Below are 60,948 nucleotides of genomic sequence, written 5' to 3'. Positions count from 1 at the left end.
TATACACACGTATAGATACATGGTTATTTTCATTAATCAGATAATTATTTTCTCTAATATTCGATTGATGTTTGGTGTGGAAAAAGTCAGTGAATGTAAGTCCTCCAGATTAGTCAGTTTGCTTATTAACTAACTGACCAATTGTTTAACCTGTACTTGTATGAACTGTTTTTCTAATTTACTTCAAAACATCACATTTTGCAAGTTCTTCATATTTTGTTTGGAAAAAATGATAGATAAATAACCTTATTGTCTGTCCCAAAACGGTGACAGAAATTCTTCTTTGACAGGCTCCAACAGCAAATATACAACACATAAAAACACACCGGAAACACAAGCTCACAAAATACATGTCTAAAAGAAATGTGAAAAAGAAACAGCAGCCGCTAAAAAGGAATAAATATGTAATGCTCAGTGTCTTATTTTATTTTGTTCAGGGTGGTTATTGCAGTGGGAATAAAGGATTTCTTATAGACATTTTTGCGGTCCAGTGGGACTTTGTAACGTCTGCTATGTTAATGAGAAAAGTATCTAAAGCTGTTACATAAATGCAGTGGAATAAAATGAACAATGCTTGCCTTGTTTTTCACGTATCGTTGGTCTATTTCAGCTGATACGAGACTCTTTCTGACTTTATTGTGAGTTTTACACTCCTTGTCCTTATTTCCTATTTGATGCCACGGCTCCCCTCCCACTGCGCTGCTTATCTCTGTGATAAGTCTTTGGCCCTCATGTTCCCTCTGACAACACACTCTGCAATATGTCTTTGTAACCTCTCACTTCTGATAGTTCTACAACTGGATCAGCAAGTTTTGCCTCTCACAGGTCATCATAGTGATATATCCACTCTGATTAATGAGAGGAAGATAATTAAGAGCGATAAACTGCATGTAGAGACACAGTTCAGCTACTGGAATTTGAACACAAAAAAAACCCATTTTATTTGATGTATTGAAAATATTGTTCCTGGAGGGTCAAAGAAGTGGAACAAAGATAATGAGTGAGCTAAACTTGATTATTAAGTGTGCTGTGTCACTGCGACTCCCACCCAGAGGTCAGCCAGCCTTCAGGCACTAATGTGAAGTTTTCTGTTGAATCATTTACTCTGGAGACATGAGTGCGCTTAAAATTAACACCAAGATTCACACTCACACATATTTGTTTTACACAATTTTAATCCATCAAGCATCTTTAAAAAGGTTAAATACTTTGAAAAAAATTTACAACTGTAAATACACATCAAAATGAGATGATTATGTTTTAAGGCAGCATTCGAGAGCACATATTTTACTTTTTAAAAAAATAATCTGTTAGAATATAAATAGAATTGTGTTATTTACAAGGCACAGAGACTCCTAAACGACAGCGCTAAGGGTGTTAATCTACTGCTGCCGAGATTAAAGAGCATGACAGAAATCTGAGCTTTATCTGGGACACAGTCTTAAGTAATCATGGACTGTCACTGCAGTCTTTTGACCGAATATAATCCCAAGCAGCCAAGACGCAGAAACGTTGGAATTCCCACTGAGGCATTTCTAAAAGGAGGAAAATCTCCAAATAACGCAAGAGAAAACATCAGAGTTACATGGCACAAGCTTCCCCAATCTTCAGCTATAAGACACATTTTAGACAGCAGATCTTCCACATCTCTCCTCTAATGTTCCTGTCAGTCATTTAGACAACTTAGTGGCTCACTTCCTTCCTCACCGGACCGTGAATCTTGTTACAGTGAAACATTTTAGGTCACAGAAAGCCTTCGGCACTTCTGTGAGCAACTCCACTGAAGCAGTTCCTTCCAGTGCGCTAATCACAGTCTTTAATCTCGTCCTTCCTTCTGATCAATGTTCTTTCACGACTTCAGTCCAATGTGTGCCATCATCTGCTCATACACCGTCCACGCCATGGCTGCCATCAGGGTCCTCCTCAGACACCGAGGAACTGCCCCCCTGAAGAAGCCCTGGAGTCCATGTTCCTGAGAGAGAGGAGGACAGGTGTCAGATGTGAGCATGACCATCGTCTGATCAAAGGATTTATGAATGAAAACGCAGTGTAGCGAGATCATAAAGCATAAAACTATTCAGATCAGTTACCATGTAGATGATTCTGATAGCCTCCGCTGTCCTCAGGGACTGTGGATTCACTTGAACGTGTGTTTTGACCACATCGGCCGGCTGAGTGATCAGGGAGGCCAGAACACCAGCCAGGATCCCACAGCTGAAGTTAGCCAGCGGGGCCGAGGGAGAGGAGCTGATCTCTGGAAGGAAATGTGTTCCATTTAAAAGCAATTAGACAGATTGTTTAAAAGCCTTTTATGCATCTTCCTCTGAGCTTTTACTGACCTTTGGGCAGCGAGGCCTTGGTCTGACTGTAGAACATGACGTAGATCCCAGAGAAAGGAACGTCTCTGAGGAGCGTCGCCATGAGTCCAGAGAACAGAGCAGCAGGACCTTCAGTCTGACAGACGCTGCGCAGAGCCCCGGTTACACTCCCATAACTGTACCTGCCACACTGGAGCACAAACACATGGAGCTCAGTTCAGAAGACACGCAAATAAAAAAACTAAACTAGAACCACACTCCACAACTCAACAAGGCACTCCTGAATGTTTGAAAATGCTAAATATTTTCAAGGCATCATACAAACGAACAGCTGTCAGTGAAACGTCTCTACATGGAGTTTCAATTAGGACTGGCATGTTTAATGGACATCACTTAAAGTAAATACACCTTTAAGTTTCTAGGAATACAGATTGGTGCTTTACTGATTTAGAGCTAGAAATACTGACAATGCTGCTATTGTTTTTAAAATAACTTTAAAATTTCATAAAATCATAGAAGCATGATCACACCAATTTCTGCCATGTAAAACATACATTTTGCAATTCTAATAAAAGAATTCCACACCGAAGTTCTGTGGTTTGTTTTCTGGGTTTCCAGTACATCAGTAATGGATCCACTGGCAGATAACAGTGTTTATTAATACTACTACTACTACTACTACTACTACTAATAATAATAATAATAATAAACCGTTAAATTGTGGCTGATATGTTTAAGTTTGTGTTTCTCAACCAGGGTTACGTCTTCTATTTCTTTCTTGAGAAATACTTTGATTTGATTTGCAATATGTATTTTTAAAAGTACGTTTTAGTTTAACACTCATTGGGTAATAGATTTCAAATATGTGATGGAACATTGCCAGATAAGACACCAGCAAAAGTGTGACTGCCACAAGGAGGACGGCATGACTTTGTGAAACCACTGACATGATGTGATTTTGATTTTAAGCGATTAGTTGTACAGCCTGAATGACGAGGAACGACTGAAGTAATATAGGAATTATTTTGAAAAAAAGTACATCTAGATAAGGCCGCACAGTGGCTCGGTGGTTAGCACTGCTGCCTTGCAGCTAGAAGATTCCCGGGATCTTTCTGCATGGAGTTTGCATGTTCTCCCTGTGCATGTGTGGATTTTCTCCAGGTTCTCTGGGTTCCTCCCACAGTCCAATGACATGCTGAGGTTAATTGGTGATCCTAAATTGTCTCTAAGTGTGATTGTTTGACTCTATATGTAGCCCTGTAATAGACTGCCTTCGCTCTAAGTCATCTAGGATAGACTCCAGCCCCTCTGTGACCCTACAGAGGATTCGGTGCTGTATAGACAATGGATGGATGGATCTACATATTGACTCATGTCAGTTTGTAGATACAGCTGATTACTTCTGCTTACTTCAAAGCGTGTCTTGATGACAGTAACCGGCAGCATCACGACCCCCGCCACCATCCGGGCTCCTCCTCCCAGCAGCACGGCCTCCATGGCCCCCTGGCTGCTGTCCTGGAAGAAGTGCTGCTTCACAGAGTAGTAGGTGCTGAAGTAGATGCCCACTCCTGGGATGGTGCGAGCGAAGGACTGGAGGAGCAGATGGAGGAGAGAGAGCACGTTTTCAGATGCATTTCAGAAATTTAGATCCATTTTCATGTAAAATGGGAAATGCTTGGATTCTGTTATGAGGAATACGAAGATGCTCTAACCGGTGAAACTCCTTTCCACAGTCCCAGCAGCCTCTCTGTCCGAACGACGCTGAGGAGCACCGACATCATCCCCACTCTGCCTGAACTGTGAAAGGAACATTCAGATGAGTTGACATACAGACGATCAGCAGTAAATATTGCATGTGTGACACAAGGTTTTGCTGTTTTGTGTTCTCCCGTCAATAAAGCAGCTTTTGGAGGTCACAATGTCGCGAGCTAGTAGCAGTGATAACTGTGCATGACTGTAAGTGACTCACCCGGGCTGCACGCCGCTCTGCAGCGTCTGCAGACGGGTCTTGATCAGGTCGAGAGGCTGGAACAGTAGCGTGGAGCAGGTCCCGCTGAAGGAGCCACACATGAAGGCTTTGATGGCCGGGTGAGCCTGAGGGGTGACGCAGATTGGGGAGGCAAATGATAGATTTTAGTTACATTTCTACAAGCTTCAGATCTGAATCCTCTGTGCTCAAACTACACTTTCCTCAACATCTCTATATAGTGCATTTTTCTGTCTCTCTAATGCACAGCTACAAGCCAGACACCACTGTGTCTGTTTGAATATTTATTAGGGATGTCCAGTATTGGCTTTTTGCCAATAACCGATATGCCGATATTGTCCAACTCTCAATTTCCGATTCGGTTATCAACCGATACTGATATATATGGGCTGCATCACATATCTCCTGTCGTGGCATTAACACATCATGACTAACTTTATTGTGATGCCCCACTGGATGCATTCTCAAATGCAACAAGGCTTTCCAAATGTAAATATTGTCTGTGCAAATAAGAAATCTACTTCAACTTAAGTTATGGAAAAAATGCCAATTCTTTTTAAATTGTCTCAAACAACAGTTCACGCTCTCCCTCCCTCTATGAGTCTATTACAGTGTGGCTAAACTGCTAAATTGTACTGTACAATTTTGAAAACTGTCGGTAAAATCCAGACATTATGTTATTGGTTTTCATGATAGGTAAAAAAAAAAAAATAAAAATAACGATATTGACCGATATTACATTTTTATGCTAATATCGGGTCGATATTATCTGACATCCTTAATATTTATTTATGTTTTATCTATTTATTGAAAAAGCCTCGAGTCACCCAGAGATAATGTCTACACCACATCACAGCAGTAGTAATTTTACATCACACAAACACTTGATTTACTGCTATAACGTTGCATGCTAACAACAGACACCTCCTTAGCAGACAACAAAGCTTTATTAGTGATAGAATGCTGAGAAAATGTGCACTCCTTAAATCTATAGTTGCCATTACATGACTACATTCTACAAAGATTAAGTTAAGTTCTTATGTTCTTCAAAACTTCAAACAACCAAGGGTCCAAAGCTATAGGTAGGTCATTAAACGCATCTTCCTGATGTGTTTCAATGCCCTAAAATTACAATCATTCCCCCATTGCTGATTGCTGATGATTTAAAAAGTTTTTTTCCTGTTTGTTTCAGTGGGCATTATTTCATTTAGTTGAACAAAATGATTGAAAACGTTTTTTTCCTGTTTGTTTCAGTGGGTTAACCCATTACTTTACACAACCAAGGGTCCAAAGCTACAGGTAAGCCATTAAACGTGTCTTCCTGATGTGCTTCAATGTCCTAAAATTACAATCATTCCAAGATTGTTTCAGTGGGTTAACCAGTTATTTTCTCAGCAACATAGCTGTATTTTACAATAAAGTTACTTTCAGATCAAACATATTTTTTACATTGAGGAAAACTTTTGCTGCCCAGTTTCAACCTACTTTTACAGGTGTGTTGGCTGAGACAAAAAGCTTTCAGCAATCTGCATAGACGGAACATAACTGACAAAATCTTGTAAAGTCTGCAATGTTTAATCTCCCTGAATAATTCACTTGTTATATAACAACAGAGTTTGCTCCCTAAACTTAATGATCCTGCACTTCTTCACTTTTGTCCTGAATGTGCAGCCTCTGGACTACGGTCACAAAAGGGAGGTTAAAATTACAGTCAGTATATCAGAGCGATATCAGCCAGACAGGACGCCCTGACCGACAGTTAACTTAACTGTTCCCACTATAAAACTCACCAGTGACAGCTCCATAGTTCTTCAGAATGATGATTAAGTTTTCCTCCACTTTGCTTCCTCTTCTGAATCTTTCAGGCTCCTGGTTTGCCCTTTGAAATGTTTGCACCTTAAAAGAGGAAAACAAGAAGTTACCAGCTGGCCTTTCAGTCATGAGTCAGTCTTTTCTATTGATTATCTCGTGCAAATGATGAGGCTGCCCTGACTAAATGTACAGATCACCTGACTATCGCTGTGTTTCCTAATTGCGACCACCCAAGACAACACACAGCTACTCATTAACTAAGTGAAGATCACTGTGTTGCACATTAGGATGGATCTGGTGCATGTGTTTCACATGACTGTGGATATGCAATACACTGAAGCACTGTGTAAGTCAGGATGGATCTAGAAAAATCATGTGTTTTACTTTTGCAGTCTTATCTTTGTAATGGTGACTTGGTTGAAAGTGATTTCTCGGACACAGATACAATTTGTTATTCTGTGTTTTAAAATAACACAAATGACCGCAGAAAAACACAAAATGACTCAATGACACAGAAAATTATCAGAAAAAAAGAGACAAAACGACCATAAACAGACTGATAATGATCAAAAATGACCAAAAAATGCTCAAAAAGACACAAAATGACCACAGAAAAAACACACAAATGACTCAATGAGACACATAATTATCATATAAAGATACAAAATGATGAGACACACAAAATAACTACAAAAACTTGCAAAATGACCACAGAGACACACAAAATGGCCACAAAAATACACCAAATGATCACAAAAAGACCTAAAATGCCCACAAAAGTCTGAAAATGACCAAAAAAGAAGCAAAATGAGCACAAAAACACACAAAACCACAAAAGACACAACTTCACCACAAGAACACACAAAATGACAAAAAAATGACATAATGACACAAAATGACCAGAGAAAAACACTAAATGACTCCGTGAGACAGATAATTACCATATAAAGACACAAAATGACAAGAGACAGAAAAAATAACTTAAATAAGAGTCACTGACAGCAAACGGTCATGTCCATGACAGGAATGTCTGGCTCAGCACTGACATTTACCAGACAGATAAACTCTGGTGAAAGGCTGCTGCTTTCAGCTGAGGACGACTGTCAAACTGAAATCCATCCACTTTCAGAATGACGGATAAACTGTGACCTCCATGTTCATTTCCTCAATGCTGGATTACTGTAAATCTAAGTTCCTGGTAGCGGCTGGTCCTCTCAGTTTCATCTGCAGCTGCTGCAAGATTCCCAACTAGTAGAGCTGTAATCCTGAATGAGCATCCTTGCACTAACTACCTGATAAACACAGACATGATTTTAAAGTTCTTTTGTTTATAAAGTTAATATTATATGATTCGAGACCTGAGTACATGTCAGAACTTCTCTGTCCTGAATCTACCTCCTCTGAAATCACTAAACAGCCGCTGTTAAATTCACTCTAAATGTTCCACAAAATGGCATTTTTAAGAAAAATCTGAAGACATACATATTTTCAGTGGCTTTTGGCAACTCTTAGTAGTCTTAGCATTTCAGTATTCTATATTTTATTTTAGATGCTGATCTTACACCTTGTCAATTAGTTATGTCTTTCTTCAAGTATTTTATCAAATTATTTCATTTTGCTGAACAAAATGATGAAAAAGTTTTTATCCTGTTCTATTTTTTGGATTTTTTTTTTTTTTTTTTGCATTAACTTCAGGCTCAAAAACAGAATTGGTTGAGTCTTTGCAGTAGTTGCTCCTAATCTAAAAGTTTCCTTTTTTTATGCGAGAACTGCTCAGAAACTTTCAAAACGCTGCTTGAGACGTTCCTCTATTCATTTAAGTGGAGCCTGACACCCCATCTTTATATATTATTGTGTTGTTTTATTCAGAATATTTGAGCAATTTTGTGTGTAATTTTCTGTGCAGCGCTTCTTCCCTTTTAAATGTGCTTTGGAAATAAATTTGACTATTCTAGTGTGATTCTTTGAACTACTTTTCACCTGAAATGAAGATAATTATAACATTTTCAAATCTTTCATTACAAAATGTGGACAAAACACCAAACTTATGAAACTGATTGATCAGCTGTGGTGTGAATATAGTCGAACAGAGTTTTCCCCTGATGCTGAGCAACAGAACAGTTAGAAGTCAGACTGATGTTGAGTTTAGTGTTGAACAGCAGTAGAGAATATTACCAACACGTGGTGTACAGATGGACCATGCTTCTGTACTGTATCTAAACATTTATATTCTATTATTCTGAAAATAATATCTCAAATCTGCTTTTTTGTGGTACACAACAATGTAGATGCTTATTGGTATTTTATTGGAGGAAAATAAGGTACCAAAGATTTCTGCAACTGAATGAAGGATCATGTAGAGAAAGAAATGTGACTTTTTTTGTTTTTTAAGCAAAACCAGGATTTTTGTTTTGGGTTAGTTACACTTCTTTCACTTCATAGATAGACAGATAGACAGATAGACAGATAGATAGATAGATAGATAGATAGATAGATAGATAGATAGATAGATAGATAGATAGATAGATAGATAGATAGATACTGTATTAATCCCGAGAGAAATTCAAGTGTTCAGCAGCTTACATATAACATAAAATAACAAATAGGCAGGTTAGTAACACTAACATGAAAGGTTATACACTCTGAAAAAATCTTGCTGTATTATACTAATATATATATATATATATATATATATATATATATATATATATATATATATATATATTTATATATATATATATATATATATACACATAAAATTGTTATATCTAAATAAACTTGAGCTTTTATTTTGATATTCACATTTGCTGCCGGAAATATGAATCTATATAGGAACATTAAAAAAAACTTAAAATCTTCTCAGTGTGGGGAGATTGATTCAGACAGAAGTTTGAAGCCACTAATTAGCTGCTAGCTTAATTGTTCCACTTTTCTTATTTCAAAACAATTAAAAGCAGATGAAGGAAAGGATGAGGAGAAGACAAAACTTATACAGAGATGCTCTGGTTGTTTAAAAACGTAGCTTTGAAAATGGCAGTTTGTTCCTCTGACGCACCTTATTATTTTGCCGCAGTGAAGCTTTTTTGTCCTTCGGAGAGGCCGAGAAATAACAGCAGCCAAGTAAAGTGTCGGAGAAATCCTTCTACCGCCTGCAACAACCAGAGGACAGAGAAAAAGCTGAGCCCCGGTCGACAGAAGAAGAGCTCCGTGAAATAACACCGACGGACCGGCGGTCATTGAGATAAAACCGGCCGGTTCCTGTTTGATGACGCTGTGTTGTAACTACGCCTAAGCCACGCCTACTGTGGGGCTGCTGCATTCTGATTGGTCCAGCAGCATTGACCCATGAAATAGTCCACACCTCCTTCAGAGTCCAGGCGAAAATATTTATGCCAAATTTTGATCTATGATGAATTCGTATTTGACCAAAAGTTATCTTCAGGATGGAAATTACGTAAGAAATCACAAGAAATGACAAAAGATGATAAGATATTGTGTTTGAGATGTTAATTTGAACAATTTCTACATTTGTTTTTAACTAAAAAGTATACAATTTGTCATATCACTTGAAATGTATTTAATTAATCATAAGAAACTGCTGTATCTATCCCTTTTCCAAATGCTTCCGATAATTTCTACAATCTTGTACATCATCAAGAAATGGTTAAAAGAGAACAATATCAAGGTGTTGGAGCAGCCCAGCAAGAGTCCAGATCTGAATCCATCGAGAATCTGTGGAAGAAATTGGAGAGCAGAGTGATGGAAGGAACCTCAAACACCTGGAGATCATCAGAGAGGGACAAAATCCAAGTGAAGACCTGCAGAAAGATTGTTAGTAATTGTAAGGACTGTTTGTCTGAAAGATTTTGGAAGACATTTTGGACAACTCACACAAAATCAAAATTTGGCATTGGTATCAAGAATTTGGGGAGTCATATTCCCATATATAACAGTTACTAAATTAATTTAGAAACCCTATACTGTCATATTCTATGTTTTGCAAGAAAAAATAGAAATAATATAAACATTAATGAAATGTAACTTGCAGAATACAGTGGAGTGTAAAGTACAACAGCCCCCTTTCTACTTTTATGAAGTAAAAGAATGAAGTAGCATTAAATGGAAAGATTAAAATATTCAAGTATATGCACCAGAAAATAATAAAGACCATTATTTGTGTATCTAACCCTCCAATACTGACTGTATATTTATAACAGAATTTTAATGTTTTCATTCTCTCCAAGTGTTCAGTTGAAGAATGTGATAAAAGAAACGCAAAAGAAGAATCTACTACAAAAACAAAGCTCTCACCCAAACGTGTCCATCCTTGTTTACTGTAACTCTAGTGGTAGAACCGGTTCTAACTTGCTCCTGCTTCTGGAGAACCCTGACTGCCCTCTGCTGGGGATTATTCACCATTTCATCAACAACAACTGTGGTCACATTTTGAACTTCAAACCAGACCGTACCCTCCTCCCAAGAACCCCTCTAGTCTCACGTTTAACACGAACAAACAAACATCATTACAAAGACACATCAGGCGACCACGTTAGCAGTTTAGAAAGCATCTTTAATTGCAATAATACCAATAATTCACAACATGATTTCCATTCCAGAGGTGCAGACAGACAAACATTACAAAATAATTGAGATGCAGTATTTTTTTTTGGATTTCCTTTAAGTGCGAAAGATGTGGTCCTTTTAACCGTGAGCTGTTATTCTTAAGTAACAACACGTTCCTCTCACTTTCCAGCAGTGTGAGCCAAAAGCCGACCCTGGGCACAGCCTGTGAGGGTTCACACCGTCCACACAAACAGCTTGTATCTCTATAGAACCGTACGGAGCCCTGCAGGCCCGTCAGAGTTGAGTGACCACAGGTTACTTTGATGCCTCCTAAATCCACCTTTGGTTCGTGACAACCTCGGCTCTCTCAACAAGCTGTGCCTTGAGAATACAGTGTGTGCTGTGAGTAAAAAAAACGACCCCACCACCCCATTTAAACTTTAACAAAAACACTGATAGCGACAAACATAAAAATCAATGCATGTCCAGAAAAAAGCTAACACCCCTGCCCTGTAGGTTTCAGCTGCATTTAAAGGTCTTTACCGTGTGTTGGCAGTGTGTGCACGTACTGAATGAGCACGTGCACTTTCTTTCCAAAACGTCTGTCACCGGTTTTAATAAAACACACAGATGCAGTGGTTTATTATATCTAGGCTAAAGTGTTTTTTTTCATCTCAGTGCAAAATTAAGAAATTTCCGCACAGTCACAATCAAATGCCTTCAGTTTGTCAATGACTCTCCAATTGTTACTTGACATCTGCCTCCAATTTAGCTTCCACATGAAATGTAACAAATATTTAAGCCCAAAAGCATAGTCACAAGTGCTAACTGCAGCGAAAGTGATAGAATACATTTCAGCATATAAACCGTCTTTATAAACTGAGGCGAGAGCGCGAGAATAATAAACATGAAGCACTTCCATTTTTAACCATTATAAAAACGTCTGCATAAAATACAAGTCTATAGATTGAGATATTACTTTGGTCACCTTCCAGTAATCTGTCTTCATTTAAGTTTACTTCTTTCTTTTTCTTCAATTAGAAAAATAGATCCTAAATTAGGACTATTATAAGTGGAATGTTGCTTTATAAAAAATATGTTCTTTTTTTTTGCTTTTTTTTTTTTTTTTAAACTTTTCCCAGAGAATGAAAAATGACGCAAAAGAAAAATTTGGCCCAAAAATATTGTGAGTGTTTGTCAGCATGGCGATTGTCCGAGTTTACTGGCTTCTATATGTGTAAAAGTGTGTTAAGGATGCATAGATTGTCACTGTTCAGGAGATCAGACTGTTGCAGGACTAAACTTGAAGGAAAGAGCTGAATCCCTGTCTCTAGTCTGGACAACATTCTCATGTTTGTGTTCCTCTCCGTTGGAGTTACAGTCATGTGTGCTCATATGTGTGTTTGGGTCTGTCTGTTTCGGATGCAGTTCTAAGGAGTCGAGCGGCACCGTTCATTCAGGCTTCGGCTCAGGGGCCTCGGTTTTGGGCTCGCTCTCATCGTCACTTTCGATGCCGGTGCGGGTAACAGTGCGGCGCACAGTGAAGGGAAGGTCGCCACGCCTGGAACAGAAAAGTTAGTTAGTTAGTATGCACTTCTTAAAATAATGTGATGCCACTTCATGAGTTACATTTATGTAGATAAAAACCTTTGTTACATTACAGTCATTTTCCCACCTGAGCTTGTTCTTGAGGGTGGTGACTTCACGGTTCATGACTTCTGCTGACTCCGTGGCGTCCTCCAGCTCCCTTTGCAGTTTTCTTCGGTTGGCGTTGGCTCTCTGGGCCTCCTCCTCAGCCTCCTCCAGCTGACGCTTCAGCTGCTTCAAACGGGAGTTCAATTTGTCCACCTGAAAGAAAATACAAATGAATGGAGTTAGATGCACAAAAAGAAATAAAACATTTGTCCAGCAGGATGTAGTGTACCATAATGTAAAGCTGATCTTTATGCTATACATGATATACTGCTGAGAAACCACCTGATATTTTATCTCATGTTGTTCAGAAATCACCACTTTGAACATCAAAGCCTATTTTGGCTTTGAGTGACAAATATGGGACAAACAGTGGAGAAGGAAAACCTCTGACCTGGTCCTTGTACTGCTCTGTGTTGCGCCTCTCGTCATCCACCTGCAGGATGAATTCCTTCAGTTTCTTCTCGGTGCGTCTCACGAGCTTGGTGGCAGCCTGCCTCTCTCTGAACCACAAAAACAACTAGTTAAACTCTGGTGGTTTAGCAAGTTTCCAAATCCATCAAAATCAGCAATGCTTCAGAATAATACAGCATTTCAAATAGAGGTCTGAACTGAAATATCATTCAGGCTAAAGTACCAAAGAAACATGAGCAAAATATACATTAAATACTGAAAGTAAAATACAATGTACAGAAATGTCCACTGTGGGTGTTCTTGTGTTGCACATCACCCATGAAAATACACTGTCAAAATAACATGTAATGTGGCTGACAGTCAGCTGCAAAGGGATTTGGTGAATTGTTTTATATGTGGATGGGCTTTAATGAGCAAACAGCTGTTGCAGTCTGTCCAGGTGAGGCTGATTTCAACAACTTCAAACTGGTTCTGTAGTTCATCATCTACAGAAATGCAGAGCAGCACATTGTGTTACATAAAAGGGTAATCTAAAAGTTAACTAGTGACAGAAACCTTCAAATCAGGGCAGCGCGATTAAAAACAGTAAAGGAGCAAAAAGTGGCACATTTCTGCTCTTGTTGAAACAGGTGCATCATGAGACTTTAAGTGATACCTTTAAGAAAGTTAATACAGCTGATTTGTACATTTATAGAACACCTCTGAGGTGACTACAACAAACAGTAAATGTGAAATTTCTGTTGGGTGATGTCTCATTTCCATATTTCTGACCTGGTCTCCATGTCCAGCTGCTCCTCCAGCTGAGCGATCTTTGCCTCCAGGGCGGACATGTTGGCCTTGTACTTGGACTTGATTGTTCCCTCGAGCTCCTGCAGTTTCAGTTTCAGCTCCTTGTTCTGGCGCTCCAGCTGGGAGCGAGCGCCCTCGACACGCTGGCAGGTGCTGCGCTCTGCAGTCAGCTCCACGTTCATCTGGTCAGTCTGAACAAAAGTGTGACACAGACTTGTCAGTGTTGAACATTTGACTACGACTCTGGTAAATACAGTGGTGGAAAAAAGTTTTTGGACACCCTTTGCATGCATATTGCATTAAGAATCACTCTTTGGTCTTCAAGTGCAATTTATTTTAGTACAATCACAGCCATAATACTAAACAAATCCTAAAACAGCAGCCATTAAAAACTTAAAATTGATTGGTTCCATAAAAATAAGAAATTTTCAGTATTGGGTCTTTTTTGGTAGAATTTAGTTTTGTCAGTTTTTCTTGTAAACAATTTTTTAAAAAAGCATCATTTGTGTTTGCTTGTGTCTGTCTAATGCAGCCACACCTTTTGAAACACAAAAAAGATTTTTCCACAAATATTTCTTGATAATATAAACTTTTTTTCACCAATGTATGAAAAAACTGTATTATCATACAGTGGTTATATGGTTTAGTGTTATCTGCTGAACTAACTGAACATGTTGGCTAATTAGTTTTGTAATTAGTAATAAGGGGACAATTAAAAAGATTATATTCAACATTAAAAAATTATTTTGTGCAAAAAATTCAATGTAAAATGAATCTTAAGAGCATTTCCTATTTCAGTGACAGAAGTCTTGCACAAATATTGACCAAAATGTCAAAAATGAACACTGTTGAAGGAGGGTATTCCTCACATTGTGATGTCATTGGTACCCAGATTCTTCCTCATCTGACCCACAGAAAACCTACCCAGGAATTAGTCTATTAGTCTATTTACAACCCTATCTTCATTCCAAATCTGGACCACATACAGCACCTAACCTTTGTTCTAAACCTGCATGTTTAGAAGTGTGCACGTATATACAACAGCTTGAAATCTAACAATTTTCATCCAAATCTAGCAATCAGTGTTTTCGTAATTCCTCAACATGGTGATGGCTCAGCCTTAAATCCCTCACAAAATGTTTAGCTACGAACCTGCAGCATCGCTTTCTTCAGCCTGTCATTGGTCAGCTCAGTATTGCACTGCTCCTCCTCCAACTCTTCCTCCAGCTGAGCGATACGAGCCTCCAGCCGTCTCCTCTCCTCTGCAACCTGAGCACTGAGGAAAGAGGAAAGGTGGGAGGGAGAGCAGAGATTAAAGGATGCACGGAAGGATATCAACTACAGACACATGATGCACACAACTGAGAGTTCGGTCATTGTACTGGAACCTGAGAGCTCTTACTTCTTGGCAGCCTGGTTATTTATCTCATCCTGCAGTTCATCTCTCTCCTGCTGGGCCTGTCTCTTGACTCGCTCTGCAGCCGCCAGCTCCTGCACAGCAATGAATGAGAAAAAATGTTCGTAAGTGAGCAACAGAAGTAGGGGAGAACAGAATAGAAAGGTAAAAACACAAGGTGCACATGCCAACCTCCTGCATCTGGATCATGTCGGCCTCCATGCCCTTCAGCTTCTTCTCAGTCTCCTTGCTCTGGGAGAGGATCTCTTCTCGGGACATGCGAGTATCGTCCAGCTCCCGGATGAGATCCTTCATCTGGGCCTGAGGACAGAAAAATGGGAAAATTGAGGAAACTGGAGGGAAACTTCCTGTTTAGTATTAAATCATTTTTTGTTGCACTCACTTGGACTTTTTTGAGCTGTTTCAGAGCCTCGTCACGGTTCTTGTTGGCCATGTCGATGCCGGCCTCCAGCTCCTTCAGGTCCAGCTCCAGCTTCTTGCGTGAGGCCACGGCTGCAGAACGCTGCTTCCTTTCATCCTCCAGCTCCATCTCCATTTCCCGCACCTGAAGGACACATACATTCATTTCACATCCAAATCTGCACCTGGATGCTTACACCTTCTTAGTAGTGTTTATGTCCAAGGAAAAAATGGCATTTAGGAATAAATCTGAAATGGCAGCAGCCCATGCATTTTCATATTTCACTCACTGTCAGACCTGTGTCCATGACTTACAATGTTATGAGTCATTGTCTGATCCAGTGAGAGCTAATTTCCCCCCAAAAAGAAAACATTTAGTGTAAGTAAGACTCAGATCAGTTTCTATTTGTACCTGTTTAACCAGAGCCCTTTTCTTCTCCTCTCCCATCTCATCACGTCCTGCCAGGTCTCTCTCATACTGGGCCTTCATGGCCTGCATGTTGACCTCCAGACGCAGCTTGGCGTCCTCTGTGGCCTGCAGCTCATCCTCCAGCTCCTCCAGCTGAGTCTTCATCTCCTCCAGCTGCTGCTCCAGAGTACGTTTGGACTTCTCCAGCTCGTGGACCTGCAGACGAGAGAAGAGTGTGAGAACAACATGCAGACAGCAAAGGAACAAACACGCTTCTAAAAATATATTTTCTAGACTTACATTCTTGCCAACGTCATCTTTAGAGGATACCAGGTCTTCCATTTCAGCCCGGAGCAGTTTGTTGTTGCGGTCCAGTTCTTCCTTGATGTCCATCAGAGATTCCAGCTCCCGAGTTAGAGCCAAAGCCTTGGTCTCCTTCTCACGGGCCTCAGCTTCAGCTCGGTCACGCTCCTCTGCATAACGGGCAGAGATGGTCTTCTCCTCTGCCAGCATCTACAGAAAGTCAGAGAAAGGTTTAATGTCTGTGAAGATTAATTAATTAATAAACTGTTTCTAAAGCATCTGCAAATACTCATTGGCCAACCTGGTCAAACTTCTTCTGTTTCTTCTCCAGGTTGGTGACGGTCTGTCGGAGGTGGTCCTGGTCTAATATCATGTCGTCCAACTCTTGCTGGAGACGTGTCTTTGTCTTGTCCAACTTCTCAAAGGCAGCACATTTCTCCTCCAGACGCTGGTTTGTCATCTCCAGGTCCCTTTGGACCTTCTTCTTTCCCTCCTCAGCTGTTTCCAGACACCCAGCATCCTGCTCTACCCTTTTCTTCATTTCAGCAAGCTGTGCGGAAATAAAATCCAGTCTAGCATTTAATGTGAAGTGGATGTGTGGTTCATAAAACATACTGCAGATGGTTCATCCAAATAATTCATTAATTCTTAATTAAGTTAATAAATTAGGAAAATTTAGTTACAGCAGTGCAATTTTCTATGCTACTGGTCAGAATGAAAGTAACCAATGAAGGACGTGTCTTACCTGAGCCTGGACTGTTTGAAGCTGCTTCTCTACGTTCCGCTTGGCTTCTTCTTCTTCCTCCAGCTGTTCCCTCAGGTTGTTTTGTTCATCCTCAAGCTGGCGCAGACGTGTGTTAAGTGATAATTTCTGGCGTGTCTCTTCCTGGAGTATTTCCTGTTGTGAAGATGGACATGTAGAGTTACAAGGAGTAAACATACCACTGGCTAATATTTAGATTTTAGTGTTGAACCTTTTTTAACTTGAATGTTTGAGTCTCTGTGTTGAATGATGTGCAGATTTCGACACTAAAAAGTTCTTTTCACAGTTCTTTGCTGACGTTGGAAATGTTTACATGATGAGATTAAATTGATTAAACATTTGGTATTTTGTCATGCACTAATCTGAACCCTCTGCCTGTCGCTGTATCACAAAGGTCTAAATGAAAATTAGTCGCCCTCTGACAGCTGATCAAATGATTTGATGGATCAGTTGCATGAACTCCAAAGTCTCAAACACATACAGCACACTCTTTTGTGCATCCTGAATGGCAGACACACAGAGAGTATTTATCAGACAGTTAAAACCAAAGATACAAACATAAAACCTTCACTTGATAAAATCACAGAACCATAATAGCAATAAATTGATGTCTGAATAATCGATTACACATCTGGTGCAACTGGATGTGCCCTGTATACGCCAATGTGTTACCTCTGAACCTAGAGTGGAGTGGAGCATAAACAATGTTTATGGCTTAACTCTGTGGTAGCGTACCTGAACATCCTGCAGTTGGGATTCCACAGCAGAGCAGTCTTTGACTGCCTTAATGGACTTGCTCTCCACATCATTGAGAACACCGGTAACATTTTCCAGTTCAGTCTGTGGACATTAGACAGGGTTCAGTTTGTATGGGTGTGTACATTTGCAAAGAAAAGCCAATAATAAGCTGTTTAAACTGAGCACAATGATAAATGTAGTCGAGTTATTCTATTCTATTCTAACCAGAAAGCAGAAATGGAAGTATTTGAAATGCAATAGCACTGACAAGGAACCATAATCCTGCTAAGTTACATACCTGCGTTTTTGCAAGTTTCTCAGCCAGCTCCATCCTCTGGCGCTCACTCTCTGAGTGTTTGAGCTGCAGCTCCTGGACCTGAGCTTCAGCCTTCTTCCTGCGATGTTCTGAATCTGTTTTGCCCTGCATCAGCGTCTGCAGCTCAATGGACAGCTCGTTCCTCTCTGACTCCAGGGCCTGTTTGGCCTTCTCCATCGACACTTTGTTCTGCAGGGAAGGAGAAAGGCTTAGTAACTTTTATCAAGAAGAAATAACAACAAAACTGAATACAAATGTTCAGTTTACCCTCTTAGCCTGCTCCAGCTGCTCATTGAGCTCATCGAAGGCCTGACCATGTTTCTGCCTCATCTCAATCAGCTGGTGTTCATGGACTTTGGCTTCATCTTCAAGGGTCTTTTTAAGCTGTGCCACCTCTGTCTCACGTTTGGTCCTACACAGGAAAGGCAGACATTAATCCACTTGTGTGAAGGTACACAGTGGACCAAAACACCATGCAGCATGACGCACATAAGTTCAGCTGTTGTACCTTTCCCTACACCCATATCTCTACCTGAGTTCCTGCTGAGCAGCAGTGGAGTCCAGAGTGTCCTCTAGCTCGGTCTTGAGGGCCTCAAGTTCTTCTCCAAGGTCCCTGCGATGTTTCTCTGCCTTGGTGCGGGCCTGCCTCTCCAGCTCCAAATCCTCCTGCAGTTCAGAGAGCTGAGCCTCCAACTCACGGATCTTTTTCTGTGCCAGGTTCTTCTGTGCAGCCTCCTCTTCCATCCTTCAAAGAGGATGAGTTAGACAACAAACTAATTATCCATCATTCATTTGGTTAAAACAACAAACGACTACTAACTGATGAACTGAGTACACATAAATACACATCGTTCTGATTACCATTTTTTAACCTTCAAAATTGTGATTTAGAGTTTACACAAACCTGGCCAGAGCAGCCTGGAGCTCTTCCTCCTTCTTAGCCAGCTGGGCACGGAGCTCAGCAATCTGGGCCTGCAGCTCAGCAATCTGATCGTGTATCTCGGTGAAGTCGCCCTCCAGCTTACGACGGTTCTTCTCCAGCTCCTGACGGCCCTTCTCCTCCCTACGCAGGCGGTCTGACAGAGAACGAACACAAATGTCAAATTATTGGGATGGAAAAAAACCCTTCATCCATGTCAGCCCAGTGTGATCTATAGTAGCTCATGCAAGTCACAGTATGTCTCTTTTGTGTTTCCTTCCTACCCTCCAGGTCTGTGATCATGGCCTCGTGTTTGGTCTTGAGTTTCTGCAAGCTCTTGGATTTCTCTTCCTCCTCTGCCAGGTTAGTGGTGAACTCAGAGATCCTCTCCTCCATCAACTTCTTCTCCTGGATTCATAAAAAAAGGTAAACAACAAGTTAAGTGAGAGATAAAACATTTTGGTGCACTTTCAGAGCACAGTAATGTCTCTTTTTCCATTTTAGTTCAGTCTCACAGAAAAAACATCAACTATGAATCACTTCTTCAATTCATCAATCACACTATCTGCAGTTTAAAACATCCTTAATTCCAACCTTGTTTAGTTTGTTGTTTTGGTCATCTAAAACCATAACATCATCTTCTATCTTCTTCATCTTGGCCTCCAGTGTGACCTTCTCCAGCTGGAGCTTCTGTCTGGCAGCCTCTTCCTCATCCAGCTGCTGCTCCAAGTCCTGTGTGCAGATAAATGACAGGACGTTGAACAAGGCAAATCAAACCTCAAAGTATTAATTCTCCATGCATATTTAAACTAATGTGTGCTTATTTTTTCTGACTTACAGTAATATTTTGCTGCATCTTTTTCTTCTCTGAAGACAGCTGAGAAGCACGCTCTTCCTCTTCCTCCACACGGGCCTCCAGGTCGTGGAGGATCTCCTCCAGCTCTTGCTTCTTGGCAGCCAGACGGGCTCTCATTTCCTCAGCCTCGGCACAGAGTTCTGTTTCGGCCTGAAGCTGCTCCTGCAGGGCCATCTTCTCAGCACTCAGCTGTGAGCAAAGCAAAAGAAACAGTTAAATCAATAATAATAAACAGCACTTATCATATTCATTAATGAAATGAAGGGGCATGGAGTTATAGGTAAAAGTTTACCTGCTGCTGTTTCTCCTCCATCTCCTGGAGCTGCTTCTCGGCATATAGATGCTTCTCCTTCACCTTAACCAGCTCTTCATCCTTGGCTTGCATCTCCTCCTCCTGCCTGCTGACTTGCAGCAGAGGTTTCACCTGAGGATAAAGTTGTGGAAGCAGGGAGAGTTAGAAAAGACAAAGCTGTGAAAGCAAAGTTGTAAAAAAACAAAACAAAACAGGGCCCCAGATGTTGTCTGACATGTTGTAGGAGTCTGAGGTTCACCTTGGTGAAGAGCCTCCACCACTGCCAGTTCCTGAGTTTAAGGTAAGCGGCACAGTTCCTCTGGATCACCTTCATTGCAGTCAGCTGCTGCTGTCTCTTGGCAAAGGCCCTACAAAGCAATACCAGACACAGAGTCAGACAATCACACACATTTAATCCTACGCGCTTAAAGACAAGAATTACACATTTTATTGTATATTTGAGCCAGTCATTTCCTTTGAATATCGTGATATTTTGCCAAGTTAAACATTAAAGAATTGACACTGGACAAAGTAAAAGCCAGAAATGCAAGGAAAGTCCGATTCAACTCAAAATGTGATGACTGTACTCTTTTTTGTCCCTCTAATGTTCCAATGACAATATAAATAATGTCAGCAGCTACAGAACAGCATCTTGATCATGACGGAATGACAAAATAAGCAGTGGTTGGCACTTCTTACTTGCGGGCCACGTAGCCTCTGCACCAGGCCTGGAAACTGATGATGATGTCTGTGATCTTCATGTCCCTCTCCTCCTCCAGCTGAGCGAGGACTCCCGCTCTGAAGAAAACTTTACTCTGGCCGATGCGGTACAGGTTGGGATCCAGCTCCAGACCCTTGATCTGAACAGAAAAAGAATACACTGATGAGTCACGGCTGAGGGAAGAGGTATCATTAAGCCCGAATAGAATTTTATGGCCCTCTTACCATGAGCACACAGGCCTGCTTTCCATCCATGAACCCCTTGGGGATGGCATTAGGAGTGAGGATCTCATACCTGGGAGAAGCGCAGGTGAGGAGATATTATTTAACACATAACCTGATAGAGACAAAAAACATGGTGGGAATGTATGTTCTGTTCTTATCCGTTACCTCTGTCTGAACTCCTGGAAGACGATGCGGTTGGGGAAGCCCTGTCTGCAGATACGGATTCCCTCCAGCACACCATTACACCTCAGCTGATCCAGAACCAGGTGGGGGTCCAGTTTACCAGCCTGAGGACGAGAAACATTTGCTGATCAACACAGACGCATGTCTAATCTGCACTTTTACAATTAAAAACTATTATAAAACTGACAGAAACTATTTTATCAATGGACCTAAACTCTGGAATTGAAATTCTTTGTACATTTCTAACAGAATTTCCATCACATCAGAATAATGGAGCTTAGGCTAATTCAAATAGTGACAGATTGAAAAGTGATGACAGGGTCTGACACAGCTTTCAACAAATTAGGAAAAAAAACAGACGGATTCTGTTTTTAATGTGAATCACTATCGTCTCACATGTTTTTATTTTGCTTTAGAATGCAAGCAAATGACGCTTTAACATTTTTTTCCTTTCATTCACTTGCTTTAGTAATTCTACAGTCACTCCCTCTCTAGCACACTTAAATCTCTTCCCTTCACTCTCTTACATGTTTTTAGCTTGTTTGCATTCTGTTTCTCTCTAGAACTTTGCAACAGTACTTAATTGTTTCGTGAACAAAGTAGTAAAAAAATTTATAGTCAGAATGGTTCTGTGTGACAATTCAGCTACAGTCATAAAAATTGTCCTAAAATTCCTGACCTTTTCAAAGTACAACCCCTGCCGTAGGGACTTTTTTCAACACTAAACTACCCTAACAAAACTAATTTGGTCACTGGATGCTTTGAGTTTAACACTGCTGTAGTTCCTTAGTAATTCAAAAGGTTCCTGCAGTGGAAACACCCTATGAGATGCCAGTACTTCTCCGATACCTTTTTCTCGTGGTTGGGAATGATGCAGCGAACAAAGTTGGGGTTTGTGTTCCTCAGCGTGGCCATGAGCTTGGACAGCTGCTCCTTGTACAGCTGGCCCACTGTGCGGAACATGCCTTTACGGGTTTTGAAGGCACCGGGCATCTCGGACATGCCGGACACCTTATCCAGACCCACAATGCGGTCCACTGAAAGAAGAACAGTAGAAAGAATAAAAGGGACATAGAAAGAAAAGATGCATTATGTACAAAGTCCCTGTGGTCACATTTAATAATATGAATATTTAACCAGGCAAATTCAAACCAAATGCATGTCACAAGGAAGAATGAATATGACCATTGTCTCTCCACTTCCTCATGGTAAACACACACCAGAAGAGAGAAGGGGTGGTTTGGGCTACATCCACACTGATATGCTTTTGTTTCAGAATACATAACTTCTGCCACGCTACTGTGGTTCACACCACTTCTGTGTTTTAGAATCCCAAAAACAGAGACTTTTGAAAACGCTGCTGATTCCATTTCAGTTTGTGGTTGTGTTTTAATCTTGACAGCATAAACTGAGACGTTCAGGAACAATGACATAGACACCCGTGTTCGCTTGGGACTTATCCGTTGCTATGTCACACTTCTTTCACATGACCCATTTGCAGAGAAAAACAAAGACATCAGCCTTAACTAGCATGGTTAATTCAAAATGGAAAACAAATCACAACAGTTAGTTACCTTCTTGTCTTTGCTAGCAGCAGTTGTGCCATTAAGGAAAGTTCTGATCCTAGTTTTTATTATTGCTGTTCTTCCTCCATAGTATTCTCTACAATTAAGAAGCAACCAACCCTTTGCTATCTACTTGTTTACAGCAGCACATGCATGCTTTGTATGCATGAAAGGTGTAAGGATATATGGAGACGAAATGGTGCCAAAAAGCTTGTCTGGGTGGCGATCGTTTTAACAGGAAAACACATTTTTGTGGACGTAGCCTCATAAAACCAGGACCAGTGAAACACCACACAAACAATAGGTGAATGTGGAGGGAAACAGAAATCAGGTTGACAGGAGAGTCACTACAAGCCAGTGAAGAGTGGAAAGATAACACACCATAATGAAAAAAAAATATCCACCAGTGCAGTGAGTGGAGAGGATTTGTCAACTGGTAATACGACCAGTTTGTTGTTCTCCGAGTGAAAACTATCTGTGATTGTTAACTTGAACATGTATTGGCATCAGGAAGGTGACAAACTTCGGTGGTTGCAGTGGGCATGTATTTTTGTGGTGACAGAAAAACCAAACCAAACCCATGCAGTATATACCCATTGCTGCAGTACCCATGACCAACACCAGGAGTCACCACACAACGCTATTACACAGAGGGAGAAAAGGAGAGTTCAATGACAGCAACAAGTGGTAAGACAACCAGAAGACTTTGCTACTGCACACAGAGCCGATTTATGACAGAAACAACTCACACAATTCACTGACATCTTTGGAAAGATAAAGTTAGGAGAAAAGGGTGAAGACATAATGGATGACAGAGGATTCATGGTGTAAATAAGTGTCACAAACTGCAGGAAAAAGAAGGAAAAAGTACAAAATAAATGGAGAAAAAAAATTCACCTGAGTCTGAGTGTAGAATAGGAAAACGCTGATAAAAATAGGCTCTCTGACAATTCTGTAATTCTATGACCCGGTAAAAGAAAAGATGACAGACAAGATGGGAACAAACACAGGAGCAAATGGATAGAAACCACCAATGGGATTTGAAAAAGGTAAAAACAAAGGTCCACACACCAGACAGTAGAAGAGAAAGAAAGCACTATGAACAAGAAATCAGCATGAAATATTATCCCACATCAAGAACTGCCCTTTGAGAGGCAGTGATTCCTGGATTACTACAACAATCTGCCTCGACTCACCGTCCTTCCAGAGCTCAGACACAAACTTGTCAGTGGACTGGTTGAGCAGTGTCGCCACATTGTCATTCAAAGGGTCCATGTTCTTCATCAGCCACTCATCTGCCTTGTAGTCCACCTGAGGAGTCACATTAGGCAGAACATGTCGCATTGGTAAGAAGCAGGACAACTGGAAGAATGCAGAATGACTATAAAACAGACAAAGCAGGTCAAAGAAAGGCATTAATGAGAATGCATCATAACTAACTCTGCACGTTTACCTTGCCAGCGTAATGCATGATACAGAAATCTGCTTCATCCTTCAGTTTCTTGGGTTTGTGGAACTTGGGGTGTGTGCCCTGCTCCTGGAGCACCTTCTCCACAAAGCTCTTGTCTGTGGCTTTGGGAAACCAGCACTCCTCATCCAGCAGGGCGAGGATACCAGGAGGACTGGCCTGGGAACACGATAGAGAGAATTAATACCAGAAATAATAGCACACATACTGGAAGAACAAAAATATTCATACACTAACAGAATTAACCAGGAGTCAATGCCTGGTCATGCAAAGAAACTAGGGGAGTGAGTGACAATGGCAGACTCACAGGTTTCTCAATGAGGTCGATGCAGGGCTGCAGGTCAAGGCCGAAGTCGATGAAGCTCCACTCGATGCCCTCCCTCTGATACTCCTCCTGCTCCAGGATGAACATGGTGTGGTTGAAGAGCTGCTGCAGCTTCTCGTTGGTGTAGTTGATGCACAGCTGTTCAAATGAGTTCAGCTGGAGAGAGACAAAAGAAAAATGCTTAAGAACACCGTTGAGCAGCACATATGATATTTAGGGTATATATTTGCATCTGCATGCTTGATTTGAAAGTCATTTAAATTTTGCCGTGTGTGTTTACCTCAAAGATCTCAAAGCCAGCAATGTCAAGGATGCCGATGAAGGAGGCTCCCTGTCTCTTGGTCTTGTCGAGGGCTTTGTTGATCCTCATGACGAGCCAGCGGAACATCCTTTCATACGTAGCCTTGGCCAGGGCTTCCACAGCAAACTCTGCCTGCTCCTGGGTCTGAGCCTTCTGGACGTAGTCTCGGCCCACCTTGATCCTGGGTGACAGAATGGCCCTGGTGAAGTCTGTGACGTTCATGCCCATGAGGTGACACACCTTCTGGGCAGCTGTCGTAGAGGAAATGAGAAGAGGACGTTAAGTCTCACTGGAAAAAGGGAGACAACAACAACAACATTTCAGATGTAACTGAACAATTATCAAGTATTTAGGAGGAGGCAGAGGGTATAGGTGTGACTCACCTGTGTTGTCAGGCATGGACGCCTGATCTGTGTGACGCTCCTTCTTGAAGCTCATGTTTCCAAGCTGCAGAACAGAGGCCACCACCTTCAACATGCCTGCACACAAAGTGTTAACAGGAGCATAAATAAGGCACCAGCTTTATGTTGAGATGACAATACATATACAGACATACACATTCCTATAAAAACTGAAAAGTTGTTGCTTTACCTATCTGCTCATCCTCTGGAATGCTCATGATCTTCATAGCCTCCATGGTCTCTGTAAACAGATCCTTGTCTTGCTGCCCCGGAATTGTAACGTTCCCGTTGGAAAGGAAGCGATAGTTGTTGTAATTTTCCAGGAGGAGATCAGCTGAGATAAACGGCAAAGGAGAAGTTAATAATCTTTACAATAAGGGCCTCAGTAAGTCTAAACAATCACTACAAATCCTTTAGGACTCCCGTGTCTTGGGAGAGACTTATGTGTAATATGCTGCTTACAGCGCAATTTGTCTCCAGCTCCTGTAAGCAAGTAGTAGAAGATGTGAAAGGTCCTCTCATCTTTGGCCTGGCGAATGGCACGAGATTTCTCCAACAGGTCTAGAGGTTGATCGGTCAAGGACAAGTACACCCATGGTACTACCACGACAAAGCTTTCTGAACAACAACAGTGATGGACAGCTGTCTTCTAACCATTAAACATAGAAAGAACAAAAGAAAGATACTAGCAAACAATGCTAAAATTTTCTTTTAGTATAGTGAAGCATCAATTAATGTAGTGACTGGTAGCTTAGCTTACAACACGTCCCAACTAACTTCTCAACACTATTTGTATATTGTAGTAAGATGTTCTTTAGCAATCCTAGCCCTAAAAAATGCCCAAAGCAGAGGCAACGACCTGACAGCATTAAGGATACAAGTTTCAATATTGGCACCAACGATGTAACCATTGACATCAAAGTTGATCCTGATGAACTTTCCCTTGGGAGAAGAAAAACAAAAAACATTTACAAAAAGGTAAGTGGAACAGGCTAGTAAGAAAACAGGCATTTAAAAGAAACCTGAAACATTAAACGTAGCAGTCATTCTTACGAATCTGGAGGAGTTGTCATTTTTGACCGTCTTGGCATTTCCAAAGGCTTCTAGGATGGGGTTAGCCTGCAGCAGCTGCTTCTCCAGCTCCCCCTGGTGGAAAACAGCAACGCAAAATATAAAATACACTTTTCATTTGAACATCAGAATATTTCTAAGCCATGGCTTTAGATCCTACAAGAACTTGCCACTAAAACGGATAATTCATCGTGACGTATTGTGAGAACCTTATAATATGATTTGACATTAATTTACTTAAAAATGATTAGCATGCTTCACCATAAATAAATACATTGACACAGTGGTATTGTCAATTTACCCACAATATACTTAGATGTGAGAGAAAACAAAGAACAAAACATTCAAACAAAAAATAAAAAAGGAGGGATACCAGATACACACACCAGGAACACACAAACAAACACACGTCACAACCCAAGCATTTAATCCAAACACATGACATCATGTTAGTGCCCAAATCAGCAAACACCCAACAACCCCTGATATTGTCATTGATAACCCATCACCTAGTAGCCAGAGCAGAATGGTTCAGTGAACCCCAAGCACAAAATAAACTCTAAAGTTTCTTTCCTTCCTCCTAGACAAAGATTTAAGCAAAGTCTCTGTGCCGATGTAGTACACACCATGTTTAACCCTCTGAACTCCAAGTAGTTTGTAGATGTCTTTTGCTTCCATTAAATTTTTTCCTCACTGTGTGATCATTTTTCACTGCAATATAAAGTCCTGTACCTCTACGGAAACAGGAGCGAGAACTCATACATGTCCTCTGTGCAGAATAACATAAGTAAAAAGTCTTTCATTTTCTTCAAGCTAAAGTTGTATTTCACAAAAACTACACACTGTTGTCAGCAAACTCCCAGTGTCCAATACTGGAAAAATGGTGTCTTACATGCTACAGATATTTAACTTCACTTATATTTTACCAGACTCAATAATCTTGGCATTTTTCCACACTAAACACATTAACTCTAGAAAGGACATTTTTAAATCAAATGTACCCTCCACTAACCGATTTAGCCATTTTATATTTATTTTATTGCTCCAGTATGTTTTATGTTCCTCTCAGCCTCATCTATTTGTTTCTTGGCTTGTCTTCTATCTATCCTGTGTAAGCAAAGTCTGCAGTTCTACCAAAAATCCCTAAATATTTGTGTAATGACTGCTTGTTGCAGCTGAGTCAGTCATGGCTTCTCTGTGGTGTCTACAAGCACAAAATGTATTTTATTTTTGACAGAATCTGGTTACTGACTTTAACACAGCTCAATTTTAAGCTTAGATTTCTTTAATGTTTGTAACAGAACAGCATGTCACATGATTAATTCAAGGACCCTCAGAGAGTTGAAAATCCAACAATTCTGCCTATTTTTACAGTTTCTGGCTCTGATAAATGGTGGAATCTGGTGGTATTTTTTTCTTTTCAGAAGCAAGCCAGCAAGTTTTGGGGTTTAGAGAGTTAATACAAACTTAAAACTCCAGCACACTACTTTCTTACCTTCTAAGCAATCCTTGTAGATACAGTTTAAGTACATTCAATAGAACAAGGCAATATTTCCCCCCCAATATTCCCCCTTTAGGCACAAAAACAGGCCATCACACAACATGTACACTACACGGGTTATCAGTGTGTCTGTTCAAAGAGTACTGTAAATTACACTGTATTGTATGAACACACACACTGTCCAAGCAAAAAGAGAAAAGCAACTTTGGACACACAAAAGTAGCGAAAAAATCGTGTGAAAAATTAAGCCAGACAAATATAAATGCATCTGTTAGAGCAAAATCTGCTTCCATTTTTTCCAGCAAAGACCCCTCCCTCTTATCCTACTATTGTCTGGCTGAATTTTTCACAGGAACACATACGGCTGCCACTGAGCTGCAAACAAACTTCCTCCCTACTTCCTATTGGCTGGCAAGACACGTCACCTCTGCCCTTTATACAAAGTGACTCCCACAACAGTGCGCTCCAGCGAGGGGGAAGGAGAGGAGGGGGTTTGAGGGGTGAGGGCGGAGAGGGAAGGTGATGACAGAAGCAGGTGGGGAGGAAGAGTGAATGAAGGGGGAGAGTTAACTCACATGTGACAGGATGGAGCTGTTCTGTTGATGGGAAGAGAGAAATACAACAACCTCAAAAAGGGATGATTGATGTGGTTTTTATTAAAACCCCACCGGGTCGCTTTCAGCAGCATCTATCACAGCGCTGACAGGCCAGATAACGGCAGTGCAGGTTTTGCAGCTTAGGTCTGATGTAATATATGCCAGATGAATGGCGAACTGAGTTTTACTTGTGATGAGAAGATGCAGTAAAAATCAGCAAAACCAAACACTTCTCAGATAAAGTAAGGTCTCTGGTCTATATAAAATGTCAGTATGCCAGGAGCCTTTGAATCTACACTACTGTTTTACTGTGCCTGCAGGGCCATTATCTTGATTGCCACGCATCCATTCCTTTGATGGTGGTGCTTTTCTGCGGCAGCTGTACCACAGAGGAGTTTTTCCTACTGCAGAGAACACGCCGCTTCAATACAAGAATGTGATGACGGATTGACAACCAGCTAATGTGCACATACGAACCCTGATAAACATCTGTTACAATGTAAAAGTGGTTAATCAAGGGAGAAGAAAAGGAAAATTATACTCCTGTAAAATAAAAAGCAATTAGTGTCTCACTAGAAAATGAATCAAATTAAATGCAGAAGCAGGGAGTGAGGGGAGATGAGGACATGAGCTAAAGGCTAGACTGGATGAGAGGTCAGACTAACCTGATCTTTCTTTGTCTTATGAGAGGAGGCCACATGAGCGAGATACTGGATGACCTTCTTGGTGTTCTCTGTCTTACCAGCACCAGACTCGCCTCTATACAATACAAACAGAGAAAATATAGAATTAGGGGGGAATAAAACACACATTACTCACAGTCAAGCTAACTAGCAGATTAAACTTTTGTTAATAATACAGGGACTGCTGCTATCTGTGTGTATGTTTGTAACTCACGTGCACAGGATGGACTGGTCTTCACGATCTGCAAAAAGTGAAAAATAAAGGCGTGCAAATGTAGATTATGTAATCTTTGCAGAACAACACTGCTACACATTTTAAATGAGCATATCACCACAGTGCAAAGCATTTTTGTCTGTACAACAGGAGGTACATGGACCACAGGCAGGAAATCAATATCCTGTTTCCTGTGGCTCTAAAGACGTGCTGCCAGGGTTCCAACTAACTGTCTAATTACCCTATCGCCTCCAAATGTGGTCCGAACATTTTGCTGGAGCCAAAGACTGATGGGACAGGGGGGTGTAGCTTAGGTGGTATGAACGACAGATGATAGTTCTCTGCACATCAGGTAAACAGACATATAAGGGCTTTAATGCCAAGCCAACAGAGTACATGCAAGAGGTGGACAAAAGAAACACAATACAACACAATAGCTCTGCAGGAAACACCAAGGAAGGGACTCAGTGTTGCTTCACTAAACACTAAAATATTACATAATGTGGCAAAAGAAGCCTGATAAACATGCCAAACACAGGAAACATGTATTAGCAACGTTTACGCAGGAGATTTGCTCAACAAAATCACAGTGAACTACCATGTAGCCTAAAACATCAAAGCTAAAGTTGTGTCAGTGTCAAGAACAAAAGAAAATATTGAGCTGAACAAAATTCAAATAGATTTGTAGCACATTCCTTGTATATCCTTCCTCCCAAAGAGTGAGCAACTAAGTAGGTGTAAAGAGACGCACCTCATATATCAAACATAACATTCCTTAGCTTGAGTTAAGAGCATCTGGTGTTTGCTGAGGCGAGTGGGGCAAATAAATCATATGGAATATTCTGAATATCTTCCACTAACTCCAACAGTCTGCAGCCACTGGTCTCCCGTGTCTTCTATTTCAAACTCCAAACTCAATATACACCACTCTCTCACTGCATTTGAGTTTTAAGAGAAGTTAATGATACAAATATCCTGCCAATATTACAGAATCCATGTAAAAAATCTTTTCTCTCAGGACTCTTAAAGTTTACAGCTCTGTGTGGTATCACTCAGCACACAATAGATTCTTTGAAAATGAAATATTTTACAAGTTTGGATCCTAAAATAATTCAGGCAAACATTACATCATGTATGGCAGCAGAGAAGTTCCACTTCATTGCTTCCTTCTAAGGCTCTCAACCAGCACTCAGACAGTGGGGACGATGACTTACCCTGCATCATGCTTCTGTAGGATGTGTCAGTAATGGCGTAGATATGAGGCGGCATTTCGTGCCTCTTCTTGCCCTTGTACATTTCAACAATCTCCTCTGAGTAGATGGGCAGGTTCTTGTAGGGGTTTATGACGACACAGAAGAGACCAGAGTACGTCTGCAGAACAGATGAAGACGGAAATTAGGAAAAAATCTTCACTTTACCAGTAGAGGATGAGCGTTGTGGTGTAAACATGGATAAATAAAACAAGCTGAGGGAAAAGAAAAGAGACTGGACATGTGAAATGCAATAAAGGAAATTAGCAAATCTATATTTAGATATTCAATATGGTAACATTTTTTATTGCTTTTTGTGGTTGTTATAAACTTGTAGGTGCAAAATAAAAGCTAGTAAGATGTGAAGACATTTAGTTCTGCCATTCCTCAAGTCCCCTACAAAAAGTTAGCCTCATAGCTTTACAAGCCAGTAAGAATTTAGCGCAGGTACTATGTAACATCTAACTAGCCACAATAGCTATCCAGCTTAAACATAGACTGTGTATGATTGACAGCCAGAAGGGGGCGGGAGCAGCAGCTGTTGGAAAGCAGCTCATTTAGACTAGCCCCAAAAACAGGATTCAGAGTCATGGTGAAATTAACCATCTTTGCAGTATCTGCAGTCGATTAATTTGCTGAAAAAAAGACAATATGTGACCTGTAATGTGTAGTGCATCACAAAGATCATACACCAGGATATAGGTCACACATATGCAAGTACAAGGCTTCCCCCAAAAAACTGCCTCTCAGTAAAACAGAGAAGCTGCACTCTGCAAGGACTCAATACTAAGGCCCTCCCATCCCCCATCACCGCGATGTTAAAAGTTTCTCATGAACTCTGATTTGTTACCCTCCTCTATTATGTAATATCAACCCCACCCTGCTGCAAGTTTAAACTGATGAGTGACCTTGGTATTGTAAAAGTACAGCTACTTAACAGGTTAGCCAAGTCATATCTCAAATCTACATGTTAGAATAATTTTTTTTTCCAATATAACATTAAAACCCGCCTCAATTCCTTTCTATAGTAGCCATAAAATCTTTTTCTGTTGGGTATCTGGACTCATATCTCCTTCCTAACATAACTTCTGGTTTTTTTCTACGTGCTGCATTCCTGTGCTGCCCTCCCAACATCTCTGTACCAGGCGTCTCTCCCTCTGTTGTTCACGCACTCTCCCCTGAGAGACGGTCAATTTCAAGACTACAGAGCCTGGAGCCTCTCAAACCGACCGTAGCCTGGATCTCTGGGGGCAGCGAGGGAGGGGACAGCAGGCTGTGTTGATATGACCGGGTCACACCACAGAGTCAAAGAGACCAAATCACTCCCAGCCCAGAAAATGGCGGTAAATAACATTAATTATGGGAGCTGTAACAGCAGTTACGACACGATTTACATTCCATGTCCATCTTTGCAAAAACTGGACTCTGAAGCCCCTCCTTCTCTAACTGGTTTTTCACATCTCTCATGCTCTGGACGGCATTGTTCCCTGCAGCTTCCTGTTTACAAGATATCTCCAAACACACAGAGAAAGAAAACTAAGACAGTGCTAGAGGGAACAGACAAAGAGGAAGAAGAACACCATATCATGAGAATGTTAACACATTGCACACTTTCTTTGCAATGACAATATGCACACAATGGGTTGCGTTAAACAATGGGGCTTAACGAGATAATTAGGAGGTTGGAGGAAGAGATAGACTAGGCTGGAGATTAGCCATGGCAGATTGTTTTCTATAAGCCAGTGGGGATTTCGCAGCAACAGAAACCTCAAATTAACCCCAATGCATCACTGTCACGTTACATTTCAGAAAACATGCTGTAGAATGTGTAAAAAGCTGCTTTGTTTAGAGCACTTTATGTCAAAGACTGCTCAATACTCACATATATGAGACCAGAGTAATATCTCTCCTTCAGGTTGTGCAGCACGGATGCTTCATTCAGGCAGGTGAGCTCGGCCATGTCCTCGACCTTGCTGAATTTGGGTGGGTTCATCTTCTGGATGTCATCCTTGTTCACCTTGATCTTCTTCCCAGAGTCTGCCAGTTCCACCACACACTCGTCGCCGCGCTCCTCCTTCACAGAGCCGGCCTCGAACCCAAGGCGCTCCGACGGCACCCATACCAGCTTCTTGGTGGCCCAGTCAGCCTGTGCCAGCGGGTTGTTGACCAGATTACGGTCCACGTACAGAAACTTGTCTGCGTCTGTCATGGTAGCTGATTCAGAGAGAGAGAGATAAAGTGTTTGTGGTTAGCACAGAAAAATTATGAATATCATAAGAGAAGTCACAAGCTCAAAGGTTATAAATCATCACATTAATATGAAATAGTATTTGTGCACTGCTACATGTCAGAAAAATCTGCTAGGGAAAAAAGGTCTCTTACATAATAAAAACTTTTTTTTTTTTAACAGAAACAGACCTTTGCTATCCTTCCATCTTCACATTTAATCTCTGAGGAATGCAAAGGTCACCACTAAATGGATGCACAACAGAAAGAATCTTCTCAAGTTAGGCTGGGTCGACATAAAACACAACCATGTCAACCCAGAGTCTGTGATACTCCACGGCTGACTGCTGTGAAGACTGAATCAAATTTTCATCTGCCAGACCTTCAGGGAGACACAGGAGCAACATGCAACCAGGATCAGAGAGATTTAAGCTCGTCTCTAAGCAGAGACGCCACCTTTGTGGTTCGAGTGCTCCAATACACAGAACTGTCGCACACAACTGAGGGAGCATCTGTTTGTTGTCATTCCTGCTAGCTAGTCACTGTGTCTGTTCAGAAGGGTTGACTGGTGGAGGAGAGACAGTATAAACCTCTTCATGAATATAAGCTCTTATCAACCAGGTAGTACCAGGAACTAATCTCTGTAACTAAATCAGGAAACACAGGTCCCTTTTATGCATCCTTGTTTGTGCTTGTAATCATTCAGATGAACTACAAAGATAAAGAATTTAAAAAAAAGCAAGCTCGTCTGAGATGCAATTTTTTTATGCAATACCACAGTCATTTTCTTCCTTGTAATTAACCATAACCACTTCATGAAAAAGTGACCTGCTAAGGGTTTCAGAGATTTCAGAGTGAGTACAAAATAAAGTAATAAATAAATGAAGTTCAAATTGTTTGTCTTGGTAGCACCTTGTCTTGATAGTTGACCTCTTTTTATGCTTCCGTTTTTCAGACTAGCTGTGATACAAGATGACATTAATAACATTAACATTAATAAAAATCAATGAGTAGCAGTGGAGGTTTGTGTTTGGTCAGTCAGCAACCTCAAGTACCACAACCTGTACTTCAGACATTCTTGGCTCATCATAGGCTAATATGTCAGAGGAACAATACAGGTAAATTTTCCCCATTTCTAAAAAGTTTCCGTGCTGGAAAAGGGCCACTTGTTAAAGTTCTTGCAGTCAGACCAGACTCGGTGCAGAAAAAGGGACAGTGATGGTCAATTTATGTTGCAAACCAAGTTAGGACTAGTTAGCAAACTCACAAAGAGTTATAGTCAAGGCGCAGGGCGCTTTAAATATACAATTTGCGTAATGAAACTATTTGTAGGGGTGAGTGATTCGATAATCTTCTGCTGTGAATGATCTTTTTAAACAAACCTTAAGGATCGCATCATTAAATAAATAAATACCAGCACAGTCCAAACTATTCCACATGCAAAAGCGTGATTATTTGTGATGGCACACTATGCATCTTGGAAGTGTAAGTGAATTCTAAAGCAGCAGAGATATGACTCACCACTTCTAGTCAAAACTTTGAGCACAAAATCAGAGTGCCTACAGTATGCAGAGACTTGTTGGACCTTTAGCTTTAAGCTGAAGATTGCGTTTCCTGGGAATCATACTGTCACTGCTGCCTTGCATGAACAGTGACGTGGGAGGGGAATTTTTGAACTTCATGAAACCTTTTATGGATTTTTTTTTTCACAATCCAAAAATAAATGCTATACATAAATGCCATAGCTTTCATGTCAAACATAAGCACACTATCCAGTGTAAACAATATCTTGTATCTGCATAAACATGAAACAAGCCATTGCTTTCATACACCTGTGGAAGCTCATACATAACATCTTGTTGACAAGGAGTGCTGCAGTAACCCATATAGAAAGTGACTAGACAAGTATAACCAGTATTAAGAAAAAAAACAGCGTGTCTGCGCTAAGCCACCCAACAACAGAAAGTGTACTGACACTTTGGGCAATTAACTGAACATAGTGTGCTTTCACTGACACTAGTGCCCCAGACTTTACCGTCTCAATTATCATTCCAACTCAGCAGGAGCCTGACACCGTTTTCCCAGCGGCACAGGGATCGTTACCCTTTCCCAATGTTGCAGAGATTTGCTACATATGCTGTGTTGCTCATATGCAAATACCAGGAGCATCACAGCTGAGATCAGTCTTAACTTGTACACTTATCACATCTGAATTATTATTTTAGCTGGAAATGGTTCATGACCATGAGAGCAATTTCACATTGCAATGTGGCCCAGTGGGAAAAGGTTCTGCTGCCAAATTCTTATACTCAATGTTATAAAACAATGCTTGTACGCGAGAGTGCAGAGAAACACTGATCCTAAATGCCCCACATTTTCCTAGTCTAATTATAGACTTTAATAATTTTCATTTAACAATACGTAATAAGTATAATGTAACTTCACGGCTGACATGTCTGTGTCAAAAGCCCATTTTCATTAAAAACAATGCAGAATTTCATCAACAAGAGTAATGCTCGGTACGAAATACCAACACCAAAGCAGAAACTGTCCTGAAAACACATCAGACTGTTAAGACACTTTGAAGAGACTGAAGTCGAGGTTGCGACACTTAACAGGGCTGTGTCCAATTCCGGTACATTAACCCTAATCTGTTAAAAAGCTAGCAGAGGGAGAGCCATTCTTCTCATGACCCCTGCCTCTCTCCATCCTCCATCAACAAGCTGTCAGGCTGCACTACAGCTGACGTCCATCACTGCTCACCCCGCCTAAAAACTCATCCCTCCTCTTCCAACCTCATGCTTTACGAGTAACAGAACGAGGGGCAAATTAGTCCTGCTATGGCTCTCAGCTGGCTCCAAGCTTCCTCCTTTGCATTCAGTTGCCCTCGTCTTCCAGTCCAGAAACCTAACAGCCCTCCCCTCCCTTTCTGTTTATCCAGTCTTTTCAGGGTCGCATTCCTCCCATTCTGACCCTTTATCAGGGAGAGACAGCAAGCAAAGGCATTCCACAAATTTCTATCCTCTATGCCCCCACCCCCTTACATCTTTCTCAGACCTATTTTCTGCTACTTTTTCCTGTTTTTTCCCTCCCCTTATTCCCAACACATCAGCATATCAAGTGTTCCTTTCTATGTTTCACTCAGGAGACACCAGCATCACTACGCATTGGTGAGCACTACGCATTACTGATTAGATTGTCCCATTGTTTCCATGCTCCTTGACAATTCACTTGACCATTACTTGCTCAACTACATTTGAAACAGTTGGCTTCAGACAGGGCCACATATGAGCACGACTGATTATAACCCCTGTAGCTTTGTTGGCTGACAAAAAACAAGAAGTGAAACAGAACATGCTGAACGCAGCCAAAGCTCTGGTACTGTCTCAACTTATGTTTCACAGGTGTGGGGACATATGTTAGCCATCACACAAGCATCTGAAAAACTTCCAACCTATACAGACCTATACCTGCATGACCTAAGCATGTATTAATTGCTAGGTCATTCACATGAATAACTGTAAAGCAAAGACAATTCATGGGAGACTGCAGTTCAGATATGTACTGTTCATAAAAGTTATGCAGCTAAGCTAACAATTAACAATTTAATTATTAATTTATTGTTTGCTGAATCTATAAAACCTCAGAAAACTGTGAAAAATCTCCCAAGTCATGTGATGTCTTCAATTCTTGTCCAATCAACAGACTGAAAAACATACATATTCAGTTTACTAACACCTCAAACTGACAAAAATCTGTTAAACTACAGTGAAATAAGACACAAGTCTGGTCTGTTGATGTCTGCTACAGTCCGACTTACATGCTTGACACAGATAACTCCGTGACACACTTCAAACTACCTCTCCAGAGAGTGGAATGAGGACTAAAATTACTCTAACAGCTATTCTAGTTCGACAAGCGCTGTTCTATATAGAAAGTAGAGAGAAGAGGAGGGACAAAGAACTCCCAGCAGCCAATTTTAGATCTTGGCCTTTCCTTGTGGAGCGTCACGGTTTTAGTAAGACATGGATGTTGACTTGACATTGAGATAAAACAGTGTGCTTTAACACACTTCTCACCCCCACCCCTCACTTGAGGTTCAGGTTTTTGTGGCCTCCCTGCCAAGACTTCCATAATCCTGTAAGAATCAAGATTTCCCTGATTTCCTGTCACTTTGGAGTATCACTCGGCTGTGAAAACACCATCCATTCTGTTGAAACCCATTAACAATGAGATAAGCTGGTCTAGATAATCATAACATGGATTACTCATTAGCTGAAAACACGGCAATAGGTCATCCTGAAACTAACCCTTGGCAAAAGTCTTTGAATTTTACAGAGCCTTACTGAGATGCCATTAAAGGATTATATTCTAAATTTCAAAGGGGTTGTGGACTTGAAAGAGGAAGAGGAACCATAAAACCAATAACACAAGGAAGAGGACTGAGGGCCAGTTTTTAAAACTGGATCACAGAAACCAGAATGTGGTCACAAACAGAGGAAGTAATGCAGGAGCCAGGACTTTGAGGAAGATGTGGAGGAGGAACGAGGAGACGAAAGGAAAAGGGAAGAGCTCCAGAGAGTCCTCCTTAGTCCTATTTGTCCCCTTTAAAAAGCAGGTCAACCTTAGTCTTTATGAAATGGAGGCCATCCATCCATCAGGCGGACTCCCTTTCATTCCTTTCCACCTCACTGATTCTCCCCGAGTTACTGTAAAAACCAGCGGTCGTGACAACCTCCACCACAGCTTGACCATGTACAGTCAAATTCCCCAGCTCCAGCTGAAGGGAACCCATAAACCAGCTGTCCTGTGTTCACTGGCCCATTGGCAGGATTATTAATAGAACAACGGCCAAAGTCAATAACGCTGTACTCCCACCAACTGCATCCCATCAGAACATCCCACCAGTGTACAATGAGCCAGAGCTGCTCGTCCTCAGCCGTCTTCCTCAGGCTGTGGATGTTGTTTCTGCACCCTTGGCTGTTTGACTTCAACCATTTATCTTACCTATTCCAACAAATACTCCAGTCTATTTCTAGTGCATCATTCCCTCCTGTGTCTTGGCATTGCCACTTTCATTCCCCTCACAGTCTGATGATCTACTGACTGCGACTGCATGGAAGACACTGGGTGTCAGACTGGGGCTGTAAGGAATGAGTGCATCATTCCTACTTCAACTGACAATGAAAAGAAAGATTTATGTTATTAATTTATGAATCCAACACAGAATGTTTGTCTTGCCCATTTATGATTTAATGCTGAAGTCAATATATCATCAAATGCAACACAAATGGACAGATTAATTATCCACATCTAATTTCCTTTTAGGCTTGAGAAAATAAATCAAACGTATGAAAACAAGCCATAGATTCATAAAAGAAAAACTAAATAAACAGTTTTTTCATCTTCTAATTTTGATTTCTTGACTTGAAATGAATAGAAACTAATAATACATGGATTGTTAGGTACTAAGTCAGTCAAAATTCCTTATGGGCTCACAGGTCGACTTTCTTTCTCTCCATTCACCCTCCTCCTCTAAAAGTGGGAGGGTGGGGCCGGAGGAACAGAGGGGAGGAAAGGAAATGACAAACTGAGAAAACTATTTTGCCATTTGTGGAACTTGGTGTATGCGAGTCTGTCAAGGAGGAGGAAAGGTGGCATTTTCCTGAGCACATGCTGAACGGTTCTGAGGACTGAGAAGTAAATTAAGCCTACTGGAAAATAACCACACTGCTTGACAGATCTACATCACTTTCCACATTACTTTTCACATTCCTGCCCCAACCAGGATCTAATTTCACTGCACTGGTAGCAGGCCACTGCCATCTACCACTTACAACTAGAGGCCCATACTAGGTCATACTAAGCCCTCAGCACATTACCAAAACATGGTGGTCTCTGGTCAAAAACATGCAGGTGTACCGGCCACATCTCTCCACTCCCTTCACATCTAATTTACAGCCACAAAGGTTGTGTCAACAAATAATAATCCAGCTATAATTATGAGCCCACGCTTGTATTGTAAAATGCAATAAATGGTCGTAACAAGTTGTTGACAGTTCGAGTAACATTATCTTCACTTGCCCTGCCTTCTGTCGCTCTGCTAATGTCTGTTTGTGGAAACAGAGACCCGAGTGAAGGAAAACAAGCATTAGAGACTCTCACACTGAGCTGATATTAAACAAGTGCACATAAATTAGGCAAATATGTTTTAAAAATAAAAGGACTAATAAAAGGACTCCATTATTCTACTATATATTTGCATAGCTAATAGCTGTTTGCTGCTATATCTAGTGCTGGGCGATATGACGATACATATCGTGAGAATGATAGAAAAGTGTCTATCGTGCCATTTCTCTTCTATCGTTTCTAACCTAATTTTATCAATTATTACAGCAAATTTATCATTAAATAGCCTGCGACGATTGTATTAGTGTTTTCTTGTCACTATGCATACTCTAAGTTTATATACGTGAAAATAAAGAAGAATAAAAAAGAGATTTTTCGCAAAGAAACTCCGTCTTGTGGTTTTTGCGACATGACGCTGCTTTACGTTCTTTAATTCTCACGCGGGTTTGCGACATGCTTTACGTTACTTAACACATGAGTGCTGAGCGATGGACGCGCATATTCGGTTCGGTCCGTGAGGCCAGAGGCGGTGAGCTAACGGAGGAAAGAGCCAAATTGTCGGCTCGGTTCGTAACACCCCACGGGGGGTGGGGGTGGAGGTAGGAGGGGGCGAATATTCGGATCTCAAAATTAATATCCACATACCACCATGGGGACCGAATATTCAGATATTCGGGTACAGCCCTAGCAACAGGTTGAAGTTTCATGGAGAAAAGTAAGCAATGAAATTTTTGTCAAACTTTTCAGAGAACTGAAAACATACTTTGTTGTGGTATATCGTCATATATATCGTTATCATGATATAAAATAATCCATATCGTGATATATGATTTTTTTCCATATTGCCCAGCACTAGCTATATCTATGCTATATTTATCCTCAGACAATTGTACATTGCACTTTTAAACACTGTTTTCCCTCCTCATCCATCAGCAGTATAAATGGATAAACAACAAAGAGGATAGATAATTTGAAATAGGGCGTTGGTCTGGCAACCACATCATTTTCACGGCCATACAACAAATTCCATGTGCAACATTCAAACTGCCATCTTGTTGCACCACTAAATCCACAGCCGACTGGTTATTTGACAAAACAAAGCAGATCCTGCACAGCACCAGTTTGCCCTTTTCCTAAAACACTCAAACAGTATTGACCATGCGATAATAGGCAGAGGGTTATGTAAGGCTTTTAACAGAGTGAAAGAATGCAGAGGGGAGTTAAGATACACATTTCTGTTTGTCAGCAGTAATTTTTCTTAAGAGGAATGCTGAACTGGTACAGCTAAGTCTTGACTTTCTGACAGGCCAAAAGAAGAAAATCTGTTACTACTGCTTCACTTCTCCTCCTATGTTCTCACAAGATTCATCGTATATTTCCCTGCTATTCATTCTGCCACTAGACAACCTCCACCGCATCACCTTTGTAGACTAACGTGGTTCTTTCCACTTATCGCTTGTTATCTCTACCTGGGCCACTCCCTTTGAGTTACACAGACAATACAAAGCTGCCACGTTTTAATAATCATCTCATCAAACAATGTGCTCGCAGACTTCAAATAACCACATGTCAGTCTGACAACCTGGACATCTGGTATGCAGTACAATTTGGATTAACAATGGAATTGATAAAGGCGTTGGAAACCAGACGAATTACATAGCAGGTTTCAAAGTTCACTCAAAAAGTGACCTGAAAGTGTCTGTGGCGTTTCGCAATCTTCCACATTTCTGCCCAGTCACACACCAGGTGTGCAGCTCACACACACCCAACCACGGACAAAGTCTATTTTATGTCTTGTACAGAAATGCAACTGTGCTTTACCACTACTGATCGGATGTCTTTTCTGTTCTGGGAATACATGTTATTTCCCAGTTTCTGTATAAATATATGGCATTTAATTACATTGAATAGCTTGTATTTACACTAATAGGAAAAATGTACTGCATTTAGACTGTCAACTCCTTTCTACAAGATAATTATTTTAGGAAGGTGGATAGCCAGTTGCTGCCTTTCTCTTAATCTTGACATAAAGTTGGATCCTTCATCTGACACTCCAGAGAAGCCTGTAAGTCAGTAATCTCTAACAGAGAATTGCCTCATAATTATTGGCCCAAAACGGAAAGCAGTACTATCATGCCATAAGCAATCATAAGACTCAAAGTTCATCTTTCGAGATCAGAAATCTCTATAAGTCCTTTCTTTATGTAGTCTAAGACAGAGTGCAGTCACTTCCTGGTATTGTTTGGCTCTATTGAATGGTTACAGGTACGTGCTATGAGGGGGAGGATGGAGGAAAGGATGGGGTGTTGACAAAATACACAAACAGAGGAAAAGAGGCAGGGGCAGGAAAATGAAGCAGAACACAGACTGGGAACAGAAGTTGCTGAAAAAGGTCTGATCGGAAGACTTAGACTACATGGAAATGTAAGAAACAAAGAGCTGGGCAAAGAAGAAAGAATCCCAAAGCAGATGCTACTGCAAATGTATTCTTGAGTCCAGTCAGTACAACCACTCCGGCTGGGCCAACTTAATTATGCTGTTCATGTCAACCAGAAGAAATATGTTTGGGCAGAACTAAAATAGATGAGACATTCAGGAAAAAGCAACCGTTTGAATGACTTAAATTAAAGACCATCATTAATGATATACAGAACAACACAAGGAACAGTAAGAATGCAGGTTTATGTGTGTTGTGTTTTATACTATCTGAACACTGAAACAAGCATTATGTCTGTTCTTGAATTTACAAATGAATTTTCTCTAGCGTTGACTATGAGTAACACAATAACTACATACTGAGAAACGACCTGATCAGCTCTCCCGTGGCTAATGAAGAAACTTAGCAATCTCCGCTCAGGCAGGAATGTTGTTTGCATGAATGAATCTCAGCTGACTGGGAGACTAGCCTACACATGACATTTGACCGTACTGCCCTATAAATCATTGACAAAAACTTTTGTTAGAATCAAGGTTTACAAGGAAAGTCATGAGCGTGTACTCAGAAAAGGAAAGTGGCCTAGTTTAATGGTCAGTCTCCTTGTTAGTTCTTCAAAAATCTTGACATACTATTTATTGCCGAGGCTATGGTTGCAACTTACAATAGCTTTCTTTCTTTTCTCATGTCAATGATGTTAAAAAATATTCTCTCACAATGCCACAAAACCCAGCTTTTTCAAACAGCCTGTTCTGTCAGACCAAAGCTCCAAAACCTAAAGGTGGTCAGCCTAATCATAAAAGACTACGGAAACCAGCACATACTCACATTGAAACAGCTGGAACCTGTGATTATTTTTCTGTCTTTAACAAAATAAGACTCCTAAGTTTAGCTCTGAACTTTTTTTTTTTTACCACATTATCAATTACATCTCTTGTCTTAGCCAGACAATCTGAGTTCAAGAGATTATTGGACCAGTGAATGCAGTGAGGTCACACAGATACAAAAAGATTACAAATACCTGACATTTGTTAAAAGAACACAGAGACTTCAAAACAGAAGACAATTGTGTGTTGCAACGTGCCAAACAGTGTCACACTGTCCTCTACACAGCACACTCTCATTTGCAACAAAAGCAAAAGGGCCTGCAAGTAATCTGCCTCAGCCGGGACAACAAGCCCTCAATGAAATCTAAACATCCACAGGCATGTTCCCTCAGACTGTATCATTCTGAGAAGATTGAACGGCCTCCCCACACCAGCACCAATGTTCACATTTTGAGATGTCTGCATTTAATTTCGTCTAGCCTACAGTTCATAACTCTCCCAGGGGCCTCGAGTGTGGACATTGCTGACACACGAATGATGGAATGTAACGATCTCTGCAGGGGGCTCCATAACAGCACTGAAACTAGCAACAAGTGAGAAGAACTGGCCTCCAGAAAAGCTATTGCACAACACATTGTCAGGATTTAATTCAGCAAAATGACTAATGCAACAACACGATACAACATGTCACCCAATGTGACCTTTAAAGACTATTTACAGATATATCTTTTTCAAGCTACACAGAAAAGGACTACTCTGCTCTACTAAAGACAGATGTATCCTCCTGAGAGATGGATTTCAAAGAGGGTATACACACAATACATTGGACAACACACAAGTTAACATGTTTCAGCTACTGTAATTACAAATTCAGCATGGCATGCTGGATCATTTCTGTGTCTGAGTATCAAAACATTACTAATGCAGTAAGATCACACTGTGGTTTAATAGTTTCTTGGCAGAAAATAGCCAATTTGAAATGTATGGTTCTGATTACTAAATTTTACAGTAAAAAGGTGCCACGCCCATTCTGTGTAACGCCACTCTCACTTTGTACAATGAGAAGCAGGTTTAGGTGGAGAAGTGCCAGACTTAGAAGTGCAACGAATCCCAGTCTGACTTGACACCGAGTTCATTCTTTTTTTTGTTTTTGGGTCAAACACTGAGGCTCAACGGAGTGCAGGCATACCAGAGTATGTTTGCTTACCAGAATGCAAACACAATGATGTGCCATCTAACAGAGCAAACACAAGCTGGACTGACAAGACACAACACTTACGTATATGCAGCATGACACGCCATGACTAGGTTTGATGAGAATGTGACGTTTCACAGGTTGGAGAAAATCCAGATTCTATGAAATATGTTGCTGTTATGCTTTAAGCAAAATGAACCAAGTTTTTTGAAAACTCCTACAATCAGAGGACAATTCTATAACTGGGCAATGTCTGAAGCGTCTGCCGAGTCACATTTTTCACTTCAAACATACACACTTTGCCTGAAGCCTTTAACTTAGAAAACTCAATATGTCCTTCATAGGTTGCAGGGCTCCAAGATTACAGGGCATCTTATATTTTACAGTTCATGAAGCCCTCTGAGGCAAATGTGTGATCTGTGCCATGGGTTACATAAATAAAATGTACTTTAGCTGGCTTAATATTAATCCAATAAATTCTCTTAAGCCATGGAAAACTTGCATTGCCAGGCTAATGCTCATCACAGTGGACCACACTGTAATTAGATGGCAAACCTGGTCATTTTCAGTTGGCATTGCTGTGTACTGCAGACATGTGCATTAATTTCAGAAGGGACACAAGGGAGACATCCCCCTCAATATTTAGAACACGTGCTTTTGCTCCCCCTAATAAAAACAAGAAACAAGTAAAGGTCTTTTATTTTGGAAAAAAAACCCACTATGATGTTTACTTATGAAGGTAACAATGCCTCCAACAGGGGCAGATCTTTTGTCTTTAGCATGTTAGACAAGTTTTGGACATGAGAAATCTTGCTGATACACATATGAGCTATTAAAGTGAGGAGATTAAGAGGTTAAAGAGGCACAAAAGAGTAAATCATGCCTATACGTGTGTTGTCTCAGCAGGGATAAAACTCAATGATAAAACTTCATTGACAAGAGAATAAAAATTTTAAAAGGAGTACACAATGCTTAAGAGCCATTATATTTGGAATTAACCCATGAATTGTCTTTTCTTTTACATAACCAACATTCCCACTTTAAAATGGTGCATAAAAGGAACATATTTGTGCATAAAAATTCAGCAAAAAACAGAAAATCACTGTTTGATACTGAAAATTTCCTGGTGGAGATGCCCATTCTCTTACTTAATGTGTCTCCCTTGACGTTCAAACTAATCAAAGCATCCTAGACAAAGTCTGGTTCATTGATAGAACAACCTCTCCTCTATACAGATAAACTTCAGAGTTTTCAGAGTGTTTGAGGAAAGCAAAACTCAAATTTTGTATCTTCCTTTTTGTACTGCACTCGCCGAGGCCTGGAAAATCTCTACTTAGAAACACCTCCTTCATATGAGGCATTCACATTCAAGATGACTTTATGAGGAATGCAAGCTCTTAAAAGTGTCAAACTCTCAGATACCATATTAGGAGTGGATCAATATGTCTTTTTTAAGAGCTGATACCGATTAAAATTAAGCAGATACCTGGAACCGATGTATATTTACAGTAAAAATGATGATCTTGATGTCAAAATTTAGAATGACACTGCAAAACATCACCAAGATGCCTTTGATCATCTATGTTGTACATATGTTTCATTAAAAGAGACCTTTTTCACATTTAACCCTGTCAGTGATAATGGGCTATTACTTGTGACCACTTGTGACTAAGCAGTGAGATATTGCTGTGGGTGGGATGTTGCTCAAGACCACAGAGGATCAGAAACGGTTTTGTTGCCAAATAGGTTTTCATAGACGAGGAATTTGACGTTGCATATCAGTAAACACTGACAAGAAGGAAAAAATAAAGAAGGGCGTAAGATGAAGGAAGAAAAGTGGGGACTACACATAGAGAAAGGAGAAAAATTTAAAATCTATGTACTGTTAACTGGAAAAAAATGACAGATATCAAATCTAGGAAGACAATGCATTTCCATACACTCCTAGTAAAATAAAAACTATAGAAAGATGAGTTGATAAATACATTATCTTAAAAAAAAATCTACGTAAAATGGAATTTCTACACTAGTCCAGCTCATATGATTTGGTTCCACCCAGTACTTTGTTCCATCAAGATGAACATGTACTTGTGAGCTAAAAATCACCTTGAATTTCCCTCGGGATTAATAAATTATCTATCTATCTATCTATCTATCTATCTATCTATCTGAGTCTAATTCGTCATTTTGCCAGAGGGCATTGGACGCCTCCCATGGGCAGCCAATTAAAAACTATAAAGATGTGAGTTTATAACTACACTATCTTTTAAATAAATCAACTTACAATGACATTTCTTCCCTAGTCCAGCTCATATGATTTGGTTCTACCCATTACTTTGTTCCATTAAGATGCACATGTACTTGTAAGCTAAAAATCTGTCAAATTCCTCATTTTTCCAGAGGGCATTGAAAGCCTCCCATGGGCAGTCAATTAAAAACTATACAGATATGAGCTATAACTAAACTATCTTTTAAATAAATCAATTTACAATGACATTTCTAGACTAGTCCAGCTCATATGATTTGGTTCCACCCATTACTTTGTTCCACCATCCTGCCCAGCTGCACATGGACTTGTGAGCTAAAAAATCACAAGTCAAATTCCTCATTTTGCCAGAGGGGCATCGAAAGCCTCCCCAAGGGCCCTGGCATGCTGGCAGCAGGGATGTAAAAGAAAGAGAGCACAGACATGCAGATGACACGGTTCAGTAAATCTCCGGGTTCTTTTTTTTTTTCCTAAGTCCACCGGTGAGGCAGTGACGTCATACGCCCGGCCAGACATGTTACCGGCCACACACATCGTCTGGTCTGTCTCCCGCTTCCACACACACGTACACAGCGAAAAGTTAAACCGCAAACTACTAATCACACGTCCGGTTATGGAGCCGGTGTTTTCACGCAGTCCGGTCCCCTCTCTCCTCTCCTCTCACGGCTTCAACTCTTTGCCCGGCCTTTTCCTGCAACTCATTCAAGCGAATCACTTCCTGCCTCTCTACCGTTACAGCGTTTTAGCTCCCCGCAGCTGCCGAAAAGCTGGAGCTGTTATTTGACGAACTACAGCTCGCACAGTACTCACATTCATATGTAATTAAAGTTTAGCCGTTATTTTAAGAGTTAAAGTGGCGTAAAGTTGAATAAAACCCCTGTGGTAAATCAAAGTGGAGGAGGTTGCCACCCCGCTCCGCTCCGCGACACTCCACCCAGCGCGCGGGGCTGCTGAAGTTGCAACTAGCAACCGCAACCGTTGCTTCCTGGTTCAATGCACTTGCTGCTAGTCGCTGCCGGGCTGAATGAGTTATAAAACAACCCTGAAAGAAAGCGTGGCGACACCACGGGGTTCAAGTTCACGTATTTACCTGCTTTTCGGGTGCAGGATGCCTTTCAGAGGGTGGCTAACAACAACGGGGGTGGCTCAGTCAGCGTCGCCGTTGAGTCAAACTTCTCTTCCCGTCGAACAGCAGCTTCGCAGAGGCTAAACTACAGCGCTTGCTTCCTCCCCTCTCTTTCTCTGCTTCAGTCTTTCTATCTTTTTTTTCTCTCTCTCTTCCTTCTGCCCTCCCCTCTTCCACTGGCTGCTCACTGGTTCGCGTAATTTCACCCGGTACGGGGAGCCGGGGCGCGGTCCAGGATGAGGCGGGTCCCGGCTGTCATGTATCCGCCCCTCCGGCCAATAGGAGCTGCGCTTTTGGTAAGCCGCACACTTTGGACCAATCGGGTGCAGCGAGAGGCGGGCTCAACCGGGCGGAGAAGAAAAACTGAACTTGAAAGGGCTGAGAGGAGGGAGCAAAGGGGATACCGATAAAGCAGTGTTTAATGAGAGAGGTATGTGCATGCTAAGGATTTTTATGACCATATAAGTACCAGCCACTGTTAGGATGGACTGCATCACTCAGGGACTACCTTTGTGTGTTAGCAGGGTCTAGTTTCATGTCTGCTTTGGAAACAAGTAGCAGAGATGTGGCTCCAGCTGTTTGATACTAATTGTGCTGTAAAGCTGCCAGATATCAGGCAGATCCCACGCACGCAGACTTGTCTGGGCTATCCTATACTGCTACTCATATCCCTAATGTGTTTATGTTATGTCAGAGACTTTCACTCCACAGACAAAGGAGTATTTTTGTAGAGTGCAACAAAAAACCCTCCCTGTGGTTTAATCTTGTTGAAACCGTACACCTGCCTGTCTGCCTGAGCAAAGCTGGCATACTCATAAGTGTTACATTGACAATCTAACACTTACATAGACAACTTTTCTGGTCTCTAAAGGTCAGAGGTCAGCAGCAGAGCAGAGTCAGTGGATATGATGGTGATTTAGTATCTGACCTAAGGACACTGAGGGCCCTCTGAACCCAAAAAGCAGTTTCTGTTTGGTTTTTTTGCTCCTGTCACATATCTATCTATTCACTGCAAGCTCATTTTTCACTGCTATACAAACTCCTGCACCTCTATGGAGACAGCACAACCTTGTCAAAAGCACAGAACTATGTGCGGTATGACTGTTGAATGCCATAAATCACAAATAAAGATATGCAAAAGTTTAATTTCTTCCATGATTTCAAGATATTTTGCCATGCTGAATGTAACTTTCAACAAATTACTAATAACTATCTCCGCTGTATACTGCTCCTGAGACATGCTGTATTGTATTATTGATTAAGCAAGTTATATTTTCCTCTCAGTCTTTCTTATTTCTTTCCATACTTGTTCCCTTTCTTCTGTGGATAAACACAGCCTGCAGATCACTCAAAAAAATACTGAAATTTTGTCTCATGGCCTCTCACTTTTCTCTACAATATCTTGTGCAAATGCTTAATTTTTGGCAAATTTTTAAATGTGACGTGGAATCAGATCATTTTGTTAAAATCTCAGTTTTTAAGCTTAGATTTGGTGAGATTTCTAGATGAGAACTATCTGAAATTTTAAAATGTGGAAATACTCTGTTTTTACAGGATTAGGCTCTGATAAACATGGTCATTTTAATGATTTATTAAAAAAGAAAATGTTTTTTGGGTTTAGGGTGATTGTGTACCTAATAGAAATAACTAATTTCACCCTACTGGGCCCTGTTTCCACCAAGGGAATTAAAATATTCAGTATAAGCAATTTATCCTGGCCTTTTGCTGGCCTTAGGTTGTTTGTAGATTCTTTCATTTAAATCTCTATTTGCACCTTTCAACATTTTCAGCTACAGCTCTTGTTTTTGAATTTTGCATCAGTTTTTTGCTTTGATAAGACAAAGAGAGCTAACAAGACACGAGACAGATAGATATGACAGTTATGTTATTTAATTTTAGAGCTGAAACAGGTGAGCCCACATTCATGATCAAACATGTAACTACTACATGGGGACCGCTGCAGGTGATGATCTAATTAATGTCAGGGAGGGATGCACTTGTTCAGCCTGTAAATCACTCTTGACATTTGTTTTTCTTTGCCTAACATGCCCCTTCAGGAAAGCAGTGAAGAAGAAAGAGCGATAGACAGAGATAACGACGTTTAAGCAGGTGAAACCAAACATAAAGGAGCAGATATCAGGAAAGCACTTGAATAGATGGACGTGGACAAGGAGGTATAAAAGGAGCAGAGTGGTGGGGGGGAAAGTTAGGCGTGGTAAGATGCTATGAGGAAACTGAACCAAAAACGGGACGAGTGAAATGATAGATGTGGAGATGAAAGCTCTGCGGTGCCACTGCACACAAGACTGGAACAGTACAATACGAACCTGTTTACTTTAAATGCTCCTCTGGGATTCAGATTGGTTGATCTGAGCCAGTTTGCCGAGGGAAACTGAAGGCACGGAGCCAACGCACATGCCACGACCAGCGGGGAGACATTAGCAGTGGAAAATAAATATTTTTCACTTTCTCACTGTGAAGCACTAATGAAAAATCTACGACTTTGATCCGCATCACAAACCGAGGCTGAAAGATTAAATAGGGCAGTACCACCGAGGGATACTGGTACCTCTGCAGCTGCCAGGGATATGGGGAAAAACTGTGAAGTAGTAGATATATAGAAAGTTTAAAGCTTGATTAAAATGTAAATATCCACAAAATGGATCAGCTTTAACACCTGAATGCTACATGTTATGATTGAGATTGCATGAAAACAAGTTAGCAAGCAAAGAGGTCAAAAGCTAAAAGTAATGCAGGGATAAACAGTTTAAAAAGAGCTGTTAGCAGAAGCACTGGATGAATGTTTGAAATAGCTCAAAGCTAAGAGTAAACAAGAAATAAAAAGTTACGTGTCAGCTAAGATAATGAATAAATAATGACAGTTAACTAAAAGTAATGATTAAATAGTGAAAAAGGAGACAGCTAACTAACAGATAACAGATGAGTTAATTAGCTTCTACCTGAGCCATTGGATAAAAGTTTGAAATAGTGCAAAGTTAATAGATAACAACAGAAAAACAGCAGGTTGTGAGTTTTAAACAATAAATAAATCGAATAGCAACAAATAAATAACTGAATTTTGGCTAAAACATCATGAAGAAGTCCACTTAGCTAAAAGCAACTGAGACACAGTTTAAATAGACTGCCAAAAGTACTGAATAAAATGGTAATTTAATCCATAAAAAGATGGGTAAATTGTTGAAACGTCTAGTTTCTGTCATTAATAAAAGTACAAATTTGACTAAATCAACCCAAACATTGATAGACATGGTGTTAATGAACAGATACTTTTTTGTGGATTTAAAAAAAACACTGGGAACTTTTGATTTACAGAAATAAAGTGAAAGGTTGTTCGAGAAAAAGCTTGACCTCTTTCTGTTTCGCCTTCCCTTCTTCAAAGACAAAAATATGAAACAGATGATGCTGTGCTGACGTTCGGGGTTAACAAGTTTTCGAGAAGACCAAACATTGCAGTTTAGATACACATGAACTACACATTCAGCACACCGCACAAAGGCAACTGTTATGCCTACCTACCCTCAGAAGTCTCCTTATATTACAGCAGGGTTTTAGGCACGACTGGCATCCAGTGACGAACTGAGGAATATCTCATTTTCAGGACAATGTGTGATTTACGTTCACTATGTGTCATTATGAGAGGAATGTGTCTCCGTGTGTTTTCCTATAGGTTTAGCAGCTGGGCATCACATGTATGGAGAGCAAAACATTGACCATTCCGCATGCCTGCCTGGAAAAATCAATAAATCTCTTACGGCCGCCGCTCTGGGATGGATGGGAAATATCCGAAATTGTAGCTCAGAGGTCAGAGGTCGCCTGTTACTTGAGTAGGACCAGATGCCAAGAGGTGAGAGGGGCTGAGAAAGGGGGGGAATACAAGAGAGAAGGACTTTTTTTTACATAGGAAAAACAATTAAATAGTCAAATTTGATTCACAAGCAGTTTGCAAAGTAACAAAAAGCTCTCATCCCATTGAAAAAATTGAACAAAAAAAGACACAAAACAAACATAAGGAGGCACAGAAAGAAATGTAGGATTAAAACGCAGGCATGAATTACCAAATATGGACACTTCTGACCTCACTATCTCCCTCCCTCCCTCTCTCTCTCTCGCTGTCTCTCTTTTCCTTTCGCTTGGTTGTAATAGCAGCAGGGTGTGTCTGTAATTCAGGGTGTGTAAAGCCATTATATCATCCAGTCAGAAAGAAAGGGACCCATTCACTGACAGCATGTTAAAAGGGTGGCATGTTAACTCACTGACCACTTTGGCTGTGTAATTGCTTGTGTGAATTCATGTGTGTGAGCGTTCATGCATGAGCGTCTTGGTGAGAATGTCTGTGTGCCCTCATGAATGAACACGCACATATCTATATCTATATATGTAGTGAAGCTCAGATATGTGTCAAATCTCTGAGTAAATAGGTCATTTAATGCCCCACATCCTCCTACCTGACAGATACCAAACACTTGTATTCAATTTCTCTGTCACGTACAAACTTCTGCCAACACCTTTTGGCTTCGATTCACACAGCTTCTTAAGATAATTAAAGCAAATCGTTTGTTTGTGTGCATCTAAAAGGTCAGAACAACAATGAATAATCACTCCGGCTTCTTAGGTAATGCAATAATGAGTACGGCAGAGTGGCTGCTATTTATTATGTCTTCCAAGTCCTCCATCCTCCTCCTGTCTTTAGTAATCAGTACACAGGAAGGAGTGATAAGACACATGTTGACTCACAAAACTGTGGAATGTGGAGTAAAGGGGAAGCACACAAAGTTCCCCCTTCTCTCGTCAGATGCCTCCTGCTCATTCATCAGCTGCACTGATGTGACAACATCTTTAAAGTCAATGTGATATCGCAGGCCATGTGCACGTTGCATGGGGGGAAAGATGGGAAGCGATACAAACAGCAACAGCGGCTGCTTTGTCTGCCTCGGTCCGGTATTTGTCTGGAACAGAGCGGAGACCTAACAAGGTGGAGGGCAGCATGTGTTTAAAATATAAATACTGATATGTATTTACTGTAAACACAGAAGGCTCTCGGGCTGTGCCAGGTCTGGGTGTTGTTACAGAGCTGCTCTCTGTTTCTCCCACGCTCACAAATTTCTACACACAACCATGCACCTCGTACAAATACACACGGCAAAATCATTTGGTCAGATTTCATCTCATACAAACAAGCAGCAAACATTAACAGTTCGAGGCTCTTGAGGAAGGCGGTGCAAATTGGGACAGACTTGCTGGAAGAATTCTGGCAGCTCTGCCTCTCGCTGTTTGTTCAGCAGCGGCCGCTGGCTTCCCCTGTCTTTTTTTGCCTTATATGGTCACAAGAGTGGTTGAGTTAGAGAGAGAGACAGCGGGAGTGAGGGTGGAGGTGTGGTCTATTGTTTTTTGCGGAAGAGGTGTAGGGTTACGCGCCGTTCTTGAACCTTTTGGTGGCTGTCGTCATCTATTCAGTCACCTCTGTTCCCCTGGCTGGAAGCAAAGAGGATGAGCACACTTCATGGGGGGTTGTGTGTGTGTCTGTGTGTGTGTCTGTGTGTGTGTCTGTGTGTGTGTCTGTGTATGTGTGTGTTGATTCATGAGTTTAAACCTTTGAGGCCTTGACACCAGTCACTGATTACTAACCATCGTGTCGTCCTGCGGGTCAAAATTGACCTGGTTTAAAGTTTGAAAATGTGGGGAAAAAAGTATACTGTGACAGTGAAACTCCCGATGTCCACATTTTCAACATTTTTAGGAAATTTTTGAACATTTTTTGGTGGAAAAAAAACTATTAAAAATGTTTCTTTAAGAACATTCACAAAAAAATCAACCAAAATCCAGCAAATTTTGCTGGATTTTGGTTGATTTTTTTGTGAATGTTCTTAAAGAAAATATTGAACTTTTACTGATATATATATGTAATCACTTTAGATATTTTTAGGATTTTTTGGAAGATTTGTACTCATTTTTGAAAATATTTATAAGAATTTTCTTGCCAAATTTGGGGGATTTTTTTTAAAATAAAACTTTTAAGGAATTATCAGAATTTTCTTGCTGAAGGTTTTGCAAATTTTCAGAAATTTGGGGAATTTCTTTTTGCTGAATTTTTAGAATTTTTTTCAGACAAGGAAACAATATTTTTTAGTGCCTGTAAATGAAGACAACAGGAGGGTTAAGGGGAAAAGAAACAGACAGAGGAGACAGAAATTGGCTGAAATAGTAGATCATTCACAGAGGTGTTGTCCCTGCCCCAGACATCTCAAAACTATGCAGGAATGCCTTTCATCCAGCTCACAACTATTCTTTGTACATGTGGGTCACTCGCTTTCCTCGCACCTGCTTATGTAATTCCAGTGGAATTCCCCCTCGTTTAAAAAAAAAAAAAAAAACACCTCTGCCTCTGGTTGCTACCGAGCAGCTTTCCTTGAATACATCATCTTACGATGATCTAATCCAAGCCAGGAAAAGTGCAGATGCAACATGACAAATGATTTGCCCTTAATAAGCAGTCTGAAGGCCCTCAGCATGAATCTGTCAGCTGTGGGCTCTGTAATGACATGCCAGGAAGGGAAGGCAAGCAGGGCTGGGAATGTTTTTTTGGTTATCCAGTCGTGAGAGAAGAAGGGATGATGAAATGATGACCGGAGGGGCTGTCTGACGGCAGGTGATCTCTTTTTCTGCTTCAGCCCCATCTGGCCTCTTTTAGCTACTCGAGTGTGACAGAAATGCTTTGCTGCGATAACTTCTTATTCCTTGCTGTTGGAAAGTCCATCCATCCATTATCTATACACCGCTTAATCCTCATTAGGGTCGCGGGGAGGGGGGGCTGGAACCTAACCCAGCTGATTTAGGGCAAAGCAGGGGAAACTCCATGCAGAAGGATTCGGGGAAGGTGGGGATGCGAACCGGGGATCTTCTAGCTGCAAGGCCAAAGTGCTAACCACCAAGCCACTGTGTAGCTGCTGTTGGAAAGTGACATGCAAAAAAAAAAAAAAAAAAAGGTTAATCATTTACCACATCCAGCGATAACACCAATTAATTACTTTCTGTTTGCTGATTTGTAACCATGGCAACTTTCAGACAAGCACAGGATGAAATGACCCACATTCACACTGCAGAGAGGCTGGTTTGTGACTGTGCTGAGGAGTCGAAACTGAAAAAGAGAGTTCAACGGGGCAGTTAACTGCATGCTGGAGGGTCAGAGTCCATTCGCCTCAAAGCAAATGCTGACACCAACGCTGAGGGAGGAGAGAAAGGTGGTAGTTTGGACAGGTGCGAGAATGACGGCATGTAAAGGTGAAAATTAGAGACTGTTGATTTGAGGGGGATGACAGACAGAGGGGTAATTTAGGGAACAGCAATAAGTGGAGGGTGGTGTGTAGGCGCTTCATTTACCCTGATGAGAGGGTTGTAACAACATGAGCAACACCGACATGTTCAGACAGAAGGCAGAGAGAGAATAGGGGGTATAAAGCAATGACATAATAGAACTTGAGGTCATCTGTTTGAAATGGTGAGAAAACTCAACTTAATATATTCTAACTTCCTCCACTTTAAAGGTAAATTCTGTGAGCAAAACTCAGGGCACCTTAAACTGGAATGAACTGTAGGCCTCCTGTTCCCTGTCTTTTCACTTTCTATAACAACTATATTATGAAAAAATATTAACAAGAAAAGCACTCAGAGAGCACAGTACTCCGCCCATATAATAATAATAATAATACATTTTATTTGTATGACGCTTTTCAAAATACTCAAGGACACTTTTAAAAAAAAAGCTTTCGCTTGCTGTCCTCTCAAAGTGTGACCAATCAACATTTTCCTCTCTGGATTTAACCAATCAGCATCAAGCCCCATGCAGTGGTTTTTCAGGGCCACACACCCTAGGCTAAGTACTTTTTTGTCCCTCAAAAACATCCCACAGAGAGGCTTTAGAGAGGCTGTTCTTGTGGCCAGAAAATGCACAAAGGTTAAGGCTGCCCTAAAATGACTTAAGTTTTTACACCAACCAAAACAACAGTCAACAAAAAATAATCCAGCCACAATCATTAGCCAACACTAGCATTACAAAAATAAGGTAATCAACTATAGCCAGTTATCGTCCAATCAAGTAATCAAGTAATGTTTTCTCGTCTTCCGTTCTCTTTCCTCGTGTCCATTCTGCATCAGGTGAGAATATCATACTGCAACTAAGCCGTGGACGGACTGTGTTCAACATAAATTTGTGTTGAAATTCTTCGGATTTTCAAGGCACCAACTCATTGCTTTCACTTTTCTAATGTAGTGTGGGAGGTCACGGTTAGTCTGTTTATAAAAGTTTGAAAGGGAGGGACTCACATGCACTTATATTGACGCACGCTTGGCTGGACTGGCTGCCAAAACATAGGCATTCAGAAACTCAGATTAGAACACTCAGAGAGGAGGTAAGGCACCGTTACTCCACTATATCTTTACATGAGAGTGGTTTCCTGTTTTATTGATGCTACATTTATATAAAAAAAAATCTTATTTAGCACCTTTACAGTCACAGATATTAATCTGGAGCTCATAACCACATCCTCTGAGTGCTTTCAAAACAGTTAAGGCAGGGAAGGTACATTACTTAAACATTGCATCAGTGTCATTAGGGACAATGAAGCTCCAAATCCTGTCTATTTCTCAACCACAGACAAACACAAACATCTTTTGATTCCTTTATTTCTTCACTTGGTCATGTTTCTGGTACATAGAGTTCCTCTTAGTAATAAACTAAATCAAACTCATATTTGCAATTCCCGCTTGACTTTACAGTCAGAAACCCAGAGAAACACACTCACACACAGAAAGACAGACACACACAGAAACGTGTATTTTTCATTCTCACATTATTTAGGCATAATGGTGTAAAATGACCATGTGTGGCTCCGCGATGTTAGAGAAACGCCACCCTCTTGTGGACAAAAGCAGGAACTACATGTAACACTGTCCGATACCTCATTCATTATTGTCAGGCTTTAAGTTAAATCCTCTTCCACCGCTAAAACTAAAAACTCCCATCCCTCATGTTATACAGTTAAAGCATTTATCTCCATTCTACAGACTTTTACAGTTACACACCACCTTCGCAAGTTCTAGTATGAACAGATTGACTTATTAAAGAGACTGGAGCTGCTGCAAAATGGAGTACAGCATGAATTAGAACAGTTCGTGGAGGCACACACCCATCACTGGACAAAAGAAACGAGAGGGAGAAAGAGAGACGTAAGCAGTAATGCACAGCTGAAGCAGTGTGTCTAGGGATGGGTGTGAGCATTTGACAGGTTGCCAGCTGGGATTGTGGCAAGGGTTTGTATTTTTAAGGGAGGTTGCCAAACGGGCTCAAAATGGCGGCCGAGAACTGTAGGCCGTGCCAGAATCATAGAAAAACTGCAGCAGAACGGTGGTGCATGTACGAACGGAGACAGGTGGTTTATTGTCCAATGACTTTGCTGACAAATGAGTCCAGTTCATCATCATCTTTGATCCCCACAAAATGGTCGACGACGTCACCCCCTCGCATGGCGATGACTGTCGGAACGGCAGATACCTGGAGACGGACCAAGTGAGGAGTCATTAGGCAAAACAAATATGACTTAATAAGCTGCAACAACATCAGACACTACGGCTGTAAATTATGTCCCTTTTGGAAGGTTTACCAAAGCATCAGTCACAACAACAAATAGTTTTTTACAAGTTCAGGAGATATAAACGGGGCGGTGTCTTTGAAGTGTTGTTGAAAGAGGCACTTATCTATAGTCAGTGTATTACAATTGGCACATCCCCAGTGGAGATAAGAGCACCTGCATGGAAGCTAATCAAGGAAACATATTTTAGCCACCTATAAAAGACCCAGCTAAAAAAAAATCTCAGTATCAGTTTAAATATTCACTATATTTTTCATATTCTGACAGCTTGGACACCAAGTCAGTTTCAAAACTCTGGAAATGTACTGCAGCTGTAACAGGTTGGCTTCTAGAGATTGTGATTTTTCTTGAACAACATTAGCAGGTGCAGTGGAAATGCAAAAGTCACGTGTGGCATTGAGGTTGTGATCAGGGACCAGTCAAAGACAACCAAATGTAAACAACAGAAGAGCAACGGAAACACCTCAAACTGATCTAAGCAGCTCAAAGACAGACAACCAGATCTGCACGCAGGATTCAATTCAATTCGTTACTTTGTATTTACAACATGTTGTCACAATGTTCGCACCATGAAATGTTACTGTCTGTGAACTATAGCAGCTGTATTTGTTGTAGCAATGTTACACACACAACATTCACAAAGGCTCATGTTAGCTTGTTTAGGCTACATTGTTGAAACTTATAATGGAGAGCTGGGTGCTGCTGATAACGTTAGCAGGCTACATACAGCTCTGTGTGTGTGTCTGTGTGTGTGTGTGTGTGTGTGTGTGTCTGTGTGTGTGTGTGTGTGTGTGTGTGTGTGTGTGTGTGTGTGTGTGTGTGCTTGCCATTGGCATCCTCTGTGGTTTTCCTAATGGTCTTTTCACAACATCAGCCAGAGAGGATGTTGACAAAGAGAGAACAACACACACACATAGCAACTATATCTAAAACTTTTCAGAGTCTGAGAAAATACGACAAAACCTCAAAGACCTCACAAGGATAAGTGAGTTTTAAAACACAGTGTTGTTTGTTTTAAATACATGAAGGCCACTGTTTTTTATAATGTTAATAATTTTCATATATTTACTAAGGCCACAACACACTGTGCAATTTTCAGCCATCCCAGATGAAAGATAACAATCGTGAAAAAATTCTAAGCTGCCATAAAAAGAGTTGATTGGTTTATATTTTTTAGCACAATTTTGTTTTAAAAAACTATTTTCTTAGTTAAAATCTCAATCCCAAGTTTTTCAAATAAGAGTTCACGCTGAATAAAATCCTTTCATTGAGGTCTCTATATTGTTATTGAAAACGGCAGATTTTTTTATTGGTACATACAACAAATATTCTGGTATTGTGACATATGTACGTCAGACAGCCCTTTCCTTTGGCACTAGTGCACAGCATGGGTGCATTTAAACTAAGAATACAGCAGTTTTACAGTTGAGAAAATGCAATGCCAAGGGAAAGAGCTGTCTAACTGCCGGGTAAAGCAGTGACAATATTCTACATTTGTACATAGTTTAGCTTCCCTGCGAGCTGTCAACGCTACTTTTCCAAGCTGAGGACATGCTAGCTGCCATTTACTGTACGTAATACACTGACTATAAATAAGCAACCCCACCTCAGAAAAAACAAACTACCCCTTTAACCAAATGTCAGCAGTGCCACAGAAATTCTGTAAGTAGGTCTCACCCCATATTCGATGGCCAGATCTGTGTGATCATCTATGTCGACTTTCGCCATGGCAACACGGCCTTTCTGTTTAGCAATGGCCTTCTCCAGCCTCGGCCCAAGGATCTTACAGGGACCACACCACCTAAAAAACAACACAACCAGAGTTAGTGTATTCATTTCCTAAAAGACAGCAACACTGACCATACAGTAAGTACAGGGTGTCCTTAAAGTCTGGACACAGGAAATCTCATTAACTAGAATGTTTTTGCCTCCACAGATTAAATATGGCTTTGTCAAAAGAAGAAAGAGTTGAACTGGTATTTCTCAGTGGATGTGAAGGATGGACATATGGAAAGATAGCAGATGAATTTGATGAGATTTCCTGTTTTCAGACTTTAGGGACACTCTGTAGAACTCTACTGAATATTTTAACATGGAGCCAATCAGTTCAAATACATTCCATTAATCTTTCAACTTCAAATCATCATTGACCATTAATATTTCCTGAACAATAAAAGGATTTATAATAACTGTGATTTTATGTTGTTTTGTTGGACTTTGTTTGATAAAAGATAATGAACAATCTAAACAATAAAACTCACCAACACAGTAAAGCCCTACTGATATTAATAATATGAACAGTGACTTACTCAGCTCACTGGGATAGTAAGTTGTAACAAAGAGCTTACATGCACTAAACCAGCTTTTCATTCAGTTAATTAACCTTTTTCAAAGCAGACACTTTGGCTTGTGATATGAGGAAAGGCAAAGAATTAATATCACTGAAAATGGCCTCATTCCTGAAAGGGGAATGTGTTTCAGGGAACTGCTGCACTTCATGCTGACTCATTTTTATGGCCTACTGGGAAGCTTGAAGGAAACAAGCCATCACAAATGAAATGTTTCACCTGTGTTTTTCTGGCACTGAAAAGTCAAAACGTCTGTGCATCTTGGAAAAGGCGAGGAGCAATGAGAGACTAGAGGCAGTTTTTTTTTAAATAAAGGTGACATCTCTCCAGTCACTGATCTACTGGGACAGTAAAGGCCAACAGGCCTCTGTGAAAACTGGAATAATAGGACTACATCATTGCAAAACTCTCAGTATAACATTCATGACAACTGTGAATCAACTGTTATTCATTTTTGTTAAATATATAAAAGCTATAAAGATGTGTGTCTAATTATAATCGTAAAAAACACACATTTCTGTTGCTTTCTTATTTTCTAAGTTTTTATTTCAAGTGCATCTGTGGCTCTTTCAGGAAAAATGTGGTTCAATCTATTTTTGTATGTGGCTATGTGGTCATTGTGAGCCATAAAGAAGACAATCTTACTGTACCTGAGGTGTTAGATACTGTTCTTTAAACTGCTACTTAATTTCTACACATATTGGCACAGTTGTATAGAGTAGAGCTGCAACTCCTAATTTCACTGATAATTAATTTGTCACTTATTTTCCTAATTAGTCCAGCCGGTGATTTTGTCTTTAAAATGCCAGAAAATGTTGATCACTTTTCTCCAAAGCCCATAATAATCATATTTCTTTGTAGAAGTTAATTTTATTGTCTTAAGTTGGAAAGAAACCAGAAAATTTTCCAATTAAAAAGCTGGAATCAGAATTTAAATTTTTCATAAACAGCTACTCAAACCAATTAATTCATAAACACAATTGTCTGTGATTATTTGAGATATACGAACAAATCAATCAAATGTTGTAGCTCTAGAATGATGTCCCCAATGCATTTTTTCTGGTAATACATTCTGTGTTAAATCTTAGGTATGCTCTCACAATAATCTTCCTTCCTTGGGGTCACCCAGACAATTCCATGTGTTCCATGAAAACTCACACTTTTATCCATGTGTTAACATAACTGCACAAGGGTTTTCTAATCATCAATGATCCTTTCAACACCATTAGCTAACACAATGTAGCATTAGAACACAGGAGTGATGGTTGCTGGAAATGTTCCTCTGTACCTCTATGGAGATATTCCATTAAAAATCAGCTGTTTCCAGCTACAATAGTCATTTACCACATTAACTATGTCTACACTGTACTTATGATTAATTTAATGTTATCTTCATTAACAAAACCTGCTTTTCTTTCAAAAATAAGGACATGTCTAAGTGACCTCAAACTTTTGAACGGTAGTGTATGATGAGATAAATGTCACTGTGATTGTGGCTGTATTCAATACTGTGATTTTGTTGTTACAATTCTCAATGTGACACATAAAGTTAATGGGTGTAACCACACAGCACAGCACAGCCAGAGTGTTTACAGTCAGCAGCTGTACATTTTGGCAGCCTGGCCTTTTAAAACGAGTAATAAGTGCATCATGTGAAGGGTCACACCATCTCTCCTTCCTTCAGTAGCTACAGAGTGTTTCCCTGACTGCATTATGCCTGGAACAACACTAACTGCTCCTATTGATAATGGGCGATGCACAATTATTGCAAGGGAATGCAAAAATAGGCCAGAAAATTAGCCTACTATGACTTAAAAGGGCTTTGGAAGGTGTGTCGTATGTATGGTGTGTCTGCAGAGTAAATGTCGAACTAAATCCCTCCTTAGGCAAATACAGTATTAGCGTCTGAATGGGACATGTGTTGTATGAAATAGACCTACTGGGTTACAAAAACAGCTGCACAACAATGGAGAAAAACTGGATTTAAATATATTTGGAAAGAATTAATTATTCTAAAATGACTGGGGTGATTTTGTGAGAGTATGACTCCATTAAAGAATAAAAATAAAAAATTCAATACCCAGCAACATCTTCAATTCTAACACAGACAAAGGCATCCAATTTTTATTGTTTTATTTTTGTAATGCACTGCACTCAACATTCAGAACTTTGTGGTGCTGATTTAATTACAAATTAGTTGTGTTGCTTCGTATAGTGGTAAAACTTTATGACACTACCAAAA

At 40.6% G+C, this 60,948-nt stretch overlaps 3 protein-coding genes across 4 annotated transcripts in view; all 3 read right to left on the bottom strand.

The window, feature by feature from the left end:
* Nucleotides 1-241: 241 nt before the first annotated feature.
* LOC111570695 (mitochondrial glycine transporter A-like) lies at nt 242-10,530 on the bottom strand. The gene is made up of 8 exons (XM_023273595.3): nt 9,173-10,530; nt 6,096-6,201; nt 4,288-4,412; nt 4,031-4,115; nt 3,729-3,908; nt 2,340-2,508; nt 2,091-2,254; nt 242-1,972 (listed from the first exon to the last, which is right to left on the bottom strand). The coding sequence occupies exons 2-8, from the start codon at nt 6,108-6,110 to the stop codon at nt 1,850-1,852; spliced, it is 861 nt and encodes a 286-aa protein (XP_023129363.2). The 5' UTR covers nt 6,111-6,201; nt 9,173-10,530; the 3' UTR covers nt 242-1,849.
* A 136-nt stretch (nt 10,531-10,666) lies between these two features.
* On the bottom strand, nt 10,667-46,866 carry LOC111570689 (myosin-9). Of its 2 annotated transcripts, XM_023273586.3 has the most exons (41): nt 46,658-46,866; nt 32,373-32,704; nt 30,455-30,611; nt 29,241-29,268; nt 29,009-29,102; nt 28,323-28,343; nt 26,229-26,321; nt 26,054-26,117; nt 25,638-25,736; nt 25,366-25,509; nt 25,158-25,253; nt 24,754-25,025; nt 24,456-24,629; nt 24,134-24,307; nt 23,877-23,991; nt 21,965-22,152; nt 21,098-21,219; nt 20,933-21,002; nt 20,687-20,847; nt 20,247-20,355; nt 19,988-20,119; nt 19,678-19,884; nt 19,434-19,571; nt 19,124-19,247; nt 18,825-18,996; nt 18,453-18,665; nt 18,188-18,332; nt 17,903-18,109; nt 17,602-17,706; nt 16,849-17,001; nt 16,405-16,653; nt 16,101-16,313; nt 15,804-16,016; nt 15,375-15,536; nt 15,164-15,292; nt 14,978-15,066; nt 14,728-14,851; nt 13,558-13,766; nt 12,767-12,875; nt 12,356-12,528; nt 10,667-12,241 (listed from the first exon to the last, which is right to left on the bottom strand). In XM_023273586.3, exons 2-41 carry the CDS (start codon nt 32,697-32,699, stop codon nt 12,133-12,135), a joined length of 5,883 nt encoding a protein of 1,960 aa, XP_023129354.1. In that variant the 5' UTR covers nt 32,700-32,704; nt 46,658-46,866; the 3' UTR covers nt 10,667-12,132. The 2 variants fall into 2 exon arrangements, with proteins under 2 accessions (XP_023129354.1, XP_023129355.1); XM_023273587.3 differs by lacking the exon at nt 28,323-28,343.
* An 8,510-nt stretch (nt 46,867-55,376) lies between these two features.
* txn2 (thioredoxin 2) overlaps nt 55,377-60,948 on the bottom strand; it is a 10,483-nt gene continuing 4,911 nt past the window's right edge. Inside the window, 3 exon segments of the mRNA XM_023273591.3 lie at nt 55,377-56,200; nt 56,202-56,261; nt 58,036-58,159. Of these exon segments, the coding sequence (XP_023129359.2) occupies nt 56,054-56,200; nt 56,202-56,261; nt 58,036-58,159 (331 nt within the window). The 3' untranslated portion in view covers nt 55,377-56,053.

The sequence above is a fragment of the Amphiprion ocellaris genome, chromosome 19 (assembly GCF_022539595.1).
Source record: "Amphiprion ocellaris isolate individual 3 ecotype Okinawa chromosome 19, ASM2253959v1, whole genome shotgun sequence".
Classification (NCBI taxonomy): domain Eukaryota; kingdom Metazoa; phylum Chordata; class Actinopteri; family Pomacentridae; genus Amphiprion; species Amphiprion ocellaris.
This window is presented reverse-complemented; position numbering and strand designations above follow the sequence as displayed.

Coding starts and splice junctions, on each gene's coding strand:
- LOC111570695 (XM_023273595.3), bottom strand. Junction 2,255..2,339: donor CAAGGCCTCGCTGCCCAAAG/GTCAGTAAAAGC, acceptor ATTTCCTTCCAG/AGATCAGCTCCTCTCCCTCG. Junction 1,973..2,090: donor CTATCAGAATCATCTACATG/GTAACTGATCTG, acceptor CCTCTCTCTCAG/GAACATGGACTCCAGGGCTT.
- LOC111570689 (XM_023273586.3), bottom strand. CDS start 32,699: ATGACAGACGCAGACAAGTTTCTGTACGTGGACCGTAATCTGGTCAAC. Junction 14,852..14,977: donor AATAACCAGGCTGCCAAGAA/GTAAGAGCTCTC, acceptor CTCTTTCCTCAG/TGCTCAGGTTGCAGAGGAGA. Junction 12,529..12,766: donor CAGAGCAGTACAAGGACCAG/GTCAGAGGTTTT, acceptor ATTTTCTTTCAG/GTGGACAAATTGAACTCCCG.